Here is a 69,137-nt window from a genome sequence, read left to right as displayed (position 1 = left end):
GTCCCACCCTCCCAGTTTGCTCTCCTCAATTCCCTCATTTTACACTTTTTGGGGCTGAAGCTGCAGCGTTGTCCTTGGTTCTGGGGCTGGAAAAGGATTGAGAGTGCCTGAGGAGAGGAAAGGATTGTTCTGTGGGGCTGAGGAGAGGAAAGGATTGTTGTGTGGGACTGAGGAGAGGAAAGGATTGTTGTGTGGGGCTGAGGAGAGGAAAGGATTGTTCTGTGGGGCTGAGGAGAGGAAAGGATTGTTCTGTGGGGCTGAGTTGTGAGGAGAACTGCTAGCACCATATATGAAGTTCAGAGTTATATGTGTGTGTGTGTGTATGTCACTGTAATATTCTATGAAAAATCCCTTCGCCAGGATTTTTCTCCTGAGAAGCCTCAGAAAAGAAATGCAAACAATAATTATCTGCTTGCTTGGAATGTGGTTTGGAGGTTGCTCACCAACAGGTGCATCTTTGATTGGTTCAGTGTGAATTGTTTTTAATTAATGCCCAATCCCAGTCCAGCTGTGTCAGGACTCTGGTCAGTCATAGGGTTTTTATTATCATTCTTGTCTAGCTTCTGATGCCTCCTTTTTCTTTCTTTAGTATAGTTTTGGTATACCATTTTCATATATAAAACACAATATAACATAATATAACATAGTATAGCATAATGTAACAATATAACATAATACAACATAATACAATATAGCACAATATAACATAACATAATATATTGTAATATATTATAATGTAATATAACGTAATATAACATAACAGATATATAATATAATATAATATAATATAATATAATATAATATAATATAATATAATATATCAGCCTTCTGAGAACTTGGAGTCAATTCTCATCTCTCACCTCGTCCTGAGGACCTCACAATGCCTCAACAATTAATAACCACATGTATATATATATATATTTTTTAATATATGTATATAAATACATATATAAATATATGTGTGTATATATACACATATGTGTATATATATACATATATTTATGTGTGTGTGTATATATATGCATATATATAATATATGTTTGCATATATTTATGTATTTATATAGATATAGATATATTTTTATATAAATATATAAAAATATATAAATATATATATATATATATATATATATATATATATGCACTCACCAATGCAGTGCAGAGTCTGGAAAACATGAAGGCTGGAACTGAAGGCATTGTGTGCCCTGGGAATGGCGGGTGCCTGTGTCTGTCCCTGCCTTTGGGTGACACAGCTCCTCTGTGCCAGGTGCCTGTGTCTGTGCCTGCCTTTGGGTGACACAGCTCCTCTGTGCCAGGTGCCTGTGTCTGTCCCTGCCTTTGGGTGACACAGCTCCTCTGTGCCAGGTGCCTGTGTCTGTCCCTGCCTTTGGGTGACACAGCTCTTTCTATGCCAGGTGCCTGTGTCTGTGCCTGCCTTTGGGTGACACAGCTCCTCTGTGCCAGGTGCCTGTGTCTGTGCCTGCCTTTGGGTGACACAGCTCCTCTGTGCCCATCTCACCCTGCCTCCTCCCACCCACAGGATCCCTTATGGCTGCCACCTGCTCCCTTCCCACCTGTGCAAGGACCTGGAGGTGGCCAAGACGTGTCGCTGCGGGAGCGCCTGCCTGAGCAGCTTCATCCAGATCACGGTGACCATGAACCTGCACCACGTGGCGCACACCGTGGTGCTCGTGGACAACATGGGCGGCACCGACGCGCCCGTGCTCTGCTACTTCTGCTCCCTGCACTGCTACTCCCAGTTCCTGGACAGGCACCTCCAGAGCCACGGCTGACACGGCCAGGATGGCTGGCACCGGCCAGGACGGGCTGCGGGGCGTGGGGGAGCCTGGAGGTGTCACCTGCGGTGTCACCGGAGCTCCCTGCGGGGACAGATCCCTCTGCGAGGGAGCAAGGGGACACGGCCTGGCCTGGCTCTTCTCCTCCTTGGAGAGAGAGGGGACACAGCCTGGCCTGGCCTTGCTTTTGTCCCCGTGGGAGGCAGGGGACACGGCCTGACCTTCTCCCCCTCTGGAGACAAATCCCTCTGGGAGGGAGGGGACACAGCCTGGCCTGGCTCTTCTGCCCCTCTGGGAGGGAGGCGACACGGCCTGACCTGGCCTGGCCTGGCTCTTCTCCTTCTCTGGAAGGGAGGGGACACATCCTGACCTTCTCCCCCTCTGGGAGGGAGGGGACATGGCCTGATGTGGCCTGGCCTGACCTCCTCCCCCTCTGGAATCTCCTCTGCCTGGAGCACCCAGCAGCGTTGAGCTGGAGAGAACCTCCCTAGGAATGTATTTCCCTTTTCCTGCGTGCTTGGGGTTTCTGGGTTTGTGGGTAAGTGGTTCCTTCTTGGAAGGACAAAGGGAATTTGAGTTTATCCCAGATTTCCCCATGTGAGCTCTGCCAGGCCAGCACTGCACTCCCCTCCTGCCAGTGGAGGAGAAATCCCATCCAGAGCAGGTGTGGAATCCCAGGTGCTTCTTTTTTTTAAAGGTTCTGTTACAACATTCCCACTCGGAGCAGGGACCAGCATTGCTGGGTTTTTACCAGAGCAAATGTTTGTTTTTGGGGTTTCTCTCTTTGTGATACCAGAAATGTCTTTTTTCTAAATACGTGCCTGAAACTTTGTTTCTTAATCCTCCTGTTTTAACCATTCTGGAATTTGTTTCACTGTGTTGACTGATTAAATTTTGAAAGCCTTCCATGCACATGTGGATTGTGTTTTGTCTGGGGGGTTTTCCATCCAGTGTACTCCAGGAATTAACTGCTGGTATTTTTCTGAGGATGGCACCAAAATGTTGAGCATATCCACAAATTCTTTTATTTCCTCTCTTGTCAGCTGTTCCATGACTGGGAGATGGGAACAGCAGGGAACAAACACTTGCAATTCTAGAATTAATAAATCTCAATTTTTTAATTCTTACCATTCAAGAATGGGTTCATAATCCTAATCTTTCAAATCTAGAATTATTTTATTTGGAGAAGTTTTTAGAATCCCATTCCCTGGAAGGTGTGATGGCTTAGAGTGCCAGCTGGGGGAGGTTTAGTTTGGATTTTGGGAAAATTTCTCCATGGAAAGGGGTTTGGCAGAGGGCACTGATGGTGTGCCCATCCCTGCAGGGATCTGGGATGGTTTCCTTATTCTGTTCTTGCCATTCTGGAATTATTTTACTCTTACATTAATGTTGAAAACTTTGGAGTCATTTTATACTTGTGACTCTAGAATTAATTAATCTGAATTTTTTAATTCTTACCATTCAAGACTGGTTCATAAGACTAATCCTTCAAATCTAGAATTATTTTATTTTATTCTATAAATCTCAGATTTCTTTTCTCTCAATCTTAAAGTTAGTTTATCCTATTCTTTCAGTCCTACACTGATTATATCCTTATTCCTGCATTTCTAGAGTGATTTCTCACCTTTTTCTTGTCATTACAGAATGCTTTTTAACGTGCAGTTTTTCAACCTTAGCATTCACTTATTTTTTCTGTTACTCTCGCGGCTCCCGGCTGGTTTCCGTGTGTTTTCCCTGCATTTGCAGAGCTATTTTCCCTTTTTTTCCCCAATCCCGAAGGATTCCGCTGCCCCTTCCCGCCCTCCCCTCACGCCTTGGCCCCGCCCCCTCTCGGCGCCGCCCAATCAGAGCGCGGTGCGGCTGCGGCGGCTGCGCGGCCCCCCCTGCGCGGCGGAAGCGCCGAGGAGTTGATTGACGGCTCCTCCCACCAATGGCGAGGCGGCGGTCGCCGCAGCGGCGGCCAATGGGGAGCGGCGACGTGTACGCGCGGGGCGGCGGCGGCGCGCGCGCGCTGGGAGCGGGAGCGGCGGCGGCGGCGGCGGCGGCGGGAGCGGCGGAGCGGGGCCGCCGCCGCCGGGACGATGCGGCTGCGCGTCTACAAGCGCAAGGTGCTGCTGCTGGCGCTGGCGCTGGCGCTCTGCGCCCTAGCGCTCTGGGGCACCGGCGGCGGCGGGCGGCGGCGGCAGCAGCAGCTGCAGCAGCAGCAGCGGGGCGGTCCCGGTAGCACCGGGGAGCCGCCGCGGGTCAGCGAGCCCCCGCCGGCGGTACCGCGCCGCCCCGCCGCCAACGCGTCGGTCGCCGTGGCGGCGGAGGAGCTGTCCGAGAACGCGACGCTGAGTTACCGCTCGCTCGTGTACCGCCTGAACTTCGACCAGCCGGTGCGGAACGCCGGGCGCTTCCCGGCGCGGCCCGACGTGGTGCTCGTGGTGCAGGTGCACGACCGCGCCGAGCACCTGCGGCTGCTGCTCGAGTCGCTGCGGCGGGCGCCGGGCGTGGAGAACGTGCTGCTGGTGCTGAGCCACGACCTGTGGGCCGAGGAGCTGAACCGGCTGGCGGCCCGCGTGGACTTCTGCCCGGTGCTGCAGGTGTTCTTCCCGTTCAGCATCCAGCTGTACCCGCGCGAGTTCCCGGGCCACGACCCCCGCGACTGCCCCCGCGACGTGGGCAAGGCGGCGGCGCTGCGGCTGGGCTGCATCAACGCCGAGTTCCCGGACTCGTTCGGGCACTACCGCGAGGCGCGCTTCGCGCAGACCAAGCACCACTGGTGGTGGAAGCTGCACTTCGTGTGGGAGCGCGTGCGGGCGCTGCGGGAGCACGCGGGGCCCGTGCTGTTCCTGGAGGAGGATCATTACCTGGCGCCCGACTTCTACCACGTCCTCAAGCGGCTCTGGGCGCTGCGCCAGCGCGAGTGCCCCGAGTGCCAGCTCGTGTCGCTGGGCACCTACAGCCCCGTGCGGGGCGGCTTCGCCGGCCGCGCCGACAAGGTGGAGATGAAGACGTGGAAGTCCACGGAGCACAACATGGGCATGGCCTTCGGCAGAGACACCTACCAGAAGCTCATCGAGTGCACGGACGCCTTCTGCACCTACGATGACTACAACTGGGACTGGACTCTGCAGCACTTGACTGTCTCTTGTCTTCCAAAGTTCTGGAAAGTGCTGGTTCCCGAAATCCCCAGGATTTTTCACACGGGGGACTGTGGCATGCACCACAAGAAATCCTGCAGACCGTCCACCCAGAGTGCCAAAATCGACTCTCTCTTGAACAGCAACCAACAGTACCTGTTTCCCGAGGCGATGAGTGTCAGTAAAAGGTACTCCATGGCTCCCCTGTCCCCTCACGTCAAGAACGGAGGGTGGGGAGACATCAGGGACCACGAACTCTGTAAGAGCTACCGCAGACTCCAGTGAGGACCCTCCTCGCAGCGCCTTTTCTCCTTGACTTGTCCCATTGTGTCCTTTCCAGGCACACACGTGTATAAACAGCATTTATGAGTTGGTTTCTGCTTTAATATGAATAAACATTCTTGTTAAAGGTGTCCCAAAATAGTAATCTCTCATGTTTGGCAACCACGTTTTGGAAACGGGTGACGTGCTGCAGCCCCTACGCAAAAAGTGACCTGCTGCTGTGTTTGCTGGGAGGAGGAGGAGGAGGAGGAGGAGGAGGAGGAGGAGAACACTTTTAAGTGCATCTTTTTTGGTGCTTCAAAGCTTTGGTGGTGCCTGGGGTCCCACCCGGGGTCATCTCACGCCCGATCCCCGAGTCCCGGTTCGGTTGCGCCGTGTCGATGAATATATGAAGGATATGAAATGAAAATAAATCTCATTGTTTTTACTACGATGTAGATAAATATATGATTTTTTTAGTTCTGCCGAAATAAAAAATGCCGTTGTTTTGTAAGCCTAGAGAAGTTGTTGATTGTCAGCAAAAAGATGATGTCACCTCGTGTTCCTGAAAAGCCAGGGTGGGAAGGAGGGGGGAGTTTCTCTTCTTTAATCCCGAGAGCTGGACACGTGCCATCACTCCTTCCAGCAGTGTGCATTTAACTTCATTAAGTTTTTAATGATACTCATTAATTGAGGCAGAAAAGAATAGCAAATTGGTGGACAACACCTCTTTTGTTTGGATTTGTTTTTTAAAAAGTTGCTTCAAATTCGCTGTGTGAAAAATGAGAACTGCTGCAGTGTGGTGGGAAGGGGCTGAGCTGGGGCCACGGAGCCATCTGTGAATGCTCCAGCAGCTTCAGTGCCACTCCTGTGAACTCAGCTGTGGCAGAAGCACCTCAGCAGCTTTTGTGGAACACGGAAATGTGTCAGAGAAAGAAAATGCTGCTTTTTTCTTTGTCCAGGGGTTGTTTAACCACAATTTTGCGAGGTAACTGCTCCGTGTTCTGTTCCACTGGGTCAGGCTGGTGCTGGAGCTGTGCTGGTGCCTCACCCTCTCCCAAAAAAGCTGAGGGGGTTCAGCTGAGCCCAGCAAGGCTCCAGCAGGACGTGCCACCAGGGAGGGCAGGGCACGTGTTGTGGGCAGCTGTGGCTCCTGAAAACTCTGAAACCACGCACACAAACTGAAACGTGACAGAGGCAAAATTAACTCTCCTCTAAAGCACCTCTCAAACAAAAACAGAAGTTGGTTCAGCAGCAGTGAGAAAGGGGAACAGGAAGTTTATTATTAGATGTGTTCTCCTGGTTATTCTGCTTTAGGGAGGTGAGAAACGCTGACACTCGAGGGAAACTGAGAAAAATAAATCTAATCTGGCTAAAGAGAATCCATTTCAGCAGTTGTAAATACTTCAGAGCAGACATGCACCCAGAGGATGCTCTTGTGCAATGGAATTTGTTCAGCTGGGGGATATCTGGGTGCTGCAGATCTGAAGCACAGCACTAGGATGGAATACAGGGTATAAATGTTGATTATTTCTAGGAGACTAATTAGAACTTCTCCGGGTAATTAGAAATTTCATTTGATTGCTAAGAATCACTGTGAGTCTAATCCTGCAGTTATCACAAAATGAAAGGTTTGGAAAATGATGACTACTGCTCAATTCCCGAGGGAGCCATTAGGCTGAGGATATATACAAATAATCCGTGAAACGTGGGAAGAGAATAAAAAATTTATGTAAACAATAAAGATACATTTTTTTCCAGGAGCTCACCTCCAACTGCAACTTTTCTTAAAAGTAAAATTATTGCAACAAATTGGGGAATTGATAAACTGTTAACAATGGGAAGTTTTGGTGTTGCAACAGTTTCAGTGGGAACCCAGGGCCTCCATGTCACCCACCAGTACATGGGAGTCAGAACAAGCATCAAACAAGGAAGGAAATGCTAAAACAATGAAAATAATCCAGCTGATAGAGCAGGGAGCTGTGGAAGTGCAGGGGGCAGTGACAAAAATGATTTGTCGTGGAGGATGAGCTCGCTGCCGTCCTGAGGGTTCACCTCCCTCAGGATGGGGGATCATGCTCCCTGCCCATCCCCATGGGAGTCACAACAAGCATCAAAAAAGGAAGGAAATTGTAAAACAATGAAATCAATCCAGCTGATAGAGCAGGGAGCTGTGGAAGTGCAGGAGGCAGTGTGTGCGGTGATTGTGGAGGATGCGCTCGCTGCCGTCCTGGGGGTTCACCTCCTTCAGAATGGAGGACCCTGCCCAATCTCCATCCCCGTGGGAGTCAGAACAAGCATCAAACAAGAGAATTAAATGACAAAACAAATAAATCAATCCAGCTCATAGAGCAGGGAGCTGTGGAACTGCACGGGGCAGTGTGTGCGGTGATCGCGCAGGATGCGCTCGCTGCCGTTCTCGGGGTTCACCTCCCTCAGGATGGGGCACCCTGTCCCATCCCCATCCCCATCCCCACCCCCCTGCAGCTCTCCTGCTGTTGTTCCCGGGGCTGTGGCCGTGCCTCCTGCTGCAGCAGCACTTTCTAAATCGGGCTGGGTTCCCGCAGATCCGCCGGGAAGGGCTGAGCTGGAGGCAGGAGGTTGAGGCTGCGAACAATGGGGTGAAGCACAGCCGGCTGCCGTTCCCATTGTTCCCGCTCCGGGGCCCGCAGCACCTCCCTCGGCTGCAGGACACTTTGTTTCTGCCTTTGTTTCGGGGGAGTTGCTGTCGGTCTGTCCGGCCAGGGCTCCCTCTGAGCTGCCAAGAGTTCCTTGTCCATCACGTTCCTGTGGCTGTCAAGGAAATAAATGAATTATTTCATAGCTGGAACAAACTGTGCACACAAAGACAGGACAGATTTGTTTCTCCAACAGCTCAGCTCCACTGGGACAGTGAAAAGTGTCCCTTTGGAAGCAGATGATGCTTAATGTTCCAAATCAGGCTGAGATTCCATGATTCTCTTTCCAGAAGCCCAGTGGGTGAGTGCTGAGGTTTTCCTGCTCTACGTGTGGGAATGAGGGGCAGGGAGTTGTTCTGTTCCCCAGGGTTTCCTGCTTTCCACTCCCCACACCCAGCCTGATCCCAAATCCCCAAATCCCAGCGCCACAGAATCAGCCAGAGGATCTCAACTCCTGCTGCAAGGTTGGAGCCTTGCAATGAGGGGAATTCCTGGCCTGTGGAGCAAATCTGGGAATTGCAGTTTGCCTCGGGAGAGCAGGAACTGGGAGAGGTGCTGTCCAACCATTTCCCCATTCCTGGGAGTTTTGGCAAAAACTGCTGGGAATTCACAGGTCCTGTCAGTAGAGAGTCAGGACCAGGACCCATCCAAGAGCAGCTGGTTGATGGATCCAGAGACAGAGTCCCTTTCTGACACCCCCAAACCACAGGAAACTCAGGAAACACCAGGGAGTCCTTCCCAAACTGGACAGTTCTCCCACAGGAACGGGATCATGGAATGCCCTGAGCTGGAGGGACCCTCAGGAATCACCAGCTCTGTGCTGGGGTTTGTATCAATGGGATGGGACTGCTGGGATGTGGGGTTTGAGTTTTATTGTGCTATTAGTCCTATGATATGGTTGAGATCATTGAAAGATGGTAATAGTCTACATCTTGTTAGTATTAAAGATTTTTTTGTTACAGAGCATTTTAAAACTTTCTAGCCAACAGCATACTAAATATATTTTTCTACAATCTTAAAATCTACCTTAACCAAATCTAAAACTCAAACTATTATTTCATATCCTTACTTACTACACTATTGTAACTTTTCTACTCTCAAACTTTACAACTAACTCTAAATTTCTCCTCTTTCTATTTTTAAAACCTGCTTTCACAACTTTCTAAAAGCCTCCTTACCTTTACCCTATTTCCCACAAACTCCACTCCTGGCCCCACACAGGAGCAGGAATGGGATGATTTAAGGGGTCCCAAAGGGACTCATCTGCTCTCCAACATTTAGAATTTCATTTTTTGTGTCCAGCCCAGAGCAGCTGTGAAAGCTGAGCTGGATCCAGTACCTTTGGGAAGCTGCTCAGGCTCCAGCCCAGTTCCAGAGGTCGTGAGCTTCCTCTGAACTTGCCTCCCAATAACCCAGTTACACATTAACCCCAGTCCATGGCCACAGCAGGGACCTGCTTCTTCCTGCTTTTCATCCTCCCTTTAGGAAGAGTTTCATCTGAATTTTGGATGCAGTGCCTACCCAGAAATCCCAGTGAACGTGGGGGGTTTGCCTCACATTTTCCTCCTCACGAAATGAACATTTGGATTTCTTATCTGCCCATCCATTTTGCCAAGGAAGGACAATTTAATCCCAGAAACAGCCTGGCTTGTTCTAGGCAGAGGAGGGAGAGCCTGAATGAGGCCTCAGACTACAAGGATTGAATTTGAGACCAGTGTTTAAGATTAATAGCCTCATGTTTAATTATCTACACAACAGGAACCCACCAAGTATTCCAACACATGGACTGAATAAAGATGAGGCAGGATTCTTCTCAGACAAACCCTCCAGGATTTCTCTACCTGTACAAGGCTGAGTGGGTGAGCTATTCCTGCAAGGAAAAATCACTTTTTAAATGTCTGGATCACAGTTCTGCACCTTCCAAATGAAACAGAGGAGGTTTCAATCCTTTGGTGACATGAAATGGCACGAACACAAGTTTTACTTCTGAAAACTGACATTTACACTTGCAAACAACCCCAGTCCTGGGCTTTCCCTGCTCCCCAGGACATAACAGGAACCAAGCTGTCTCAGTGGGATTTGACAGATCTTGCAGAGGAACATAAATCAGCCTGTGCTGCTCCTGGGCCCTTACCTCCACCCTGATTTGAATTCTGTCCTCAGTAACATCCAGCACTTCAATTAATGGCTGCCTTTCCGGGGCTGATTGGGAGCAAGGGGAAGGGCAGAAAGCAGTGCCTAGAAATCCATCAACGTTCTCCTCACTGACAAACAATCTCTCCTAAAGGAAAAGAGAGAAAACAGCAGGTTATGTTCTTTCTGTGCCACACTTCAGGGGTGCTGGGGCTAAAAACTCCCTGCAGAAAAAGCCAGGACAGCAATTCCCAAGTTTCACAGCACACTCAAGTCTTGACAGAGAAATTCTGAGCCAGACATTCAAAGAATGAGGTGAAATTAATTAAAACCAGTGCTTTGCTAATTTTGCTTGAAAGCACAAATCTGCATGGTATCAAATATAAAGGAAATATTATTTCTCTCTTTGGATGGGTGGATAACACAGAGATGAACACTCTGTCTGAGAAATGCTTTGTCCCAGGCTGGTTCCACCTTCCTCAGTGTGTGAGCAGCAGGAAGGTGTCAGACTGGTGTGGGTTTGTCTCCTGGCTGCCTGCAGGAAAGCACAAACACACCAACCCCTCCTTGGGGAGGCACTGCAGGATCCTCACTCCCAGATCAGATCTGGAGCACTCAGGGCTGGATCCATTTCACACCCAGCACTGAGGCTGCTCTGATCTCCCTGCAGACAAGCCAGGTGGAAAAAAACCCAACCAAATAAAGAAGGAGAGGTATCCACAGGCAGAGACACAGCCTGGGGTGTGTTTCCAGGCCCTTCATAAACAACCTCAAACGTGTTGCAACGGTTCAGAGATTGAAATCAGTCACAGGTAATTAAAGGTGCTCAAATATATCCTGGAGGGGCTGTTGGATAGGAACTGCAGAGCTTCCCTGTCCTCGTGTTATTCACACATCAGCTGGGCAGGCTGAGGGGAAGGACAGACAAAATAAAATGGTCTGACCTGGAGGAGCAGCTTAGGTTCTGGGAATTACCTTCCTTATTTAATTGGAAATAACAGGGACAAGTTGCAAACCTTCCACATGAAGTCACACTTTTAAAATTTCTCGGTCCAGTTCAACCTTCCTGTCGGTCCAATGAAAGTAAAATTCAATTATCGCTGACATCTTGCAGACCAAGAGGCAAAAAGGCAATTCTGCACATTTTTGGCCCCCTGTGGATGGAGCCTTATGCACAGCCAGATGTCACATTGTGTCTGAGGTACAAAATTTAACTTATCTTGAAAAAAAAAAACAAACCAGGACTGGAAAAATCAGCCAGAGTCCTATTTTTTCCACTAGTTAAATTAGAAACCACAATATGGAAAGTCATAACACACGAACTGTTGGTTTTCCAAGGCAGAGCACTGGATTCATTTTCTATCCAGCAAGATTACAATCCAGGCAAGGAGCCAGCACTGGATGCTGGGATGGTTTGGGGAGAGATTAAAGTGCAGCAGCAGAGCTGCCCTGCCTGAAAAGCCTCTCAGAACACCCCTGCCTCTGCATTTCTGCATGCAAAGCCTAAAAACTCTCATTGCCTCGTGCTGCATCCTCTGCTGCCTGCAGAGAGGGATGTGCCAGCGCTCCAGGCTGAGTCCAGGGGAAGGGGTCAGAGCACAGAGCAGGGCAGGGGCTGCAGACGCAAAATCTGGGCAGCACCAGAATCCCACAGGCTCCTGAACTCCATCCCTGGGCAGCCCAGGAGGAGAATTCCCAGCTCTGCCCTGGAAAAATCAAATTTTTCTCCCAGCAGAAAAATGGAAGTCAGGGAATCACAGCACGGTTTGGTTGGAGGGAGCCTCACAGCTCATCCCATTCCTACCCCTGCCATGGGATATTTCAGGAGCTTTAATTGCCTTCCACTAGACCAGCTTGCACCAAGCCCCATCCTACTTTTCCTCCATAAAATGAGGAAAATAATCTCTTTTCCCTCTGAATCTGCCTCTGGCACCCGTGGCTGTGTGAGGGACACCCTCTCCTCCTCAGAGCAATCAGGACTTTGCAATTTGGCAGCAAATGCCCTGAATCTTTCTGCAGAATTTCTTCCTGATTAAAACAAAATAATTTGTTTTCTTCACCGAAAATACAGTTTTAAAATAACAACTGAATGGGAGGTCTATTATCAGGAGAGGTTCCTCCCCCACAGGGTGCTGGCACTGCCCAGGCTGCCCAGGGAATGGGCACAGCCCCAGAGCTCCAGGAGCGCCAGGGAAGCCCAGGGTGGGATTTTGGGGGTCTGGGCAGGGCAGGAGCTGCCCTGGATGATCCCTATGATTCCATAATGATTTCATAATTCTGTGATTAATCAGTGCTTCAAATGAGGATAAAAAGGAACCCCTTGTGCTGTTGCTCTGTTAATTCTGACTCACTGCACAAACCAATTGTACCAAGTTTCCCCCAGCCCAGCACTGAATTCCCAGCACTATTTACCATTTTATCCAATTTTACCAAGTTTCCCCCAGCCCAGCACTGAATTCCCAGCACTATTTACCATTTTATCCCATCCCTACCCCATGGCTGCCCTAAATCAGGCCCTGGGGTGTGTTTGTTGTCAGGAAGGTGATTCTCATTAGCCTGCTCCACCAGGCCCTGGAACTCAGACTTTGCATTCACCGAGGCATTTCTATTGCTGCAGATGTTATCAGAGCACAGACCTTGGGAAAAAATGATCCAGGAATTTATTCTAAAGCCTGCTCTGCCTCCCAAGCCAGAGCAAACAGAGGACAACCATCTGCAGCTGATTTCAATGACCCTGTAAAATAATTCTTCAATTGAAGCCGTTTATTTTCTGGTATTTATGATGCTCTCTTAGCAACTTTGAATTTAATTTGTTTTTCCCTGCACACGCTGTCATCTGCTGTTTGGTACACATTCATTCTTCCCTGTGACTAAACTGAGACCAAATTAACATAAACCTTAGCAGGATGGCTTTGGTTTCTGGAACATTCATCATTCAAAGCCGTCCCTGTGTCTCCCAGCACTGGGAGCTCCCCTTGCCCCCAGCTCTCAGATGGGCTCATTCTGCTTCCATTTCTCACACTGGAGACACTTTCCATCCAGAGTTACCTCCCACACAGCCTGCAAGTTTGAAAAGCAGCACAGATTTCAGGCTTAAATTATTTTGGTGGTTCCTGTAATGAGAGGATCAGGGAATCTCAGAATGGGTTGGGTGGGGAATTAAATCCCATCCAGTTCCAACACTTCCACTCCAAACCCCATCCAAGCTGGCCTTGGGCACTTCCAGGGATGGGGCAGCCACAACCTCTCATCCAGACCCAACAATTGATGCCAATATGGGAAAGGACCTGGATTTCCTGACCTCTGCATTTGTGGGATCCCAGCATGAACCAGCTCTGAGAGCTGAGAATATGAACCTCAAAGTTTTGGTACTGAAATGAAAACTTTTCTGAGGTGCTCATGACTGCAAAGAAGCTCTGATGAGCTTCATCAGCAGGTTAATAACATTTCCTGACATAACTGTTTTGTGTAGTCATGGTATTCCCAAAATGCAGCTACCAATTAAAGACTATTCAGAAATTAGTTTGTTTTATAGCAGAAGCAAACTAATTATGGTCCTTAATGTAGTTTGGGAAAGGGATTACCTTGAAAAATGTGAAATAATAAGTTTGTTGTGTTCTCCTTCTTTGTCCTTCTCTGACCTCCCAAAAAACTTGCCAAGAGTCTCGAAGTGCTGAGCACAGAATTAACTGAACCAAAAATAAACTCTTGGAGGATTACATTCAACAGCCCCAGTTTGCAGCGGCATCTTCTTAGAAGTAACCCCTGACTATTACAATAAGTCTTTATAGGAGCTTGGAAATGGAAAATTATAACTCCAAATAGCCTGGAAATGAGAGCAAAGCAGCTCTCCAGGATGGATTTCTCCATGGAAGGTGGGAAAGGTTTAAAACATCCACGTCTGACACGTCCCAACACGGCCCTCAAGGCCTCATGATTGGCTGACTCAACAACCAAGGAACACTTTCATCCACAAGAGCCCAAACTCTGAGCTCAGTGAGGACAAAAGGACAGCCCAGCATGGCCCAAGGGGACACTCCTAGTCCATGGGGGCATTTCCAGGCCTTGGGGACACTCCCAGTCCATGGGGGCATTTCCAGGCCTTGGGGACACTTCCCGCCCTTGGCCTTTTCCACATGGTCCCAGTGCCAAGGGCAACAGAACTCTGGCACCTCCAGCTCCACACAAGTGATGTAGGGAAATGTAGATGGGATATTGGGAACTGGGAATTGCTGGCTGTGAGGGTGGGCAGGCCTGGCACAGATGCCCAGAGCAGCTGTGGCTGCCCCTGGATCCCTGGCAGTGCCCAAGGCCAGGCTGGATCAGCCCAGATCACCTTACCAGGCCTCAGCCTCTTCTAGGGGTGCTTATCCCAAAATCCCAGAATGGTTTGGGTGGAAGGGACCTTAAATCCCACCCAGTGCCACCCCTGGGACACCTCCCACTGTCCCAGGGTGCTCCAAGCTCCAATGTCCAACCTGGGGATCCAGGGGCAGCCACAGCTGCTCTGGCAATTCCAGCCCAGCCAGGAATTCCCAATTCCCAATCTCCCACCCATCCCTGCCCTCTGGCACTGGGAGCCATTCCCTGGCTCCTGTCCCTCCATCCCTTGTCCCCAGTCCCTCTCCAGCTCTCCTGGAGCCCCTTCAGGCCCTGCCAGGGGCTCTGAGCTCTCCCTGGAGCCTTCTCCTCTCCAGGGGAGCTCCCCCAGCTCTCCAGCCTGGCTCCAGCCCTGAAGCAGCTCTGTGGCCTCTCTGGACTGGCTCCAACAGCTCCATATTTCTTTTACCAGCTGCTTTCTGAAGGAAAAAGCACCAGGAGCCTCCAAAGGGTCTCCTTCCCAAGGCACTGGTGGCTGTGCCAAGCAGAAAAATCACACCCATGTAGAACATCCTGCATGGAGGCCTCAGCACTCCCAGAAAAGTCAAACAAAACTTCCCTAAGTCTGAGCAATTCCCATTTGGATCCCTCACACACAGCCTAGCTCAGGGCCAGCTCCAACCATGAACTCCTCAGGAATGTTCAATATAATCTTTTTCAGCCTCTAAATGTAAAAAAAAAAAAAAAAAAAAAAAAAACCAACCAAAAAAAACCAAAAACAAACAGAGCAATGCATAGGAAAGCAGAGGAAATATTTCCTCTGTTTTCCTCTGCTCCTGCTGCTCTCTGGAGCCCCGGGGGGGGCTTGTGTGAGTTAAATCTGAATATTCTCCACGACATCTGACAGGGCTTTAGGAAAGGGATGGGCTGGCTGCAGTTCCCTGCCCAGCACGGGGCACCCAGGGGGAATGGCCAGAGCAATGAGCACACATCCTCTGCACAACCCCACTGCAGGCCCCTGAGCAGGGCAGGAAGGGTGGGGATCAGTGGGAATTCCTGCAGGAACCAGGCTCTTTCTAATCCCATGGAAATGAGCAGACACGACCCCAAAACTGCAGAATTCATTCCCTGGCAGTTGTGTTTCACATCTCCAAGATCTGAGCCCCCAGGTCTGAGCAGCTCCAGAAAATTGCTTTTTATTTCTGTTAGGAATGGAGCATTTAACCCCAGCAGGCCAAACATTCCCAGACATTCCAAGTGCTTTCCAAAGGCACAATTTCCATAATTGCCCAGCTCCAGCAGTACCAGAAACCAGGACATGTTCTCAGAATCCCTGCCTGGCAGGCTTACAAATTGTATTAATGGTTATTTAACTCCCAACCCTTCTCCTTCCTCATTTTCTCCCCGGGCTGTGTTGTCTGGAAATGAAAGGGAATTCTCTGATTTCCCAGGAGTTTCCCTGCCTGAATTCCCAGGATTTAAGCACAAGGTGTAGAAGGTTATGGAGGATGAACTGCAGTGAAGAGCAATGGGGAGAGCACAGCCCATGGCAGGAATTTTGAGGCAAAAAGCAGAGATTTTGGCACTGGGGAAATCAGGCAGCTTCCTCGGGTTAGGAAATGATTCCCTGGAAAAAAATGGCCTGGAGCAGGATCAGCACTGTGGTCTCTGGGGCAGTGACAAAAGGTGAATTTCAAACCCCTGAAATGTGTGACCCTAAGCTCACAACATTCCAAGTTATGGAATCTTGATTTTTACAGGATTCCTGGTCACCATAACCAGTCATAGAACCAGGAGGACGGAAAAGATCTCTGAGATGATCAAGTCCAACTGCAGAGTGGAGATTCTGGTTTGGCCAAGGAGTGAATTTTCACTGCTCACAGTGGAAGTCCAGGGAGGAGCAGGGCACTGCAGAGATTTCCTGGACAGAGGCACTTGCTGGGTGGGAATTCCAAGGGCTCAGCATCTACGGAAACTGAGCTCCAAACAGATCCTCTCCCAGCACAGGGACTCAGCACTGCTGACTGCAGAAGGAAAAGCAGTTCCTGAAGTTCTGTTCAAGCATGGATGAGCCCAACTCATTCTTCCACCAGCATGTGGATCAGACCAGCTCCAAGGAGGAGCTGGAATTTAATGGGAATGATGTGGGCAGGCACTGAACAGCCACCATGGCATGGAGGGGCAGCCTCTGAATAACCCAGGGAGGAATCTGCTCCATGGAACACCACGGGAACCCCAGGCTCCATCAACCTCCCAGAACGGAGCAGAGCAGGAATTCCAGAGCTCTTTAAAACAGAACTTGGAGCAGTCTGGGACAGAGATAAGTGTCCCTGCCTGTGGAACTGGTTGAGCTTGAAGATCTCTCCCAGCCCAAACCATTCCATGATTCACTTTTGCCAGGCACCATCCTCTGGCAACGCTGCTGGGAGAGAGGAGATGGCCACCAGGCACATTGGGAGGCACAGGATAAATTCCTGCTCCAGGATGAAATTCCTGCTCCAGGATAAAATTCCTGCTCCAGGATGAAATTCCTGCTAGGATAATATTCCTGCTCCAGGATGATTCCTGCTCTAGGATAAGATTCCTGCTCCAGAATAAAATTCCTGCTCTAGGATAAGATTCCTGGATCCAGGATAAATTTCCTGCTCCAGCATAGGATTCCTGCTCTAGGATAAAATTCCTGCTCCAGTATGAAATTCTTGCTCCAGGATAAAATTCCTGCTCCAGGATCCAGGATGAGATTCCTGCTCCAGGATGAGATTCTGCTCCAGGATAAAATTCCTGTTCCAGGATGAGACTCCTTGGAGCAACCTGGGACAGAGATAAGTGTCCCTGCCTGTGGAATTGGTTGAGCTTTAAGATCCCTCCCAGCCCAAACCATTCCATGATTTACTTTTGCCTGGCACCATCCTCTGGCAACGCTGCTGGGAGAGAGGAGATGGCCAACAGGCACATTGGGAGGCACAGGATAAATTCCTGCTCCAGGATGAAATTCCTGCTCCAGGATAAGATTCCTGCTCCAGGATAAGACTCCTGCTCCAGGATAAAATTCCTACTCTAGGATAAAAGATTCCTGCTCCACGATGAGATTCCTGCTGGCCTCAGCCCCAAGCTCCCTTCAGGCCCTGCTCTGCTCTCTGCAGTGACTGATGTGGCTCCTTACAGGTCTCAGTGCAAGAACCACAGCTCTGATTTATAGAATGAGACTCAGGGCAGGAAAACCCCCAAGGTGGCATCAGACAAATTGAGGGAATCAACACAAGTAGGAGAAAAGCGACCAGGAACAAATGGTTAATGGCCAGAAGGCAGCAAGTAATAGTGGCTCTAATTAAATATTCATTTTTCTCCCTTCACTCTGAGCAGCTCTCAGGCGCTTTGGGGAAATAGCAGAGATTTGGAAAAAAGCAAACAGGACAAATGACTTCAGTTTATTTCTCCTGCTTCAATTTGCAGGCCCAGTGTCCAAGAGGACTGGAGGCCAGGAGAATCTCCTGGAGTCTGCTGTGAATGAATGGCCAGGAAGCTGATGAGTAATGCCCAACCTCTTTCTCCTACTCCACCCAAAACATTTTGCAATATATAATAAAATCACCACATTCAAAGGGTTTTTGTAACTCATAAAGCCAAAACTCTCATTACTGGGTGGCCTTTTAAAACCTTTCAATCACAAAATGTTCCTCCAATTGCAATAACAAATCCATACCCCAAACTTGCAGCCTCCACCATGTTCACCACTGACCCATGTTCCCAAGTGCCACATCCCCAGGTTTTCTGAGCATTCCCAGGGATGGGGACTCCCCCAGTGCCCTGGGCAGCCTGAGGACCTGCACAGAGAGCAGGCAGGAGTTTACACAGTGGCCTTTTTGACGTGGCAGCAGCAGGCAGTGCCAGATCCCAGCACTGAACAGCAGCACTGAGTGTTCTGTGGCCCCACTTGCACAGACTTGCAGGCTCCTGCTCGGGTAAAAGCAAAGGAAATGCTCTGCAAACAGCTCAGCGTGGGTGGCTCTCCATAAATTCATCATCTTTGAGACTTCCCCGAAATGATCAGCTCCTCCTTCACAGGAATTGCTGCTGTAAAAGGTGTGGGGCTGCTAAATGGCAAACTCGACGTGGTTTCAGCTGCACAAACACTAATTGGATAAATATCTCTCAAAACCATGCACAAGCCATTTCTGGTTGGAGGGATGGAGCAATGGAGCTGCTCCAAGCCAAGTCCATCCCTGTGGATGTGCCTGAAGCCTGCCAGCTTCCTGGACGTGCAATCCCACTGCACGTGACCCAGACTGCAGAGCATTTTATTGCTCTCAACTCCAGCCAAACTCCAAATCCCATGGCTAGAAGGTTGCACAAGAGCTGGGCAGCTTTAATCCCTGCTCATGAGAAACCGTCTGCAAGTCTGAGTCACAGAGGAACGTGGCTCTGCACAGAACTCCTGTGAGTGGCTCTGGACAAACAGTGTCACAAGGAGCTCACAGAGGAACGTGGCTCTGCACAGAACTCCTGTGAGTGGCTCTGGACAAACAGTGTCACAAGGAGCTCACAGAGGAACGTGGCTCTGCACAGAACTCCTGTGAGTGGCTCTGGACAGACAGTGTCACAAGGAGCTCACAGAGGAACGTGGCTCTGCACAGAACTCCTGTGAGTGGCTCTGGACAAACAGTGTCACAAGGTGGGCATTCCTCTGGGGACACTGGATGCAGTGTCCCACCACAGAAGCATCACTGCCCAACGACCCATTAAATAGAAAATACTAAATGAGAGTCACATTCAGACAGAGAGGTGAAGATCTGCCCCAGCAAAGCAGGACAGTTCACAGCTGCTGCTGGCTGCTCCGCTCTGGTTGAGCTGCTGGGGGTTCCTGTGGCTGTAAATGGGATTTCTGTCCCAAAACACAGACACAGGGACACTCCCCTACACTTCATGACGGTGTGTGTAAGCCTGGTGTATCATAAAGAGCTTTCTTTGTGTGAACAGGCTGCACGAGCAATTTACAGGGCATTAAAAGTGAGCACTAAGGACATGGAGGACGCAGGCACAGTTTTCATTCATCACCAGAATTTCCCTTAGACAAAAATGTGTATGTGAGGCAGAAGTCATTCCAATTCCAAGGGTGACGGTGTCAGCTCCACGGTGTGACCTCGTACAAGGCTCGCACAAATCAGGTCACGGCACTGACACCCGGGAGCAGCTCTGGAGGAAGCAGCAGCTCCGAGCTGCCCCGCTCACCTCCCCGAGCCAGCGCTGGCAAACAGCACTCAAACAGCAGCCACAGCCAGCACCGGGCAGGTGTGAAATACCGAGCTGGGCCTCGTGTCAGGTACGTGAAAAATGCGGATTTTATACTTGGCTTTTCGCAAATATTCAAATGAATATGATATGTGTGGTGTTAGAAAGTGATGCTGTGTTAATTCTCTTGAGTAAATATAATTAAATATAGTTTTAGGTTATAACATAAGGTTAAAATAGAAACGATGCTATGTAGGATACTTTCTTTAAAGAAAGGACTTGCACTGAGATAGCAGCCACAGGACACCTGAATCTCTCAGAGGAAGAGACTTTATTGCTCCATTATCAGAAGAAATTAATTTCTTCCTGCCTCAAAGGTGCTGTGAGGATTCAGAGGAAGAAGCTGACACTGCCCAGACAGAATCCTGTGTTTGAATGGAATTTATACATCATGGATGAGCTGTATGAATATGCAACAGGCTGTTGCTTTTAAGGGTTAATCCTCTGTTATGGAAGCCAGACCCCACCATATGAAGATACTCCTTATGGGATGCATCCTGAAGAAAACTAAATCACAACAGTGTATAGAATTGTGACGTGAAAATTTAGAATAGAAACTGCTGACGAGTAAAAATTGGGAATAGAAACTGCTGAGAAAGCTGATGAGTACCCCTATAAACACCTGTGAGCCTCAACTATTGGTGTGCAGTTGGAGGGAAAACTTCCCCCACTGTACCCAGCGCTGTATTGCTCATACTTATTATAATAATTATATATATATTTTATATATTATGAGGTTATTGCTCATAATTATTAATAAATTGATTGCTGCTTGAATATTGGCCTAGTCAAGCTTGTCATTTATAACACAGGTGACACGCAGGCGTGCCAGCAGCGTTACCTGCAGGGCGGAGGGCTCGGGGCCGAAGCTGAAGCCGTCCCAGAGCCCGGTGCTGCCGGGGGCCTTGGCCAGCCCCACCACGGCGTTGTGGGCAGAGACGCTGACGCTGCTCTCGGGGCTCAGCAGCGCTGCGGAGCGAGGGAAGCGCAGGAACAGGGCGAAGGCAGCGCGCTCGGTGCGGAAGCGGAGGCTGTAGTGGTGCGTGCCCACATGCCCGCGGAGGCTCTGCGGCTCAATGCCGGGCACCGGCAGCAGCAGCGTGAGGGACGCCTCGTCCTGCCGGGCACGGAACGGAGGGCATGTGGCCGTGGCAATGGGGGGGCCCTCGGGGGCCGGCGGAGCGGTGTCCCCGGTGGGCATGGCTGGAGCGGGGATGGCCGTGGGGGAAGCGGCACCGGGGCGGGGCAGGGCCGGCGGCTCGGTGCGGGATTCTGAGGGGGGATCAGCGGCGGTGAAGGGATCAGAGCGGGGGTCAGTGCTTGGACCAGCGGGGGGTTCAGAGGTTGAATCAACGGGAGGTTCAGCTGGGGGTTCAGCAGGGGAGTCAGCTAAGGGTTCAGAGGTTGGATCAATGGCAGGTTTAGTGGGGGCTTCAGAGGTTGGATCAGGGGCAGGTTCAGCGAGGGGTTCAGAGGCTGGATCAGGAGCAGGTTCAGAGGTTGGATCAGTAGCTGGTTCAGAGGTTGGACCAGGGGCAGGTTCAGAGGTTGGATCAGTAGCTGATTCAGTAGCAGGTTCAGAGGTTGGATCAGTAGCTGGTTCAGCGGTGGGTTCAGAGGTTGGATCCCTGGCAGATTCAGAGGTTGGATCAATAGCTGGTTCAGCGGTGGGTTCAGAGGTTGGATCACTGCCAGATTCAGAGGTTGGATCAGTAGCTGGTTCAGCAGGGGGTGCAGAGGTTGGATCAGTGGCGGGTTCAGCAGGGGAGTCAGGAGGGGAGTCAGCAAAGGGTTCAGAGGTTGGATCAACGGGAGGTTCACCCGAGGGTTCAGTGAGGGAATCACAGAGTGGTTCTAGGGGCGGTTCAGCGAGGGCCTCGGCAGACGGACCAGCGGGAGGATCACAACGTGGGTCAGGGTCAGCCGGGGGCTCGGTGAGCGGATCACCGGGCTCCCCGCCGCCACACGTGCCGCGGGCCGCGCCGCCAGGCCCGAGTTCCGGGGGAGGAGCCGTTCCGCCGCCCGCCTCTGCCTCTGCCGGCCCTGCCCCTGCCGGCCCTGCCCCTGCCTCTCCCTCTGCCGACCCCTCGGCCCCCTCCAGCCGCTCCCCGGCCGGGCCCGGCGGTTCCCTTGGGCCGGGCGGCAGCACCACGGGCAGCGTGACCTGCAGCTGCCGCTGGGCCCGGTTGAAGGCGGCCCGGCCGCCGCTCTCGTCCACGTCGTAGGGGAGGCGGAGGCGCAGGCGGTAGGCGGGACAGCGCGAGTCCAGGCGCAGCTCCCGCCCGCGGATCTCCAGCTCCGCCTGCTCGGCGGAGCGCAGCAGCGGCAGCTCCACCGTCACCACCAGCTCCCGCGGCACCGGGCTGGGCGCCGAGTCGCGGCAGTGCCGGTAGTCCTGCAGGTCCACGTAGGAGCGGTGCCGGATGCTCCAGCGCGGCGTGGTGGGGCCGGAGGGCGGCGGGGTCGCGGCGGGAGAGGAGGCTCGGGCGGCGGGCGGCGGGGGAGCGGCGGGCGGGAAGGGGAAGGGCGGCAGCGGGGACTCGCCGTCGTCGGGCGGCTTCGGGGCGCCGCCGGGCAGCGGGGAGCGGATGACGGGCGCCTGCGGGATGCCCTTGTAGGAGACCCCTCGCAGAATGGCGGCGTTGTTGCGGTCCAGCCGCACCCCGCACTGGCTCTCCACGGCCTCCAGCGCCGTGTCGCGGAGCAGGCGGCGGAAGCGGGCGCTGCGGGCGGCCAGGCGCAGCGCCGCGGGGTGGAACACCACGTCGTACAGGAGGCGGCGGCGGCCGGCGGGGCGCAGCTCCTCGCGGCCCGGGGCCAGGCTATAGGGCAGCTCCCAGCGCTGCCCGCCGCGCTCGGCGCGGGCCCGCGGCTCCCCCATCAGCGGGTTGCTGCAGACATTGATGTAGCAGCGGCGGGAGCCCTCCTGGCTCGTCCGCAGCACGAAGCCCGGCGTCGGGTGCACGAAGCGCACCTCCACCCCGCGCTCCCGCTCCAGCGCCGCCACCTCCTCCTCGTACAGCCGCCGCTGCTCGGGGTCGGTGAGCTCGGCCGCGAACTCCGCGAAGAGAGCGCGGAACTGCTCGTCGCGGAAGGCGCGCCGGAGCCGCTCCGCCTCCTCGGCGCTGAGGTTCAGGTCGTGCAGCCGCCCTGCGCTCGCCATGGCCCCGGCACGGCTCAGCCCGGCCCAGTGCTGTGGGGACGCCGATCAAGATGGCGGGCGTTGCCGTGGTGACGGTAAACAAGATGGCGGCGGCGCGGCCGTTGCTATGGAGACGGCAAACAGCATGGCGGGCACTCCCTCAGGGCAGAGGCCTCGCCGTCCCGGCCTCGCCTCTCCCCTCCCCTCAGCGGCTTCCAGCCAGCAGCCCTGGCATCAGCAGGGCTGCTTTCCCACCCTCCTCATCCTGCAAAGTCTATGTTCCTCCCCATGTGGAGCTCTGAGCTCCACTGCCATCCCCTCACAGAGCAGTTTTAAATCCTCAGCAGGCCCAGCTTCCCTCCCAGCCCCGCTGTCCCCTCAGAGCCCATATCCCCCTGTCCCTCCTTCCTGCTGTGAAAAACCAGGTTCACTTTCCTGGTAAAGTTTAAAAGTTTCATAAAGGTCGGTAGGATACAAAAATAAAGCAAAGGTAACAGCTGGGTGCTGGGCATTCAGCCAAGAGCACTCCTGCTATTTTGGAGAAACCCTTTACTATTATATTTTCACTATATAGTCTTTCTATTGTATCAGCCTACTGCATATTCATCATTATGCATATTTAAACTTTCCCCCAAACCAGTTTATGGGTTCTAAGAACTGTTCAGCATTGGGTCCACCTTTTCAGAGCATGCACATTTTTTGCTGTGGTTTTAGTGCATTCTTATCATCACCTCAGTCGATATTTTGGTCTGTAATTTTTACAGACAGGTGTTGATAGCAGCAGGGGTCTCCATCCCACATTCACTGGGTGTTATCCCAGCTAAGTAGGCAGTTCAAGTATCACAAGCATAACTAGATCAGCTGTTTTACTACTATGTGTAAGTTTAGTTAATAGAATAAAAACTGTACAGCAAAGTTACTTTTACATTATACATTTAGAATCCAATTTTTTTAGTATTTTTGAAAAGCCAGTATTATGATATGTATTTATAACCCTGCCCTGGGCAGTGCCAACACAGCAGGCAGGGCTGTGGCACAGCTCCTGTGCCAGGGGTCCCCTCTGTGGCACTCCTGGGTGGGCACTTTGGGGTGCCCCCTCTGCTCTCCATGCCCACAAACACCTGGAGCAGCTTTTGGCTGAGTTTCTCTCTTTTCCCTCCTTTTCCCACCAAGATTTCCTCCTCCCAGCCTTCTCCAGAAGCTCTAAAGGATCCTGTCCTTGCTTTTACCATCCTCAAATGGCTGCTGCTGTCATAAAACACCTCCCAGATCTTTCCTGGGCATTTCCCAGACAGAGAAAAATCCCACCCCCATTTCCAGGCTCCTTGCAGATAACCAGCTATCCAAGTTCTCCTTATCTTTAATTATTTTTTTTTAATGCTCCTTTCCTGTTTGATACAGCTTGTTCCTCCGTTTAACCTTTTTTTAAGCTTTGCCAATTATTTTTCACTCTGACTTTACAGTTTATCTAAACTGACAGCAGTGTCTTTTCCTGTAAAAGTTTATTTGTGTACAAAACAAATCGGTTTTGACTTTGACATTTTTTATAAAAAGTTCATAATACATCACAAAACTAAAGCATGTAAAAAAAAAATACAGCTGGCTTCCCATGGGTTCACTGCCTTTTTTCAGTGCCACAGAAATTCAGAGTCCTTGAAGCTTGCTGAAAATACCAAAGAAAAACAGTATTTAGAAGGTTTATTTTAAAAATAGTTCATAATGTTGTCCTATTTCTTTATCTAGGAAACACTTGATAATGTTTGCAACTGTTTAAAGACCTGAAGTATCTCATGGTGTGATATTTTTTATATTAAAGTAGAAGTTAAATGGGCTGACCCATTATTAATTCCCTGGGAAGGTTTTTCCAACAAGGAGAAGATAAATTTATGCTTTTCCTCATGGGTTATACCATCATTATTTCAAACAGGTAAATTTTCATCCATTTTAAGCCCTTTGATACATTTTAACACTTTTTTGGTGTTGCAGCTAGCTTTTCTCCAGTCAGTGGAATTAAAAAGTGCAGATTTGAAAATACGTGAAATCAAAGCCTGAAAGTGGCTTCTGGGCTTGATGATTATCACAAAATGAAGCAAAAAATATTCCTAAATGTAATTAATTTATGTAACAACCCTCACCCCCAGAAACAAATCTCTTTCCCAATTAGTTCCCTATCACTGAAAATCAGGCAGTGCAATCATCTCCTTTTACTTCTGAATTGTGCTTCCCATCACTGATATTTGTAATTTCTACATTTATTGCTTTAGTTCTGGGCATTTGGATTTGTTGCACTGCCTAAGTATGAAGTGTGAGTTAAGCTGCTGGAATATTAATACACGTTAACACTTCTTTGGTGTTGCAGCCAGCTTTTCTCCAGTCAGTGGAATGAACAAGTGCAGATTTAAAAATCTCTGAAATCAAAGCCTGAAAGTTGCTTCTGGGCTTGATAATTATCACAAAATGAAGTAAATTTTTTTCCTGAATTTAATTAATTTATGTAACAACCATCATCCCCAGAAACAAATCTCCTTCCCAGTTAGTTCTCTATCATTGAAAATCAGGCAATCGTCTCCTTATACTTTTGAATTGTGCTTTCCATCACTGATATTTGTAATTTCTACATTTATTGCTTCAGTTCTGGGCATTTGGATTTGCTGCACTGCCTAAGTATGAAGTGTGAGTTAAGCTGCTGGAATATTCAAATATTACAAATTTTCTGTGGTTTTTATCTTATTTTGATGATAATCAGAAACTCAGCACATAAGAAATAAATATTTACCTGTCTTCAACTGTCTTGTTGGAGGGGTAGAACACCTTGAAGCAAAATCCACTTCTGGGAAACGAGCCCTGTGAAGGAAAAAGGGGGAAAAATCCCATTTATGAGAGGAAAATGGGAGTGCAGGGGTGAGGAGGGAGGGAGGGAGGCGCTCACGGGGTTGATGCAGAGGCACTCGCTGCTGGTGACACTGAAGGGGTCGTGTTTGTCAGCTGTGACCAGCAGGTCTGGCAGGGGATAAACCCTCAGGGAGTAATCGTAGGCCCAGAACACGGGGCTGACGTACAGGGGCAGCGGGCTCAGGTGGCCCTGCGACAGAATGGTCTTCACAAACTGCAACCAAAAAACAAACACACAAACATTTGGTTATAAGCATTACACCTGGGACAGAATGGTCTTCACAAACTGCAACCAAAAAACAAACACACAAACATTTGGTTATAAGCATTACACCTGGGACAGAATGGTCTTCACAAACTGCAACCAAAAAAACCACAAACATTATAAGCATTAATGGTTATAAGCATTATACCTAGGACAGAATGGTCTTCACAAACTGCAACCAAAAAACAAACCACAAACATTTGGTTAGAAAAATATGAGGCATTTATCCCCTGGGATAAAATGGTCTTCACAAACTGCAACAAAAAACCCCACAAACATTTGGTTATAAGCATTATACCTGGGATAAAATGGTCTTCACAAACTGCAACCAAAAAACAAACACACAAACATTTGATTTGAATTGTTACACCTGAGATTAAATCGTCTTCACAAACTGCAATAGCAAAAACAAACCACAAACACTTGGTTAGAAATATATGAGGCGTTTATCCCCTGGGATAAAATGGTCTTCACAAACTGTAACAAAAAACAAAAACTCCACAACCATTTGGTTTTAGCATTACCCCTGGGATAAAATGATCTTCATAAACTGCAAGAAAAAACCCCCACAAACATTTGGTTGTAAGCATTATATCTGGGACAGAACGGTCTTCACAAACTGCAACAGCAAAAACAAACACACAAGCACTTGGTTAGAAAAATATGAGGCATTTACCCCCTGGGATAAAATGGTCCTCACAAACTGCAACAAAAAACCCCACAACCATTTGGTTATAAGCATTTTACCCTTGGGATAGAATGGTCTTCACAAACTGCAACCAAAAAAAAAACAAAACGAAAACAGCAACCAAAAAAAAAAAAAAAAAACCCAAAAAAACAAACAAAAAAAAATGACACAACCCCCCCCAAAAAAACCCACAAAACCAAAAAAACCCCATAAACAACCGTAAACACTTGGTTTTAAGCATTACTCCTGCGATAAAATGGTCTTCACAAACTGCAACAAAAAAGCCCCAAAAACAAACAAAAATTACATTAAAAAAACAGACAGAAAAAACAAATTAAAAAAAAACACAAAAAAAACCCCAACAAAACAAAAAAACCCCAAACCCACAAACATTTGTTTTTAAGCATTACACCTGAGATAAAATGGTCTTTACAAACTGCAAAAAAAGAAAAAAAAAAAAAACCAAAAACACTTGGTTGGAAATGTTTGAAGCACTTATCACCTGGGATAAAATGGTTTTCACAAACTGCAACCAAAAAACAACCAAAAAAAAAAAAAAAACAAAAAAACCAAAAAACCCAAACACACAAACACTTGGTTTTAAACACTACACCTGGGATAACATGGTCTTCACAAACTGCAACAACAAGAAAAAAACAACCACAAACACTTGGTTTTAAGCATTGCCCCTGGGATAAAACAGTCCTTACAAACTGCAACAAAAAAACCGACATTCACTTGGTTTTAAGCATTTATCTCCTGGGACAGAATGGTCTTCACAAAGTGCAACAAAAATCCCACAAACACTTGGTTTTAAGCATTACCCTTGGGATAGAATGGTTTTCACAAACTGCTAAAAAACCCACAAACATCTGGTTTTAAGCATTTATCTCCTGGGATAAAATGGTCTTCACAAACTGCAACCAAAAAAAGCAAAAACAAGAACAAAAAATTAAAAAAAAAACAACCAATACTCACTTGGTTTTAAACATTACACCTGGGATAAAATTATCCTTACAAGCTGCAACAAAAACCCCACAAACACCTGGTTTTGAGCATTACCCCTGGGATAAAATGGTCTTAACAAACTGCAAAAAAAATAAAACCCACAAACATTTGGTTTGAAACATATGAAGCATTTATCCCCTGGGATAAAATGGTCCTCACAAACTGCAGCCAAAAAAAAAAAACACCCAAAAACACAAACAAACAAACAAAAAACCCAAAAAAAACCCACAAAAAAAAACCAAACAAGAAACCCCAAACAAACAACAAAAAAACCCCAACCACAAACACTTGGGTTTTGAGCATTACACCTGGGATAAAATGGTCCTTACAAACTGCAACAAAAAAAAAAATAAAAAACCAAACCCACAAACATTTGGTTTTAAGCATTTATCCCCTGGGATAAAATGCTCTTCACAAACTGCAAATAAAACCCCACAAATCTTGGTTTGAAGCATTTGCTGCAAGCTCAGTTCACCCCTGCACGTGTCAGTGTGGGTTAATAAAGAACCTTTTTAAAACTGGAAATGTTTGGGGTTTTTTTGCATCTCATTCCTGCTGATTATGAATGATTTCTGGAGTAAAGCAGTGAGCTGCTCCTTCCTTTCTTCAGCTGTGGAGGTTTTAATACACAAAAGCCTTTCTAAAGGCCAGCATTTGAAGGTGTCACAGTTATCTCATCAGTCAGACTCTCCAGGAGAATCCCTTACCTGTTCCTCCAGCCCAGAAAGCACCAACACTGCCACAACTCTCATTTTTTGGCTTTTATTTTCCTTACTGCTTTCCACTTAACCCCACTTAAAAAGTCTTTTCCCTGAACTGAAGAAATCCTTTGAATCCCAGATGATTTTCCTTTCTTTGTGACAAAATTTCCCTCTCTCTTGTTTTTTTCCCACTGATGGCTGAATTAAAATAGGCCAAAAAGGCAGAGGAAAAGTGGAGTATGCAAAAAACAACCTGCAGAAAGTGCTGCAATTCCACATTTCCTTCCCTTGGATGAGGACAGGGAAGAGTCAGGAACTGAAATGTGCCCACAAAACCAAGGTAGCTCGGTGTCCATGGGGTGTTCACAGAAACACTGAGCAAAAACACCTTTCTGAGGCAACCAAACACAAAAACCTCCTGCAAAAGAAATAAAACCATTCTCCATCCATCACTGCAATCAGCCAGGACCACCTGGATGCTTCTCATGCCATTATTTCAGTCAATCCCCTCAGCTCCTGCTGTGGATTCATTAAGTGCAACCACAACCCAGAGCTCACTGATGGGTGAGAAGCAGAATTTCAAAATTTCAATTTCAGCTGAGGAGACAAAACAAGCAGATGAATTTTAGAGGAATTTGCTGCTTTACTGCAAATGGTAACCAATCAAATCTTTAAAAAACGGTACTTTCCATTAAAATCTGCCTTTAGGAATCAGTGATTCTTGGCAGGACATTCAGGGTTGGTTGCTGCTCTGAAGTTCTGTGCTCAAGGGCAGCTCCAGTGAGACAGAATCACTCAATCCCACCTTAAACTATCATGGTCTGAGTTATTTTGCTGTCAAAATGTCAAGAAAAACAAAAATTCTCAATGCATAAATCCTTCTCACAACCTCTCTGGGTTATTCATGCAATGTGGCACAAAAATGAGCACCAGAGCCCCCAAAATCCAGCCCTGCTGATCAATAAAATCAAACATCTTGGCAAAAATTGGTGAATTAACTCACTCACATGGTTGGGAATGTCCATGGTGCTGCTTGGGAAGCGAACACAGTTCCTGCACATTTTGTTGACCAAATCTTCCCGGAAAATGATGATTTCCTGGGTGCAGTACTGAACCCTGAGTGAAAACAGCAGGGAAATTAATTCAGGTGAACCTGAAAATGAGGGAAATGCATTAGAAAGCTGATCTCCCTCTAATACAGACAACTGAATGAAAATAATACTATCCCTTACATATTAAATATCATTTTTTTAGCACTACATCCTTTTTTCACTGATTTTTTTTTTTGTCTTAGTGTATCTAAAACTAGTTACAATTCATGAAAGTGAAGAGTTCTATTAATTTGAAAAATTTAAGGCAAATTTTCCTCAACATTTATAGGCTTTGAAAATTATATTTGCACATAATTTATTTTATAAAATTAGCAGTTACATGGTTACCTGCAGGGATTTGTGGTGAAAACTGAAAATGGCACCAGCTGTCTGAATTCCTGAGTGATATTTTCAGCCAGGGGAGGTCTAAAATAAATAACAGAGGTATCAACAAAGACTCTTACCATCTTTAACTCAAATTTCACTCAAAATTCCAAGATGTGAGGAAGGGAAGCAAACTGACCTTGGTAAAATGGAACCAGGCCCAGGATCTTCAGGACCAGGGACAAACACAAATCGACTACTGCAAAAAAAACCCAAAAAAACAACAAAAAAAAAGAAGTTTAACAAATCACTTTTGTATAAACTGATCTAAAGCTGGGTCTGATGTTCTGAATTCAGAGAGCAGGAGCCAGGGAAGTATCCCAGGGGGAGACCTTGGCTCCCTCATTAGCACTTTCCATGCCCAAGCTATTTTAGATAAAATCAAGCTCACCCTGCTCCCAAACAAAGCTGCAGGCCTGTTACAAAAGCAGCTTTTTATCTGATCACAGCTGCCTCACAAGACACAGAAAATAGGGTAACTCTCAGCTTCTGCAAGCAACGAAAGGCTTCACAAAATAAACAGATTTCCCCTTGCTCTGTACCTTTGGTGGATGCTGGGATATTCACATATAGTATCTGCCAGAGCCTTCAAGGAACCTGGGAAAAGCAGGGACAACACCTGGTTAGAAATAAACCAATAAACACCCCTTGGGTGGATCCCCCTGTGCTGAAAGGGATTTATTTTCTGCTCTCTTCATTTGTTTGCCAGCATTATTTCAATTCAGTGCACATGTCTGGCTGTTCACAAGGACCTCACCTTTCAGGGACTGGATTTGATTTCTGCCATATGGTGCAGATGAAAAATTTCCACAGAAGAAAAAGCAGGTGGGAGGTGCAGAGGAATAACCTGGGAGAAGAGAGGATCTGTGAGTATCTGTACCCATCTGTGCCCATCCACTTCAGCACCCAGCCCATCCCAGGAAAAGCAGGAACTCAAACAGCACTTCAGGCTCTGCTGCTATTAATACACCTGACTGATTTTCTTGATCCAGGCTGTTTTTAGCTCAGAAAGGGGATGGCAATGCACAAATGTCACTTTGAGGGAGCCCTGTGGCATTTCTAGGCTGAGCTCCAGCAGTGTTTGTGTGTATCCAACTCCTGCCCCAGCCACAGAATCACACCAAGTGCAATTATTATAAATAATGCCATTTTTAAATGCATTATTGCCTTCAAGAGGAAAACAGTAAGCAGACAGCACTGAGCTGCTATTAACCTCCCTGATCACCCCAATTTAAGGGCTCTCCCAACATCCAGTTCCCCCTCTGGCATTACAAAGCAGCAGTAACTGGAATTGCCTGAGCAGCTTGAGGATCTGATGAGTGCTCACAACCTCACCCATTAACTGCTTCAAAGCAAAGGGGAGGCAAAAAGAAACCTGATTCCCACCCCTGAAATAAAAATAGAAACAGCTACTCAGGCATTCATCTCACACCCCAGTTCCTCTCCATTTTCCTGACACACAGAATCACACTTGGATTTACTTCACTGCTTTTCAAAGGGCTGGTAAATAGAAGAGAATTGCTTAGCCCAGAGAAATGGCTCATCAATATTTTCCCTTGCTCCCCCCCACAGCTGCTCGTTGAGTTGGTAATTAAGAAGGTTATTACTGGCCTGTAAAGTCTCAGAACAGCAAATGCAAGGTGAGCATCCCTGCCAGGGGAGCTCAGCACACAAAGCTCAGGGAGCAAAGTCCCCTCCTGCCCTCAGCACCTGCCTCGAGCCCAGTGTGCCCAGCTCTGACCCAGACACAACTGGTTTGGAACTCCTGCATGACTCTGCTCATTTGTGTCCAGCTCCCTTTTGGTGGGGAGCAGCTTCCCACCCTCAATTCTGGGCTGGTTTTAAACTCACACTTCCATTGTGCCCCAGGCAGGAGGGACAGGCTGTTCCCAAACTCAAGGAGCAATTCAGAAATGCTCCTTTATGTAGCATTAATGTTTTATGCAGTGCTGTCCCCATTACTGATCCCAGAATCCTGCAGTGACTTGGGCTGGAAGGGACCTTAAATCCCATCCCATTCCACCTCATTTCCATGGGCAGGGACACCTCCCACTGTCCCAGGCTGCTCCAAGCCCAACGTCCAACCTGGCCTTGGGCACTGCCAGGGATGCAGGGCAGCCACAGCTGCTCTGGGAACTCCATCCCAGTCCCTCTCCACCCTCCCAGCCAGGAATTCCTCATTCCCAATATCCCATCTGGCAGTGGGCAGCAATGCTCATCTCTCTGAATTAAGGAATTAGCCTTCAAGCTAAACCCAGGAAGAACTTTCAGGAGCAAGGGAAACATTCCTATCACAACCCAGAAAATGGTCAAAACCCTATTTGCACTAAGAATTTATAGAAACAAATCAGGCAAACAAGGTTTAGAGTGGAAGCAACTCTCACCTACCTGAAAACATCATGTGAAGCTTTTCCAGCACCTCTGCTTGGTCCAGCCACACATCAGACACAAACACAAACATGGCATCCTCATTCTCCTCCTCCAGCTGCTTCAGCTTGGCAGAAGCCTTCACTGATGTTGAGGAAGGGCCTCCAAAGAAGTTGATGTTCCCATAGAAGGCTCTGCAGCATTGAAATGCCCCAGTCAGGATCCCAGCATGGTTTGGGTCCAAAGGGACTTTAGAGCTCATCCCATTCCAGTGGGATGGGATCCATTCCACTCCCACTGTCCCAGGGACCCACTCTCTCAGCAACAAGGAGTTTCTGTCTCCCATGGAACAGTTGCCTGGCTTGGCCATTGAGAAGGGTTTACATCCCAATTTCCATTAATAAGCACAACCCAAAGGCCTCTGGAAGGGTTTTTCTGCCAAACCCTACAGGGCCTCCAAGCCCAGAACTGCTTCCTTAAAATGGGATTTATTTTAAAGCATTTGGGGAGGAGGAAGAATAACAGACTTGAATGTCAGAGAAATTACAAAATAACAATGATCTTACTTAGAAAGCCCAGGGAAAACATGGAGTGAGGCTGCCAAAAGCCACTTTTGTACCTCGTGGTAGCAGAAGGCTCAGTGGGCGGAAATCCAAAAGCGTTCACATGGAAAACTTCATCTTCATACCAGCCTAGGAGGTTTTGGAAGAGCAAAACAGCAAAAGAACCCCTGAGTTTTTCTAAGAGCATCATGTCCCAGACATTAGTCAGAGCTGGCAGCCGTGCTGCACTGCCAGCCCCAGCCTCCATCAGTCCCTCTCTGGTGGCAGCAGAACCAGAGCAGGGAAAGATTGGGGTGGAAAAGGGGCTGAGAAGGAAATCAATTTTGTTTTTAAACCCCAGCTATTCCTGATTTGCTGCACAGCCACAGAACAACCCCTGAAGCACACAAGGATTGCCTGATTGTGCTGGCCCCATCCCACAGCTCCTTGTCTCAAACCCCACTGTTGAGAACAGAAGGAACTTGGTGATTTATTTATTTATCCTCACTCTCATTTCTGCTCCCAGCTTCTTCTTACAAGCATAAAACACCCCAGAAAACAGACTGAGATCCTGGGTCTTGCACAGAGGAACATTCCACAGACAGAAATAGCCTTTTTTTTTTCTTTTTTTTTTTTTTTTGCTAAAACAAGGCTCCAAAACTGCAAGCTCTTACATCATCCTAATGAGAAGCCTCATTAAAAAGCTTTGCCAGCACAGAGCAGTATTTTCAGATCATTAAATCATTCCTCTGGTTATTCCAGGCTGTCTTCCTAATCCACTCATAACTTCTCCAAGCACGCTGGGGCCAATCCTCAAAGCTGCTCACGTTCCCCAAAACCCCCAAATTCCTCCTCTCTGCCTCCAGAGTCACAGCAAAAAGCTGAAGGCCAAAAATCTCAGTGATGGTCACCAAAATGAGACTTCTCTGCTCAGCCACAGCTTGAGCAGAATCATTTATTACAAGCTGAAAAACAAACCCAGAGTGCTTTACCTTCTGCCAGAACAAAGGAGGATTCAGTGTATAACCCACTGTGGAACTGGTGCAGCAGGGTTAAGGAATGTATTTTTCTTAGATTTAAAGTAGGTTTTTGAACCAAAATTTGCTTTCCAGCTGGTGTAATGGATTTGGACAGCACTGGAAGGTCACAGGCTGTGCCTGAAGAGCCTGGAAATTCCCTGGTACCTGAGCAGGTAACTCCAGAGAGAGCCCAGGAACGGGAGCAGGCTCTGCTTCCATGGGGAGGGGAAGTCCCATGTCCAAGGGAAAGGCAGGACCAGGAATTGCAAACAAAGGAGAAAGAGCTGCAGCTCCCAAGATGGAATTCTGAACGGTCAGCACTGATTTGCTGTTCAATTTCAGATCCTGCAGCTCTACAGGAAATTCCATCACAACAAAAGGATATTGCTTTACTAAGGTCTAGCTGCACCACTCCTGTGGGGTCTTCTAGGAAAAACTTCCCCTACAAAACAGGATTCATTAATAAAGCAAAATATAGCAAACACACAAATGCTTCAATCAGAAACATCTATCAGTCAGCATTTAGAAATCACTTGGTTGGTTTAATGTTTTAAGCTGGCAAGAACTGAAAATTATGTCATTTATAGGAAATGTATCTCAGCAGCTTCCCTGGGAGCTGCTGCAGTTGGGATTGCTGGTGCTCCCCTCCCTGAAATCACAATGCAGGGCACTGGCAACTCCAAACTCAGCCACTGGAAGCTCCAGCCCCTCAGGAAGGGACAAGCAAAAAAATCCTCACTGCTTCTGGTTGCTGGCATAAAAATGTTATAGTGGGAAGACAAATAAAGACATTTCCACACACACTGGCACTGAATGCTTGTGGAAAAGTCTCTCAGAATGATCAGTGTGAGATATTTAAGTTTTCTCATTTTTAATGCATTACAGCACTGAGTGAGCAGTGATCAGAGACCCCACAGCAAGAAGGAACTCACCTCCTTGAGCTGAGTGATCATCCCCAGCACAATGAGAGTGATCAGAGACCCCACAGCAAAAAGGAACTCACCTCCTTGAGCTGAGTGATCATCCCCAGCACAATGAGAGTGATCAGAGACCCCACAGCAAAAAGGAACTCACCTCCTTGAGCTGAGTGATCATCCCCAGCACAATCACTTCTCCCACCTTAGCTGGACTGCCCAAGAGAGTCTCCACTGTCTTTAGCTGGGGTCAAAGGCAAAGAATCCAATCAGAGTCAAATCAAAGCCTCCAAACTCAAACTCCCTTGGTTGCTTTTCCCCCCAAAGCCCCGCAGAGGACATGGCTGTGCATGAACACCCAGCTGAGCCAGAGGATCCAGGCTCATCACCAAAATCAGAGCCTGATTTCTGAATGTGCCTTAGGAGCAGATTCCCAATAGTGGCTGCTAGCATAAAGAACTGCTGTCATTGTTTGGATTGCAACTGGAAAGAACTCCCAACTTCTTACCTGGAATTTGTTCTTGCTATCATCAGGATGAGCATCCACTGGTGAAGGAGTGAACAGCTCGTGTCTGTGAGTCCTCTGCACAAACCAAAATTGAAGTGATTCAGTTTAAAAAGAAATGAGCGCTGCCAAAAAGCCAGTTTGCTACAAGCACTATGCAAAACAGAAAGTTCTTCAGAAAGAAGAAAGTAAGAACTTCAGAAAGTTCTTACTCCATCCAACAACTTTTAATAATTCTTTTGACAAGAATTTGCTTCCAAGAAACAGATGATCAATAACACCAGATCATAAAACTAAGCCTAAAAAATGCACCAGGTAATAAAATAAGCCTAAAGAAAGTGTCCTGAAAGCATCTGTGAGGCTGCTAAGGAAGTTCTTTGTGACAAGCTGGGAGGCAGAGGGTTGGTGAGGGAGAGCAGGGAGTGTTTCTGGAAGGAGCAGGAGAGCAGGGTGTGTTTCTGGGAGGAGCAGGGTGGGTGTCTGGAAGAAGGAAGAGCAGGCTGTGTTTCTGGAAGGAGCAGGGAGTGTGTCTGGAAGGAGCAGGCTGTGTGTCTGGAAGGAGGAAGAGCAGGCTGTGTGTCTGGAAGGAGCAGGCTGTGTGTCTGGAAGGAGGAAGAGCAGGGTGTGTGTCTGGAAGGAGCAGGCTGTGTGTCTGGAAGGAGCAGGCTGTGTGTCTGGAAGGAGGAAGAGCAGGCTGTGTGTCTGGAAGGAGCAGGCTGTGTGTCTGGAAGGAGCAGGCTGTGTGTCTGGAAGGAGGAAGAGCAGGCTGTGTGTCTGGAAGGAGCAGGCTGTGTGTCTGGAAGGAGGAAGAGCAGGCTGTGTTTCTGGAAGGAGGAAGAGCAGGCTGTGTGTCTGGAAGGAGCAGGCTGTGTGTCTGGAAGGAGGAAGAGCAGGCTGTGTGTCTGGAAGGAGCAGGCTGTGTGTCTGGAAGGAGCAGGCTGTGTGTCTGGAAGGAGGAAGAGCAGGCTGTGTGTCTGGAAGGAGCAGGCTGTGTGTCTGGAAGGAGCAGGCTGTGTGTCTGGAAGGAGGAAGAGCAGGCTGTGTGTCTGGAAGGAGCAGGGTGTGTGTCTGGAAGGAGGAAGAGCAGGCTGTGTGTCTGGAAGGAGCAGGGTGTGTGTCTGGAAGGAGGAAGAGCAGGCTGTGTGTCTGGAAGGAGCAGGGTGTGTGTCTGGAAGGAGGAAGAGCAGGCTGTGTGTCTGGAAGGAGCAGGCCCCTCCCGGGCTCTGACCTGCTGCAGGATGCAGTAGCGCTCCCGGAACAGCTCCGCCTTGTCCCGGGCAGTCCCAAACAAACTCGGCCTGGGCAGGTCAGTCATGGACAGGCTGCAGGGAACCAACACAACCCCAGGGTCACACAGGGATATTCCCACAGCAAGATGAGTTATTGATCTCAAAGGCCTGGGAGGCTGCAGAAGCTGCACGATGGTTTAGGTACATTCCTGCTCAGGATCCTGAGTTTCTGCATTTCTGCCTCCACTTCATTCCCCTCTAACTCACAGGCCTTGAGATTTATCCTTCCACCCAGAGACCTCTGCAGAAATCCATTTTAAAAAAAGCAGTTATGCCTTTAAGCAGTTGTGAACAAAAGCATTATTCCTGCAGTTTCTCACCAGCTGCTCCTAATTTTTCTTTGTTACTGTTTGGAGCTCTCCTTAGAAACCCCCCAGGGCTTCAGGGAGCTGCAAGATACAGACTGAGAAATAAATACAGGCAACAGACAGATCAAATTTATTAAAAAAATAAATTTAAACAGCCCAATGTGAGAAAAAAAATAACCCCAAACTACCTTTGGTGATGTATGACCTTAGCCTTACTGTCTTTTTTATTCATTAGGTGGAATAAACTTGGTTTATGGTCTTAAACATTTATTGCTTTTCTCACTCAGGCTTCAGCTGAACAGAGCCAAGAGGGAAAGATTAAAACCAGACCTATCCTATAGAGGTTTTGGTCTTAAAACAGGAAGTGCTTGAAATTTAAAATATTGGAGACTTACGGCAGGAACTTCTTTCTTTCTGAATTATAAATAAAACGTGGGATGTCAAAGGCTCCAATAATGTTGAAAACATTTTCTCTGAAATAAGAACAGTGACAGCATTAACTGAGTGTTACCTTCCAAGCAAAACCACTCTGTGAATCCATGAAGTGAGTGAAACAAACTGACAAATTGTTTTGTTCAATATCATCACCATGTCTCTATTTTATATTCTATTTCTTAGTCTATTTTATAGTCTATTTTCTCCTCCATCTTTTAGTTAAATAATGAAAAAGACTTGTCCCTGTGATCTGTAGAGCTTTTCCCTTCAGGACTCTGCACTGAGAATCTGTACAAATGGATTTCTCTTCACTTCTGGAGCAGAAAAAACCTACATTGAGTATAAAAAAGCACCAGAAAGAAGAGTCACCCTCACACCATCTGCATCATAAAGATTCCAATGGCAAGGAGCAAAGTTAAACTCAAATTTTCTCCATCCTGAGAGATGGGGGATGACAGGATCTAATTGACATGCCCAGCAAACCATCTCTTTTCATGCTTGGAATCAATGATGTGAACACGAAAGGAAACACATCCATCAGCATCAAAATGTCCTCAGAAACTCCAGTAATTGCTCCACATTTTGTTATCACAGAAGGGAAATCAATCAGGGCTTCAAAAAACTAAACAAAAAAGCAGGAGAAGGCACCCCAGAGGAAAACTTCTCCAAAGTGCTTTCAGAAAAGAAAGGAACAAAAGCAACTTGAGATAACTTTCATCTAGAGCAAAGCAAATACAGCATGGCCAGAAGTGTTGGTTAATATTCCACCTGCAGCACACCCAGTACAACCCCAGGAGCTGAATTCCAGAATTCCAGGTTCTGTTCAGGGCCCCTGGAGGCCCAGCCATGAGAACAAAGGCTCCGAGGAGCAACCTGGTGATGCCTTGTGCAGGCTGCCCTAGAGCAGAGGCTGGATGGAGCTCCAGAATAAAGCAGGGATTCATTCAAAGCATCTCCTCCATGGATCCACCTTGGGCAGCACCAGAGCCCAGCCAGGGCTGCACCCAAGATCAACCAAAATGGCCCCAAAATGCACGGCCGGGCACGGGGTCTGTCCCTGGGATCAGTTCTGCTCCATTTGCACCTTGCAGTTCATTGTCCCATTCCAGCTTTAGCCCAGGCAGTCCCACCCTGCTTGTTTTTCTCTCTCCAGCCCACGGTGTTTGTGCTCTGGGGCTGAGATTTGGGTCATTTGTCCTTGGTGCCCAGCTGGAGCAGGAATTGTTTTGTCTCCCTGCTCTGTGCACAGAGCTCAGAACTGCACATCATCAGAACCATCCCCTGATATGGAGCCCAGACCCTCACACTAAAGCAGCACAAAATGTGAAACATAGAAAAGCTCAAACCTGAGGCATCAACTCCATCACTGCCCTGGGCAACTTTTCCATGAAGAAATGTTCCCAATTTCCAATCCAAACCTGCCCTGGCCCAGCCTGAGGCCGTTCCCTCTGCTCCTGTCCCTGTTCCCTGGAGCAGAGCCCCATTCCCCTGGCTGTGCCCTCCTGGCAGGAGCTGTGCAGAGCCACAAGGGCCCCTGAGCCTCCTTTGCTCCAGGCTGAGCCCCTGCCCAGCTCCTCAGGGATTCTGCAGCCCCTGCCCAGCTCCTCAGGGATTCTGCAGCCCCTGCCCAGCTCCTCAGGGATTCTGCAGCCCCTGCCCAGCTCCTCAGGGATTCTGCAGCCCCTTCCAGCTCCCTCAGGGATTCTGCAGCCCCTGCCCAGCTCCTCAGGGATTCTGCAGCCCCTGCCCAGCTCCTCGGGGATTCTGCAGCCCCTGCCCAGCTCCCTCAGCCTCTCCTGGGGCTCCCTGTCTGAAGGGAAATTCAGGTTGGATATCAGGAAGAAGTTTTTTACAGAAAGGGTGATGAAGTTCTGGAATGGCTGCCCAGGGAGGTGGTGCAGTCCCCATCCCTGGGTGTGTTTAACAAAGCCTGGATGTGGCACTGGGTGCCAGGGCTGAGTTTTTGTCTCCCTGCTCTGTGCACAGAGCTCACCATCCCTCATATGAAGCTCAGACCCACACACTAAAGCAGCACAGAATGTGAAAATGTAAAAGTTAAACCCTGAGGCACCACTGGAGCAAAGGCAAAAGCACAACAGAGCAATGCCTGCAGACAGTGCCTGGCACTCCTGTCCCCAGGAGGAACAAGGAAATGCCAGCAGCTCCCAGAAGTGCCCAGAACATTTGTAATGTCACCCTACATGGCCTCATCCGGGGCACGGCTGCATTCCTGGACTGCTGCTTCCACCAGGGGCTGCTCAATCATGTTGGATGACACTGCAAAGAAAAATCCCAAGGGTTAAACCTGCAGCAAGGAAGGAAGTGAGTCTCCAACATCTCACATTCAATGGCTGAGTCTCCTCACAGGAACACACACAAATAATTCATGTAATGGCACACAGATGGATCACTTAATATTGCCACCAAAAGGACACATTCCATTGGGGAAAAAATACCCCAAACACGGAGAACAAGACAATTATAGTTTATGCAAAGCTGCCAAATATATCACAAATGTGTTAGAGCTGAGCTCTCACATTCTGGAGGTTAATTTGGTTCCAGAACATTATCACAAGGATTGCTGCCTGAAGTATTCCAACACAGCTCTGGAGACAGGCACATTGTTGTTTTCATTAATTTATACTGATAATTTAAATGAGTTTGAAGGCCTCCCCACGCTCATAGGTAAGAATTCCTTCAAAATATTCCATTAAAATATTCCTTCAAAATATTCCATCAAAATATTCCTTCAAAATATTCCATAAAAATATTCTTTCAAAATATTCCTTCAAAATCTCCCATCCATTCCTGCCCTCTGACAGTGGGAAGCCATTCCCTGTGTCCTGTCCCTCCAATGTGTAAAAAAATTTTAAAAAATAATATTTAAAATTGCACTTTCAGGTACAAAGATGCCCAGACAAATTTTTAGTAATTGTCACTGAGAAATGTCACTACTCTTGGGAAAGTCAGGATATTCTGCACTGCCAACTCTTTATATGGCACAAATTTTAGCTGATGTTGCAAATCTCAGTGTTTAACCAAAATAAAAGGCAAAAAAATACATTTATCTCAACCAACCCTTTATATCACAAAGACACCTCAGTGCCTCTGCTGCCAGTCACTGTCTTTGTCTTGGTGACATCAGGAATGCCAGGAAAATTGGCTCAAGAAAAAGAAATTGTTTACTTACACGGCTGTTTTTCAACTGCATCGATGACATTTTCAATTATTTCATCAAGTTCTCCCTCACTGGTGGACTGGAAAGCTTCAGTGAGATACTTCAGGGCATCCCTAATCCCAGAGGAGAAAGCACAAAAAGCAATCAATGTTCAATAGTTGACACAAACTGTGCTGATTTTGGCAGCTGTACACATCAGCACCACATGGTTTGTGGTTAAAAAGCAGAAATAATCAGAAATAATTAGTTCTGCATAATAGCACATTGGTTTAAGTCAAAGAAAAAAAATCATTGGGATTGAAAATATCAGGGAAAAGATGTGGAGAACCTCAGTCTCACACAACAAATTCCATGTTGGAAGGGAATTCTGGAGACCCTGTGGTCCAACCTTCCCCTGAAAGCAGGAGAAAACTGCATATTTATTGTCCAGGGCCCTGTGGAGCCAAGCCTTGAGAGCTCCCAGTGGAGGAGATTCCAGCACTTCTCTACTCCATCAACTTCAAAGTTGAATTAAATTTCAATGAAGAATTAAATGTCTCTTGCCCTGTCACTGTGCATCCTTGAGAACACTTCTCACTTTTAGGAAGACTGGGATTAGCTCCTCATGAATCTTCCCTTCTTGAGGCTAAATCAACCCAAATCCTTCACATCCTCTCCAAGCCAGGTTCTCTGACCCTCTAATCATGGAATCATGGAATGGTTTGGGCTGGAAGGGACCTTAAATCCCATCCAGTGCCACCCCTGCCATGGCAGGGACACCTCCCACTGTCCCAGGGTGCCCCAATGTCCAGCCTGGTCTGGGCACTGCCAGGGATCCAGGGGCAGCCACAGCTGCTCTGGCAATTCCAGCCCAGCCAGCAATTCCCAATTCCCAATCTCCCACCCATCCCTGCCCTCTGGCACTGGCAGCCATTCCCTGGCTCCTGTCCCTCCATCCCTTGTCCCCAGTCCCTCTCCAGCTCTCCTGGAGCCCCTTCAGGCCCTGCCAGGGGCTCTGAGCTCTCCCTGGAGCCTTCTCCTCTCCAGGGGAGCACCCCCAGCTCTCCAGCCTGGCTCCAGAACAGAGGGGCTCCAGCCCTGGAGCAGCTCCATGGGTTCCTCTGGATCATTCCAGCAGCTCCATGTCCCTCATTTTGGACTCCAAATCCGGGCGCAGCCCCGAAGCTGGGATGTCACCAGAGCAGAGCTTCCAGCTTGTCCTGCTTCCCCACAGCCTCCAGCCCAGGACCACCTCTACAGCCCCCACAGGACCTGCTCCAGTTTAACAATATCTTTGAAATTGGAGTTATTTTAATTCTCAATAACAGAAGATTTAGAAATCAGGCTCTTCTCTCAACCTTAGTCAAGAGTCCCACATTAAAAATAACAATTTTCTTAGCAATGTCATCTGCTGGCCAACCCAAGTGGCATTTTGGTGATCAGCCTGACCTTCAAAGTGTCTCAGCTTGGGGAAATGTGGAGTCAGGAGTTCTGGACTTGTGCTCCTCTCTAATGAAAGTATCAGGGCACTGTCCAAAATAGTCACATCCCAACCACAACAGAGAGAGAATTTAATTGATATTAACACACACGAGAAAGAAAGGGAAAATAAGAGTGATGGGAGAACCAGTCTCTTTTAAATCATGACACCTTCCACTGCAAGCAGGAATCCCTTCTCATTGACCCTGGCATCTCTAAATAACACATCCTATTATACTGGAAATACACTATTCCTGTCTTTGGAAATGCCATTCCTTCCTCTAGCAAAGAGTGCTGATCACAAGACCGGCAAGTGGAACTCAGATCCCAGCGCTGTCAGGGTCAGAGGCTGACAAAAACACTCAACCAAACACCCGGCACCAGCATCAGGGAGGGTTGCAAGAGACCTTTGGTGGCACCCAGGGTCATAAGGGGGATGGATGGACAGACGGAGGGATGGACGGCCGGAAGGAAAGGGCCCGCAGCAGCAGGACCGGCTAAAGATGGCTTTGGAAGAGCCTCCAGAGGCCTCGATGCAGGGGAAGGAGGAAAAGCGGGGAAATGCAGCTCCGGCTGAGGGGGACGCGGAGCGGCCCCGGCCCCATCCCCATCCCGCACCGGCGCTCCCCGGGCCCGAGCCCGCCCGGGGCCGATCCCTGCGGGGCCGGAGCAAGATCTGGGACCGGAGCAGGGTCCAGAGCTGGGGCAGTGTCCGGGACCGGAGCAGGGTCGGGCTCGGCGCTACTCACGGGCGCAGGACGAGCCCCCGCAGCCGGAACGCGGAGCTCAGGCGGCGCCGCAGCCGCTCGGGCTCCATGGCGGCGATGGCGCCAAACGCGGCCGGGCCGCCCCCTCAGGCCGGGCCTGGCCCCGCCGCGGGAGGAGCCGGGCACGGCTTCGCTCAGCCCGGGTGGGAACAGCGGCGGTACCAGACCCGGCTTGGAGCAGGGATTGTCCCCTGAACTGGCACTGCTGGGCACCGCCAGTGCTGAGGGCAGCTCCGGGCCGCTCCTGGCAGGAGACATGGAGGGGCTGGAGCGGGGCTGGAGCTGGGAAGGGTCTGGAGCCCCAGGAGAGGCTGAGGGAGCTGGGTAGGGGTTGGAGAATTCCTGAGGGAGCTGGGCAGGGGCTGCAGAATCCCTGAGGAGCTGGGCAGGGGCTGCAGAATCCCTGAGGGAGCTGGGCAGGGGCTGCAGAATCCCTGAGGGAGCTGGGCAGGGGCTGCAGAATCCCTGAGGAGCTGGGCAGGGGCTGCAGAATCCCTGAGGAGCTGGGCAGGGGCTCAGCCTGGAGCAAAGGAGGCTCAGGGGCCCTTGTGGCTCTGCACAGCTCCTGCCAGGAGGGCACAGCCGGGGGGGTCGGGCTCTGCTCCAGGGAACAGGGACAGGAGCAGAGGGAACGGCCTCAGGCTGGGCCAGGGCAGCTCAGGGTGGGCACAGCAGGAATTTCCCCATGGAAAGGTTTGTCCAGCCCTGGCACAGGCTTTCAGAACAGTGGTGGAGTCCCCGTCCTTGGAAAGATTTAAACACCTAGTGGATGTGGGATATGGGGACATGTGGGATATGGGGACATGCGGCAGTGGTGACCTCGGCAGACTCCACATTTATAGAGGGCTTTTCCTACCTCAACAATTCCCTGATTCCATAAAACACTTGCTGTGACAGACACAAGTTACCCAATACAATTATCCATGCTATCACTTTGTTCCTTTGTAGCTCACAATATTTCTCCCTGCTCTTTCCCTGCAGGCCCAGCACAGGCTCCTCTGCATCTCCAGTTCTCCAGAGTCTCTCACTTCAGATTTTCTTGGCACAAAACATCCATCAAACACATCTGACTATGAATTGGTCCTGTGAGCGCAGGATGCTCTCCAGGGCTGTTTTTATATAATCACAGCATCCCAGAATGGTTTGGATGAGAAAAGACTTTAAAACTCATCTCATCCCACCCCTGCCATGGCAGGAACACTTTCCACTGTCCCAGGTTGCTCCAAGCCTCATCCAGCCTGGCCTTGGGCACTGCCAGGGATCCAGGGACAGCCACAGTTCCAGGATTGTGGAGCAGCTGCCTTCTCTCCAGATGGAAAACACCTGATACTTCATTCAAACACTCATCCCCATCTGTCAAAGTACAGCTTTGATTCCACAGAAGGCTCACAAAGCAACTCTTGAAAGAGTTTGATCGAAAGACTGCAGGGATTAACAGACAGACAGAAAATGTCAGCTATTTTCTGTAGCCCATTCTCAACTGCATCATTTATAATTGCTCCTCATCAGGGAGTGAGCTCACGGGTGAAGCTGCTGCTGCTCTCTTCAGACAAAGCTGCCATCTGACAGGCCTCAGCTATTTTGGCAGGAAATATGATTCATTTTTTGTCACAGGCATGCAGCTAGGTGCACATTATAAGCCCAATTCTTACATAAGTACCTTCATTTGCTAAAATTACTGCTTATTCTCCTTCTAAGAAAACCTGCTCCTGCCATTCAGCTCCTGTCTCGCCACATGAAGGAAGGTGCACCTGCAGAAGGGATGTGCCCCTTGTCCAAAAATAGTTTTCTCTGAAGCTGTGACCAACCAGGGAATGCAAAGCACACTCCTACAGCATCCTGCTGGATTTGGGGGCTCTCTTGGCTTGCCTGGAGCCTCCCACCAGAGATATAAAAGTATTCCAGCGTGAGCTGCAGCCTTGTGCTCCACTGAGCCATCTGCAGCTCTGCAAGCCGGGCCCACATCTTTGTTTCTGTCACCTCCTGTGGCTTTGCTGGACATCACAGCAGCTGGAGAGGGACTGGAGAGAGCCCAGAGCTCCAGATCAGGCAGTGTGGATCTGCCTGGATCCATGGAATTGTTTTGTTCCACTGACAAACAGCTCATTTCCACGTCTGTCACTGCTCCACTGGCAAAATCCCATCTCCTGAGAGAGCACATGGCAGCTCTACCTGACCTAGAGCTCTGTGGATAGAGTTTGTCTGCTTCCCATGACTTTTTCACCTCTTCCCAATGCTGACTCCTGCATTTTAACCACCATCCCAATGCACCAACAGTCCCTTGCCTCATTTTGAGCTCAGGACAGGTCCTGATCTCTGTGTCACCACTGAGAGAATACCTGGAGCTGTGCCAGGGCTGGTTTGGGTTGGATCTCGGGGAAAGGCTGTTCCCCCAGAGGGTGCTGGCACTGCCCAGGCTGCCCAGGGAATGGGCACAGCCGCAGAGCTCCAGGAGCTGCCAGGGAAGCCCAGGGTGGGATTGTTGGGGGTCTGGGCAGGGCAGGAGCTGCCCTGGATGATCCCTGGGGGTCCCTTCCAATTCAGCAGAGTCTGTGATTAATATTACCAGTTTATCAATGTATATATTATGTATCATCAACATTTATATATATATTATTATATAAATATAATATATATTTATCAATGTATATAAAATGTATAATTAACATTTCCCCCCCTAGATCCAACAGAGGAAGTATGTGTCCTACTGTCACAAGAAAATCCTGACAATTATTTTCTGGTGCCCTTTTATAGGATGCTAAAGTGCACATTTCTCCCACGTTCTACTCTCCTATTTCTGAAGAGCTGTACCTGTTTTATTTTGAATTCCATTCATTCAGCTGGACACAGAGTTCAGCTGGAACTGACTCAGTTGTTGATAAAACAGAGTAAGAACTGGAGCTGTCCATTTGTTTAATTACTATCAGGTACTATTTCATAGCTGCTCTCACCTTCAGAGAGACAGGGAGTTTCTGCTGTGCGTGTCTTATCACAGAATCCACATTATCACGGAATGGTTTGGGTTGAAATGGACATTAAAGTCGATTTCATTCCACCCCTGCCATGGCAGGGACACCTCCCACTGTCCCAGGTGGATCCAACCTCAGTGTCCAGCCTGGCCCTGGGCACTGCCAGGGATCCAGGGGTAGCCACAGCTGCTCTGGCAATTCCAGCCCAGCCCCTCCCCACCCTCCCAGCCAGGAATTCCTTCCCAGTCTCCCACCCATCCCTGCCCTCTGGCAGTGTGAAGCCATTCCCCCTTGTCCATCACCCCGTGCCCTTGCCCGGAGCCTTAAACCCCGTCCCGCTTTGGGACCCAGCTCCTCCCTCCCTTCTCGCCCTGTGGTTTGCGTTTAGCTCTCCTATCCCCGGCGCTTCTTTCCTCCTCTCGCGCCCATTATTCACATCCTCCTGCATTATTCACATCCTCCCGCACGGTTTATTCCGCCTCACGCCTCGGCCCGGCACTGCTGCCCGGCACTGCTACCCGGCACTGCTGCCCGGCATCGCAGCCCGGCATCGCAGCCCGGCACCGAGGGCAGCGCGCTCGCCCCGTCCGCTCCCACCCCGACGCGCGCCGGGTGTCGCCCCACACTTTGGACCCTCCTCGCTTCCCGTCCGCCCCAGGGGAGCGACCGGCGGCGGAGCCGCAGCTTCACCCGGAGGAGGCGGTGGCGGGACGCGAGCCCTGAGGCGGCCGAGCCGCTTCCTCCTCCTCCCTCCTCCTCCTCCTCTTCCTCCCCCCCAAGATGGCGGCGGACCCCGCGGATCAGTTCTGCGTGGCCGAGGAGCGCAGCGGCCACTGCGCCGTGGTGGACGGCAACTTTCTCTACGTGTGGGGAGGATACGTGGTAAGGCGAGGGGAAGAGCCAGCAAGAAGCGGCGGGAGCGGGCTCGGGGCGCGTGGAACGGAGCAGCCCCGGGCGGGGCAGGGCAGGGCAGGGGGGTTCCCCCCGGCGGCCCTCAGCCCACGGCGGGTGCCCGGGGCTGTGGCGCGGGCGCTGATTGGCTGCGGCGGCCGCGCGCCGTTCGAATGGCGGCGGGAGGCGCTGAGGGGACAGGCAGGAGACGCTAAAGGGACGGCTCTGAGGGGATGGCGGTGCCGCTCCGGTCGCCTCGTCCCGCCAGCCTTTCCCCGCGCGATCAGCGCCCTCCTCCTGCCCCGCTCGCCCGTGTGGGGCAGGGCTGGTGGAGCCGGTTCGCTCCTTCCAAGCCGCCCGTCCTTCGCTCCTCAGCGCGTCTCCCTTCAAACCTTGACGCTGTAATTTGTGGCTCAGCTTTTCCAGGGTGTCATTCGTGTTCTCGCTGCTGAGTCCCCGTGTTTTTTGTTTGTTAGTAGTTGTGCGATGCTTACAGCGCGTTTTCCTCCCGTAGAAAGCGCTGCTGTCACCTCAAAAACAAGCTGGTGGCAGGCTGAAACCCACCCACAATTTAATTTTTTTTTCATAAAAAGAAACGTATGGTTCTGTCATAAGTAAGTCCTTGTGTCTTTTAACTCTATGACTACAACCCAACTGCATCAAATACATCCACTTCGTTTTACCTGTTATTTTTCTGTTTACATTTATCTGTTCATCTTGTCTGTCTGTGCACATTGGCCATAAAATTGCAAATACCTGTGCTTGGTGTAATTCCTGGACTTGATCAGGGTGCAAACTGTTATTTCTGTAAAGAGATTTCATACTCCATATATATTCTCTCTTTATATAGAATATATATGTAGAATACTTCATATTCTATGTATATATGTTCTATAACCTTTTATATATCTATTCTATATAAAATATTCTATATATATTTCTTATGGTCTAAGGTAACTTTAAAGTGTTCAAAACTTGTCTTTCTGTACTCAAGCCAAGAACTCTAGGGAGAAACTCCTGGATTTAAACTCCACAGTACTCTGTAGAAATAAATATCCCCATAATCGCTGGTAATCTTTAGTTGTTTTTATGCTCTGGTCTTTAAAACAGAGGTTGAACTACTGAGCACAACATTTTTAAAAGTTTTCTAATAAAGAATTGTGGGTTCATGGCACATTCAAAACAGTGTATGTGAACTTTAACAGATAAACTTTGCAAGGGTTCGTAGTAGTTTTCCGTATTTATCTGTTGAAAATGTTATGAAAGTTGTTGCTCTGTAGGCAGCCCTTTGCACAGATAAATCATCTTGCACGTGTTGCTGCTGGACTCCTGCCCAGCCACGTTTATTTTTGGCATGGGGTGTTTGCTCAGAGCTGCTTCAGGAGCAGGTGCTCGGCCTGTGACACCTCCAGGTGAAACTGAGACAACTCGAGCTCCGTGCAGAGCCTGCCAGGGGGTGTGACAGCAGGGCAGGGGGGCCTGCAGAATAAATACCGCAAATAGGATGAACCTGCCTGCCTGGCACCTTTCACAGTGAGAAATTCATTATAAAGCATCACGTGAAGGCAGGTCATCAATAGCAGTAACTGGATTGTCACTAATTAAATTGCAGTTTTGTGTTTAAGTTCCTCACATTTGTTTTGTTTTGAGCCAGTTTTTATTTGTGTACTGACTCTGGCTGCTTACTCACTGCCAGGCTTTCATTTCTTCCTGGTGCCAAGGCAGTAATTAATGCTGTACTCGTTACTCACTGCATTTTTTGGGGGCTTCCTCTCCTGTATGTTCTTTTTCCCTCATCATTATTTCCCAAATTGTTTATCTTTCTTAATGACCTCTGTTCAGGGCTCTTCATAAATCTTTTTTTCCACAGAAGAATTAATTTTCTCCTTTATATTTGACACCTTGGTCTTTCAAGTTACTGCTGCAGTCACTTGAAAGACCAAGGTGTCAAATATAAATATAAAATTGCTGCAAGTATAAATATAAATATAAATATAAATTTGCTGCAGGTAACTTTTTGAGTTTTCAGTCCACTGTTTGTGTTCTATTTTTTATTTGTCCATAATGCCAATGGAAAGAGTTCCTGATCAAAAGTACCTAAATGAGTTTTAATTCAGGATTTTCAGATCTGGTTGATGTTGTTACACATTTTTCTTGGCAAAATGTGAAGTTGTTCAATCTGTGTCTTTACTGAGCAGTCCTGAGGAGGAATGAGTTGTTTATTTTAAAATAAATTAATTTCTGATCAGAGCAGTAACACTGGGGTGTGAGTTCTGGTTTCCTTGAGATCATTGAGTGTTGCTGAGGAACCTGGCTTGGCATTTCATGTGCAAACACAAGAAACAGAACTGACTGAACATTTCAATGTTCCCCCTTCAGTCCATTGAAGAAAATGAAGTGTATCTGCCCAGTGATGAGCTCTGGATCTATGACATGGACAGTGGGCTCTGGTGAGTGGCACATTTATATTAAATTATCACCTAAAGCTGATTTTTGTCACTGATCTGCAGGAAAAGCCTTCAGGGACACTGGGTATGTTAAACAGCAGGTGTTTAATGTCAGCATGAGGGACAGAGCTGGGCTGGCAAATGAACCCCAGGAAACAAAACCCTGCTGAAGGTGAATTAATTGTTGTGTGCAAGGGAAAGGTGGCTGCAGGCTCTGTTAGCACAGCTGCATTTACCTGGCAGTTTGTTTTGGCTGAGCTTTGTTACATTCACTTTTATGTTAGAACAGTCATACCCTGGCTCCTTGAGCTTTGATCCAGTTGCAGTTATGTATTTATTATTTTGGTATTAATTCCATGTGCATTGCAACTCAAAAAATAACTTCCCCTTTTTCTCTTTCCTTCCCCTTTCTTTTTTCCTCCCAAAATAACTCAGAACTTCCCCTTTTTCCTTCCACTTCTATTCCTGCCATTTTTTCTCTTTCCCTCCACTTTCTTTCCCCCCCACCTTTTATGTTTCCCTCTTCCCCCTTTTTTGTCCTTCTTCTCCCTTTTCCTTCCTTTTCCTCCTTCCTGTTCCTCCCCTTCCTTTTCCTCCCCTTCCTTTTCCTCCCCTTCCTTTTCCCCCTTTCTTCTCCTGCCATTTCCCCCCATTCTCTTGCCCCATTTTCCCCCTTTCTCTCCCTTGCCCCATTTTTCCCCTTTTTCTCTCCTGCCCCTTTTCCCCCATTTCTTTCCCCATGACCCCAATTTGCTGTCCCTTTTTGTGGGAAGGGCTGCCCAAAGCCTTTCCCACTCCTTGCTTTTCCTTTCTGTGCTCCCAGGGATCAGGGTTAAGCAGAATTTTCCAGGTTTTATTTCACCAGGATCTCCTGGCCTGCCTGAGCTCTCCTCAGTTTTCCATTTCTGACATCCCAGCACTGCCAGATTCTCATTGCAGGAGTTCCTGGAGTTAATAATGTTTCCACATTCTGAATAATTAATGTTTCAGCTCTACTGAAGCTTTCCTAATGTGAATTTCACCTCCAGAAAAATCAAGGTACTTTAGAAACACCCAACATCCACCTGGGAGTTCTCTTCCACCTCAGGAGCCCAACTTCACCTGCAGCTCCTACTTATGGCCCAAACTGGATTTCCACCTTTAAATCTAAAAATTCGGAATAAATCTCTTTGGGATTGTTCCATTTTGGCAGTAGGAAGGGGTTTCATGTATTTTTTTTTTAATTGCAGGACAATGCACCTGATGGAAGGGGAGTTACCCACCTCCATGTCAGGCAGCTGTGGGGCCAGCATCAATGGCAAGCTGTACATTTTTGGGGGATTTGATGACAGAGGATACAGCAACAGGGTATTCTATTCTTTTTTTCCATAGTATTGTATTTTCATAAGTACTAATACTGCTCATCTGGTGTCTTTTTATTTGAATTAAAGAGAAATTTTTATTTATTGAAACCTTCTATATTTATGCCACTGCTTTCCCAATTGGTTTTTTAAAAATATTCTGACAACCTAAATTGGGACTAATCTCTGAAAATCACTTTTTGCTCTTTGATAGCAATTCACTGCTTTAAATAATCAGGTAATAATTAAGGTTAAAATAGAGCTACCAGCTTTCCTTGTAACTGAAAACTGAATTAAGAAAATAGATTAAATGAGTTGTTTAATCACTGAATATAAATAAAGTTAGAAATTTTCTAGTCTGACTAGAAAATCAGTGAAATGGAGCCTCTGCTGAAACTTTCTGCCAGTTCTCCACTTTAACTTTATTTTTGTGCTGTATTTCCCATTTTAAACCCACTGCCAGTTCCTCTTTTATTTCCAGCCTTCTGGGGGTGGTGGGTTGTTTTTTCTGGTGCTGATTTGTGGTTTTTCTGAAAACATTGTCATTTTTCTTTCCTTTCAAGCTCTATTATGTCAATTTGAGAACAAAAACCGGAACCTACAGGTGGAAAAAAATCACAAATTTTAAAGGTCAACCTCCCACACCTCGGGACAAACTCTCCTGCTGGGTGTACAAAAACAGGTACAAAAATGCTGAAAATATTTAATTTGTGTTAATTGAAGAGGGAAAAGGTTAAAAAGTGAAGAGAACTCAGGGTTGGGGTGGAGGAAACTCTGATTTTTAGCTTGACTTGCTGGGGGATTTTGTAACAATTTTGTTCCAGAGTTTCCTCACATGAACTAATGGTGAATAAATGGTAAGCTGAACTAATGGTAAATAAAACCCCACTTTAGGAGAGGGCTGGGAGATTTAGGGTAAATTTGTGGAATGTTTTACACTTTAGAAAGCAATCATGCATATATTAGATGATTTTAACACATTAAAAACCGTATAAAATTATTTTAAAAGTATATTAAAAAGTATATTAAAAAAACAGTATAAAATTACTTTCTCTGCAATGTTCATTATTTTAAGCATTAAATTTACCTGCAATAAATCCATTTAGTGGATTCCCAAGGATTTTAACAGCAGAGGCGTTTCAGGGATTATCTTTACCTTGCAAGGCTGAGTCAGCCTGGACATTTGTGTTGGGAAGTGACTGAGTGTGTTTAGAAAACAGAAATACTCCAGATTTTCTGTTTATTATGGAAAATGTCTGGATAACGAGGCAGAAGTGATCACAAGCAGGTGCCCTGTCAGTGATTTATTATTAAATGTGTTACAGACAGGTCAGAATGTGATTTATGGTGCACATTATCAGATGGAAATGATTTATTTCTTTCTGGACTCCACATCTAAAGAGGTTTTGTATGACTGTGCAATACCCCTGGGTGCCAGATCTTGGTTTTGTAATTCTAATTGAACTGCAGAGATAGGGAAATACAGATATTTGAACAACTCCCTGGCTGCTCACACAAGATTATTCAAAATTAAATGCATTTATTCAAAGCATTGTGTCACCTGCATGCTGAGAAAATCACCTGGTTCAGATGATGGAGTGGAACCTTTGGGTGTAAATAAAGATTATTTGTGAGTGTCCCTTTACTGGGTGGAATATTGGGCTGGGAGCTGCGTGAGGATCCTTCAGTAGTGCTTGGTTGAAAAATTTTATTTTAAGCCAAAAAGAAACTTTTTGTGTCCTGTGGGACAAAGCTTGGGAACATTTCTTGCCAGAAATTTGGCACAGAAAATAAAAAATGCAGCAGGAGCACAGGAACTTCACTAGGAAAGGAGGCATTTCACTGTCCTGGGTTTTATTTCCATTTTTGCCTGAGAACAGCACTGGAAATAAACTCTTGGGGAGAGGAGCAAAGACTTGGAGGTGTCTGGAATCATTTCCTTGTGTGCTTTCAGTCAGGTTTGCTGAGGGCTGTGCCCTTCCCCTTGTTGGGTTTGCACCTTCAGCTGCAACACAAAACATTCTCAGTGTTTGTATCACTGCCAGGGCAGCATAGCCCAGAATATTCATCGTGCAGTGTCGCAGACATTTTTTAATAGAAATCTTTCTTTGAGATTTGTTCATCTTCTGAGAAGCAAAGGCCCCAGAAAGAGAATGTAAACAATTGTTATCAGCTGCTGTAGAATGCAATGGGATGCACCTGTGATTGGTTCATGTTCCATGTGTACAATTAAGGGCCAATCACAGGGCAAACTCTCTAGAACACAAAGACAGAGAATTCTCTTGTTTTTAAATTATTTCTATGCTTAGCTTAGCAGCTTCTGCAACTTCTCTCTTTATTTCTATTTAGTATAGTTATAATGTATTATATATCATATATCAATAAATCCAACCTTCTGATCAAAAAACAAGATTATCGTCTTTCTCTCACCCCAGCGACCTCCTCAAGTGGCTGTAATAGTGCAGTGATTCAGTTTCATCTTGTTCCCAGAAGAATGAGCTGCTTTTGTTGTTTCAGGCTGATTTACTTTGGAGGTTATGGCTGCAGGAGGCACAACGAGCTCAGTGACTGCTTCGATGTCCACGATGCATTTTGGGTAGGAGCTTTCCCCCGTTCCCACTGATTTCTGATTTCAAAAAATCCTTTTTATCACCCTTGATGAGCATGAAAATCTGATTTTTCTTCTATTTATAGCATCAGCAGAAATGCAAATTTGGAATCTTTTTTAGATTTGAAATTTCAAATTTAGGTTTGAAATTCTAATGCTACACGTTGGGAGTGGTGGTTGTTCCACATATTCCAAATTGCCAGTGCTGGCCTTGGAGTGCGGTGAATTAAATGCTGGATTTTAATCTGAAGGCATATTTTAAAGCTGAAAATCCCAGAAAACTTAAATATTTTTTATAATTAAATGTAATAATTTTTATAATTTATTTCTTGAAGAAACATTAGGGCATTTATAGCTTCCCAAGTCTAGCTGACAAATACTCTGAGTTAATTTATTGAGTTTATTTTCCAGAAAGATGCCTGGATTATCAACTTTGCTACAGTAATTTCTTATCATTAATGCAAAGATGACTGAGCAGAGCATTGACAGGAATCTCCTGACGTCAAATATTAAAGACTGACACCCAAGAATTGGTTTTTTACAATTTCTTAATTTCTCAGTGTGAAATTACAATGAAATTTAGCAGGTGAAATTTGCTGCAGTGCCTGATGTTGGGGCCCAAAGCCAATTTTCAGGTGTCACAGCCTGAACATCCCTGGGTGCTGCTGACCCTCAGGTGAATCTGAGCTGCTGCAGCATCCTTAAAATATCACCACACATTTTCATCAAATTGCCTATTTTAGTGTAATTTCTGTTTGGACACATCCCCTCCAGGTTTGTATCCTTCAATAAGCAGCAAGATTTTAACATAAAATATATATATTTAAAATAAAATATATATATTTAAAATAAAATACATATTTTTTTAATTTCTTCTTTTTTTTTAGGAAGGACAGATATTCTGGGGATGGCACAATGATGTTCATGTTTTTGATACAACCACACAGACTTGGTCTCAGCCAACAATTCGAGTGAGTGGTTTTTAGTCTCAATTTGGATTTTACTGAGTTTTAAATCATGATTGTACCCCAGAAATTGGGGACACCTCCCACTGTCCCAGGGTGCCCCAGTGTCCAGCCTGGCCTTGGGCACTGCCAGGGGCAGCACAGGAAATCTGGGAATTCCCAATCTCCCATCCATCCCTGCCCTCTGGCACTGGGAGCCATTCCCTGGCTCCTGTCCCTCCATCCCTTGTCCCCAGTCCCTCTGCAGCTCTCCTGGAGCCCCTTCAGGCCCTGCCAGGGGCTCTGAGCTCTCCCTGGAGCCTTCTCCTCTCCAGGGGAACATTCCCAGTTTTCCCAGCAGAGGGGAATCTGCAAATCTGTATCCCTGTACAATTCCCATGGAAAACCTCTCACAGCAGAGCTCTGCCTTCTTGAGATGAAAATATTCCCTAAAATTCATAAAACCCAGCTGAGTTTATGTAAGAACTCAGCAGAAGTTGTGTCTTTTAAAGAGTGTCTGGCAGCTTTTTATGATCTTTAGGATGTTCTAAAATCCCTCTAAAACCAGATGCAAAATGTGAAATTCCCATTGCAAAGTAAAAGCCAGTTTTGCCACTTTCTGTTCTGATTTACACAGGGAGAACTTTCTGGCACGTGGATATAACATCAGATTTTAAGATGCGATTTCCAGGGGTTTCAGTAGCAGTTCCTGATGGTTTATAGATCAGCAAATAGAACTGTCCAGGAGGTTTTGTGGTGTTCTGAAGGATTATTTTGGTTCTTTCAGGGTGGAGATCCACCTCAGCCTCGAGCAGCTCACACATGTGCTGTGCTGGGAAACAAAGGTTACATCTTTGGAGGACGAGTGCTGGTAATTCAGTATTTTCTTAGCAGTCATATTATTCTTTTGGAAGTTTTTTTTCTTTTCTTTTTTTCTTGTCATTTTGTAGTTAGGAAAAAAATCCCAAATGTTTTTGGCCTAACCTGGGTGTTCAGGGCTCTGTATGCAGGATGCTGCTTGTCATCACCCTCTACAAAAAGAAGAATATTTCACTCTGTAATATTAATGATTGTCCCAGAAAAGGTAAAACACAGATGATTGTGTGGTAAATAACAGATTTGAGTTGGCTTTCTAATTGAATTTTGCCACTTTTTGCACATAAGTGACTGAAGTAGAGATGTCTGGAAGAGGTCATGGACAAAAGGATGCAATCTGTGCATAAATAATTTAGGGTTGGATGTGGCTGTGTAATTTTTACCCTTCCTGACTCTTTCTAACTGAAACAAGCCACAGGCACCACCCCCCTGATTAAAGCAGGGAGATACTCAAACCTCTCAGCAGCACTTGGCATTTCTCCAGTGCTAATTGAAGGAGATTTTCTGCTCAGTTCCTCTCTGCTGAAGCACTGATGTGAGAAACAGATCCTGTAAGGCAAGTTAAACCCTCCCAATTTCAGTGACTGTGCACTCTTGTGTTTTATTTTAATGGAAGTTTTCAGCTCTTTTCACTACAGCTGATTTAGATCCTTTAATCCCACTCAGCTAGAGGATGAGCCTGGATGTTTTCTATCTCCAAAATTGCCAGTGAAGAAGCTTCTGAGAGCCCCCAGAGCTGTGTTCCTGTGGTTGTGCTCTAAAAAAGAGAAGGAATTAGTTTGGGAATGAACACATTCCAGCTCCACCTGGGAAAGCTGCCACAGCCTCAGCCCTGTATTCCCAAATCCTGGCAAACAAGGCAGTGTAAAACTGCCCTTTGTTCCCCATTCCCTGATTTTCCTGCTGGAACATTCCTTTCTAATCTGCACTCCTGCTGCTCAGAGTGACCACACCATGTCCAGCCACTTCCCACCTGCAGGAAGTTTTTATTTAAGTGCTTTTCCAGAGCAAACAGAAAGGGAAAGAATTGCAATGGCTCCTGTTTGTTCCTGCCATGATGTGACCTTTGATTCAGGATCTCTGGAATTGTTCCTCAAGCCTGAGAGAGCTGCACTCAGCACCTCCCAGAGCTTTGGCCAAAGTGGGTCTGCAGATAACTGAAGGGAATCAAGAGATTGGAGGAGAGTGAAAAATCAGAGTTTTCCATGCCCTGAGTGAGCCCTGTGCCCTGAGCACAGCCAAGTCCTGCTCCTCCCTCAGGGAGCTGGGAGGGAAATCCCCAGATGTGGGGGTGTAAGGGTGCCTTGGGTGGTTTGTGCTGCCCTGGCAGCTCCTCCTGAGCACACGGAGCTCCTTCCCCAGGGCTCTGTGCCCATCCTGGCCTTGCTGCACTCCTGAACTGCTCTCCAGCCCCAGCTGGGCTCCCCTGCAGCCTCTGCCACTGCGATTCCCATTTAGCTGCAGCTCACCTCTCATTCTGCACTGCCCTCACAGGATTTGCCCTCAGGATTCTGTTTGACTGCAGCATTCTGATCTTAAAAGGTTTTTTTTTTCTTCAGCTTCCTTAAAATCTTGCTAAATTTCAGTGAAAGCACTTGGGAAGCCGTGTCAGAGAAGAGTGAAATTGTGGAAAGCTGTGTTTAATTCTGTAGGAGAGCAGCAAGTGTAATTCTCATTATTGATCCATTTTCTGTCCTAGAAATAAATGGAAGGAAGCATAAAAAAGGTGAGGGAACATTCAGTGAGGCTTGAGGAATTCATGTAAGTCATGAAAAGAAAAAGCTAAAGACAGCAGGAAACCACTCAATTTCCTGACCCCAGGAGTAATTCCTCCCCAAAGGATGAAGTTTTGCTTTTCTCCAGAAATTGAGGAGCAAACATGGGGTTGCTCTGCTCCTCCTTCTCCTTCTAGTTCACCATAATACAAATCTTCCCAGGGAAAAGGCTCTGCAAGGAACCAGAAAGGGCCAGGAAGTGTCATGAGGCTTCTCCTATTCATCTTTCTGGGAGGAAAGGGCACCTTTTTCCAAACTTGGAGCTAGAACTGGTAAAAGAAGATGATGATGGTGATGATGAGAATCAGTTGTACCAGGAATCATTTGAAAACAGGCTCAGAAGTGTTATGTGGACTCAGTTCCTTCAGGTAAGCCCCTGGAAAAACAGAAATGGGAGAAAGTGGGAAGGAAGGAGAGTTAGTCCAGAAGTTGTGTGAGTCTTTTGTTTGATTGAAGTGGAAAAGTTTCATGTTGAGAATAAGGTAAATAAACCAAAGTCTTTGCAGCAGCTCTTCACACATCTGGTGCCTTAATGTCAGCATGTTTGTATTTGCTGTCAGCAAAGCTCAGAGCATCCATGGAGCTGCAATCCTTCTCTTGGCAAAGCTTGGAGCTGGAATAGCTTTTGGTTGGAAATCCAGGAGGGAGAGCTGCAGAATTCCTGGCAATAATGGCACCCTTAAAGCCTCTCTTGCAGAGTTCCTGGGAATGAGGGCACCCTTAAAGCCTCTCTTGCAGAATTTCTGGGAATAAGGGCACCCTTAAAGCCTCTCTTGGTGCTGACCCTGAGGCCAGGCAGCTCCTGCCTTACCTGCACTGGGCTCACAGAAATCAACTTGCAGAGATAAGCAGGGTGTCAGGAGCCCTTGGAGCTCCAGGGAAATTCCAGCCCTCTTAGGAGCCTTGGTGCTCTTAAACCAATTAAAAATCATTTTAGGATTGGCAGAGGATGATGAATTAGAGCAGGAAGGATAAATCCATGAGGAGCTGCAGGAGAGCTGTGCAAGTGATGCTGCTGTAAAACTGTGGGCTCCAGCTTCCCAGAGAGGGCTGGGGCAGAAAGGGGCTTTGTTTGTTAAAGTCTCAGTCTTGGACACTTGGTGGTGTTTGGATTCCAGAGGTTGCTGTAATTCTGCATCTGCCCAGCTGTTGAACCCTGAGAATGCAAAGATTTTCTGATGTCCCAGGGAGCAGGAAAGAGAATTTCTCCATCTTCTGCCTAATGCCCAGGAAAGGAAAGTCAGCGAGGAGGTCTTGACCAGGATCCTCTTGAAACCTTAATTTTCACCATAGCAGCAACTCTCTGATAGATATCCTTTATATCAAATTGTATTACTCCAACATGATCATTCCCAGTTGTAGAGGCCAGGAAGTTGGGTTTGTCCCAAATACAGAAGATCCCAACTGCATTTTGCTTTCAGCTTGGATGATTTGATCCCCTCATGATTTCAAAGGAAGGAGTAGGAAACTGGAGAGAGGAGTCATGGAAGACAGATCTGGCAGCTGGACCACACTTGGTTGTGTTTAGGTTGTTTTTAGGCAATGCCCCAAACCCTCACCATCTGCTGTGTTTATGCTGTGTCCCTCCCCAAAGTGCTGCTCCCCATTCCCCTCCCAGCCCAGCAGGGTTGGCAGTGCTTGGCAGAGGAGTTGTGGCATTCCTGAAATCCCTGAGAGATTTCCCAGGGCTGTGCTGGGCAGCTCTGGGGTCCCTCAGCCTCTGCTGGGTCCCAGCCCTCCTTTCAGCCTAGCTCTGCCTCAGAGGATCTGCACCTGGAGAAAAATCCCTTTGCTAATAGATCTATGGACTGCCCAGGGAGAAAAGGAGTTGGAAGGTAAGGCAAGAACCATTTCCCTGCTCCCCAGCTGGTGTTTGTAGCTCCCAGGGGAATCCCAGCTCCCAGGCAGGCAGAGAAATCCTTTTATCACCCTCTCCACCTCCCCAGGCAGGCAGAGACTTCTCCATCTCCATCCCAGGCAGATGAGCAAGAGGGAAGATTTCCCATTTGATTTTAATGGCAAATGCTAAAGGGTCCTAAATAAACCTTGCTGGTGGTCACTTGGTGAAAGGAAAAGAGGGAAAAGCACAAATGATGGACATTTCTGGGAATAGCCAGAGTACAGCACTACCAGGATATTCCGAGGAGTAGTGACCAGACAGGAGGATCCAAACTTCTGCTCACAAAGCCAAGGAGAGTCAAACATCTGCACTGCCCTGCCAGGAGTTCTGTGGATGGAAATTAAAAACATTTGCAGGAACTGGATAAAATCCCAACAATTCTTCACTTTTAGCAGCTAAAATTGGCCCCATAGTGCTGTTGCATGACTGGAAATATTTCTGCCAGGCACTTTCCTGAGTGTTGCATGGTTTTTGTGAGGAGAAAAGCTTTTCATCTGCCACATAATTCAGATTTATGTTAAGGCAAGTGGGTACAGATTTCTTCAGACTATTGGTGCTTGGAATATTCTGTCCCAGGAAGGCCTCACTGAAATATTTGGTTCATTGTTTGCCTAAAATAACCCGAGTGGGATTTTATTTCTTTGTTTTAGCAAACCAGAATGAATGATTTGCACTGCCTGAATTTAGACACTTGGACTTGGTCTGGGAGGTGAGTTTGCTTTTGTAACGCTTCAAACTGAATTTAGAAGATGGAAACATATTGTTAAACAGCTCCAGAGCTGTTCCTGCAGCTTTTGCAAGAGGAGAATGAGGGGCTGGGGACTCCTCCCAGCTGCTGGGCTCTGATTTCCATGGAATTGCATTTTGATAGTGGGGACTGAGCTGCTCCTGCTCTGCACCACAGCTCTGAGGGGCTGCTGAAGCACAGCAGGCAGGGATTGAACACCCTCATTTGCAGCCTGCCTCCATTTATCCAGGTGGAATTCCAGCTTTTAGGGCTTTTGGAATGCTGGCTTTGATGGCTGTAGTTACAGTACAAATTGGGAAAGGTCTCTTCCATAAAAGGCCATGAAATCCTCAAAAAATGAAGATTTTTTTCAAAATTCAAGTTATTTCCATATTGTGATCCAAGAAAAGCTCAGAAGATTTATCTATTATTTAGTATAGTATATATATTAAAAAATAGATATTTATATATTGGATCACTGTAAATTTATATATTAAAAATATAAAAACTTACATGCTTATATATTGGATCACTGTAAATTTATATATAAATATTTGTATTTATATACTCACATATTGGACCACTGTAAATATATATATAAACATTTATATATTGGATCACTGTAAATTTATATATTAAAAATATAAATACTTATATGCTTATATATTGGATCACTGTAAATTTTTATATAAATATTTATATTTATATACTTACATATTGGACCACTGTAAATTTATATATAAATATTTCTATTTATATACTCACATATTGGACCACTGTAAATTTATATATTGAAAATATAAATACTTATATGGCTATATATTGGATCACTGTAAATTTATATATAAATATTTATATTTATATACTTACATATTGAACCACTGTAAATTTGTATATAAATATTTCTATTTATATACTTATATATTGGACCACTGTAAATGTTTATATAAACATTTTTATTTATATATTTATATATTGGACCACTGTAAATTTATATATTAAAAATATAAATACTTATATGCTTATATATTGGATCACTGTAGATTTATATATAAATATTTCTATTTATATACTTACATATTGGACCACTGTAAATTTATATAAAACCATTTCTATTTATCTATTGGACCACTGTAAATTTATATATTAAAAATAGAAATACTTATATGCATATATATTGGATCACTGTAAATTTACATATAAATATTTCTATTTATATATTTACATAATGGACCACTGTAAATTTATATGTAAATATTTCTATTTATATACTTATATATTGGATCACTGTAAATTTAGGAATTTTCTGTTCAGCTCTTGCAGCACCTCTGCAGAGTCTTAGAAACTGAAAAAATGTATTTAAGACTGAAAAAAAAACTTAAGATATTGGTGGAAAAAAAGAGTTTTCAGTGTTTGCTGCTGTTGGCACCTCACAGGAGACAAAGTGTTTATTTATTTATTCATTATTATCTATTCATTATTCATTTATTCATTATTATCTATTCCTCTGATCACAAAAGGATCTAATAATTATTTATTAACAAATAATGATTTTATTTACTAAACACTCAAGTTTTTTTTTTCTTACTCAACTCTGCCCAGCTTTGTTAAGGAATTGCTAACCCAGGATTAGCATCCAGCAGCAGATTGCAAAATTCATTTCAGCTGCACTGCCCACAAGTTGCTTTCCCTGCCTTCAGCTCTACTAAACTCATCCAATATTTTGTTCTTTCTGGTACTGAGATCATTGCTTGTACATGAAAATTGAAATTTTATCAATTATCAGTATCTGTTTGATATTTTTTTGGCCAATTTTAGAAGATTCTTTTCTTCACTTGGATTCAAACGAAATTGCAGCTTGGCCTTGAGTGCCAGATTGAGCAGGGCACTTGTGCAATCCCTGATTAATTATCTCTGATTAACTGATTTTTTGGGATGTCAGGATCTTTGCTGTTCACATTGTCAAGCAAACCCAACTAAAATAAAATCAATTTCAATACAGCTCAGCTGAAATAGATTTCAAATGAATTTTATCAATAACAAACCTCCACCTGTTCTGTGCTTAGGAATCCCCCCTTTACTGATATTCATTTATTTCACAGTCTGGGTGAGCCCAGCTTGAAGAGGTGGTAGCTTTTGGATCAGAGGTAAAACCACAAATCCTGTTGTCATTTAAAATCCTTTTCCTTGGAGTGGAGAGCCTGGAGCCCCTCAGGATTCATCAGTTTGATTTCAATTAACTGTTCCTGCATGTACATGGAATTATTTCTGTATTTTATCTCTTTTTGCGCTGGGAAACACCCAAGGTGGCTCTAGGACAAACTGAAATTTTCTGCCAAATAAATGTAAATGAAACCATGAAACAATTTCAGCACTGATTGAAGCTTTGGGGTTTGTTTCTTTGTTCCCCCAGGATTAACATCAGTGGAGAGAAGCCCAGGGATCGCTCCTGGCACACGCTGACCCCCATAGGGGAGGACAGGCTTTTCCTTTTTGGAGGGCTAAGCTCTGACAATGTTCCTTTGAGTGAGTAATGGAGAGCAAAAATGTAATTCTGATTCTCTTGTGCATTTCAGATCACACAAACAGGGGTGGGGTGCTTGGCAGGAGTTGCTTTTGTAGAAAAGGCAGCGTGAAAAAAACTGAAATTGGCAAAAATCATGTGAAGATAAATAGTAATTTCACAGCCAAATCCACTGGGAGGAAATGATTTCCTCAGTTTACCCAAAATAAAGGGGTTAGGTGTGTTTTAATTCCAGATTTCAGTGCAGGGAGGGTTCTGGGACAACATTAAATCACAAAGAGTGAAAAGATGCAGCTTCATCAAGTGCTGATGTTCCTGCTACCTAAATAAAGATGCTCTTGGAGCTGCTTGTGTGAACAAAAAGCCAATTTTTTATCCCAAAACCCATTCATGAGCTTTATAATAATTATTATAATAATAATTCTCCCATTGCAGGTGATGGTTGGATCCACAGCATTGCAACAAATGGATGGAAGCAGCTCACCCATCTGCCCAAGAGCAGGCCCAGGTACAGGAACAGAAATTTGTGTGCTGGAATTGAATCCTTTTCCAAAATGAACCAGTTTTTAAATTCCTGAACTGTATTTTTAAAGAATATTTTAGAATATTAATGTAGTGTTGTTGAATAGTTTGCTTTAACACCTTTTTTTGCCTTCATACCTCATTTTTAATTTGTGTATTTGATGCTTTTTTGCATGAAAAGATGTTTTTTTGTGGTGAGGGATCTGGGTGTCCAACTGACCTGGTGCTCTGTAACCAAATTACTGTTCTATAATCAAACCATAAAAATTGGAGGAATAAATAACCAAGGAGAACAATACAAGCTCATTAATATTTCTAAATTATTAGAAACAGGGCAGGAGAGACCATGGAAAACTTGATTCCTCTTTCAGGGTTCAAAAACAAAATTCAGTGTTAACCCAGTGTTTGAATCATGATCTGTGTTTCTAAGTTAAAAACTACTGAACTGATTTGCTCTGGATAGTAAATATTCAGATTTTCATTGAGTTCATTCCCTGCATTCACCCAGGAACTCCCAGCACAATTTTATATCATAATATCTAGCACAATGTATTTTCAATTACAATATTTATATCATAATATATCATTTTTTCTGATACAAAAATGTCCAGTTCTGCTCTGCTCCCTGCCTTGTTACTGAAATAATAAATTAATTTTCTTCCTGTTTTTATCCTGTTCTGGGCTGTCTCTTAAACACAACAGCCACAGCTCAACCAACTTTTGTGCCTTTTACCCTTCAGACTCTTCCAAGCCCACAGAAACTCAGCCCTCAGCCTCACCAAATACTCAATTTATGATCAGTGATGTTTTTATGCTATTTCAGCATGAGGAGTCTTTAATGACAGCACAGCAGGAGCAGCCAAACCTTCCCTGGGCTGGGATTTCCCCTGGATGTGCTGGAATATTGTTCCATTCTGTGCTGGGAGGGACAGGGATCCCTGGGCCCATTGGGATTTGGGTTTTGGGGCTGAGGAGCTTTCCTGGGCCTAAATCTTCCTAGAACTAAATAAAGGACATCCCCTCCTTCAAGCAAAGCCCAAAACCTCCTGGGTTCTTCCAGGAAACCACGGATTTTTCCAGGAAACCACGGATTTTTCCATTTCCCAGAATTGTTAGGGTGGGAAGGGACCTCTGGAGATCCCCCAGGGCAGGGCCACCTGCAGCAGGTGACACTGGGATGTGTCCAGGGATAAAAGGAACCACCCCAAAAGCCTGTCCATACACTGAACTGCTTAAATGCCAAGCATTTATTCCATAACTTTGTATTTTCTGCAGCTGGAAAAGCTTTCAATCAGTTCAGCTGCTCTTCAAATGCAGAGCAGTAATACATATATGTGTATTTCTTTTATTTATTTCTCTTACTTTGACATGAAATTTATTAGTGTCTTTTCCTGATGTTTCTCCAACTCTGATTCCCTCCCTAAATTCTGTAGAGAATAATTTCCTTCAACCTCCACTTTTAGCAATTTCTAAAGAATTGCCTTCTCAGGTGATCCTGAACTGGTAGAAAATACTGTTCTCCCTCTGTCCATCAATTTTAATTTTGCATGCTGGGTTGAAATAAAATACAAATTTTAAGCCCTGTATTCCCAATGTTTTCCTTTCCATGATTGGTAGAAAATCCTGTCCCTCCCTCTATCCATAAATATTAGTTTTGCATGCTGGGTTGAAATAAAATACAAATTTCAACTCTTGGATTCCCAATGCTTTCATTCCCAAAATTGTAGAAAATCCTGTTCCCCCTCTGTCCCTCACTTTCAGTTTTGCATGCTGGGTTGAATTGAGCCCAAAGTGTTTAATCTCTGGGTTCCCCTGTTTTCATTCCCAAAGTTGGTAGAAAATCCTATTCCCCCTCTGTCCCTCACTTTCAGTTTTGCATGCTGGGCTGGATAGAGCCCCCAGTGTTTAACCCCTGGATTCCCCATATTTTCATTCCCATAACTGTAGAAAATCCTGTTTCTCCCTGTGTCCATGAGTTCCAGTTTTGCATGCTGGGTTGGATAGAGCCCACAATGTTTAACTCCTGGGTTCCCAATGTTTTCACTCCCAAAATTGTAGAAAATCCTGTTTCTCCCTCTGTCCATGGGTTCCAGTTCTGCATGCTGGGTTGAATCAAACCCAAAGTGTTTAATCTCTGGATTCCCATATTTTCATTCCCATAACTGTAGAAAATCCTGTTCTCCCTCCATCCATGGGCTCCAGTTCTGCATGCTGGGTTCAGTGAGCCCCCAGTGTTTAACCCCTGGGTCCCCATGTTGTCATTGCCATGTGATGCTGTTGTGTGCTGGAGCCCTGTGTGATTGAATAACGTGCTTTGTTAGAATGTTTAGGTGATAAGTTAGAGCAGCCCATGGGAGGCCAGGAGCTCTCAGGCAGTAGGAAAAGCCTCAGGTTTGGAGCTAGGATGTCAGCAGAGCCCAGGCAGGAAAGGCTTCCCCGTGTTCTCCGTGACCAAGCCCAGATTTCCCTAATGCAGAGCAGGCAGAGACAGATCTGGCACAGGTATGAGGAAGGGAAAAGGTGAGGAACCTGCTAAGGACTGATGAGAGAAAGTGGGAACGTTGATTTTTGCGTGAAACTTCAGTGGTGTGTTTGATTTTTGCTTCAGTGGCTCTAAAGTCCATCAGCAGTGGTGATAGAGCAGAAAAATCTAATCATGAAAAATAGAAATAAACTCCCCACCAGGGGTGGCTGCTGAAGGGGCAGGATCTTTCTGAAAGTTCTAAAGTCAGGATTTGCTTTTGTGGGGTTTTTATGATCAAACTCCCTTGGTGTGCTGGCAGTTCCTGACTCACAGCAAGTGATCCCAGAATCTCTGGGGAAGGGCAAGACTGGAACAGGAGACCTGGAGATCCAAGTGTCAGCACTGAGAACCCCCCAGGCTGAAAGCCACGAGAAAATTGTACTGCTGAACCAAAGAGAGTGGAAAATTGCAAAGGAAAAGCTTGGCAAAAGCTTGGTTTGTAGAGTTGCCAAAAAATTTTCCACTGTGGTGATAAATAAGACAAAGTTGATATGCCCAGAATACAGAAAAGTCAAATAATGACAAAATATATTGGTCTGCTGGGGAGTTACACTGCTCTCTTACTTTATATTATTAAACAAACAAGTAATAAATTTTAAGGTGTTATTTTTTACCTCTGAAATAATGGTTTTGTCTTGCTGCTAACAGCCAAGCCCTTGTTCCTTGGGCACTGAGTGTTTGTGTTTGGTTGCAGGTTGTGGCACACAGCCTGCCTGGGGCAGGAGGGAGAAGTGATGGTGTTTGGGGGCAGCAAGGATGATCTGCTCTTTATGGACACGGTCAGTAAACTGAGCAACAAATCCCATCCCTGGGACAATTATAATTAATATCAAATTGTGGAGTGCTTTCAGTTGGGAGGGGCTTTAAAGTCCATTTAATCCACCCCAGCCTGGGCAGGGACACCTCCCACTATCCCAGGCTGCCCCAAGCATCATCCACTCTGGCCTTGGGCACTGCCACAGATGGGGAGTCCAAAACCTCTGGGCAAATAAAGAAATAAATATTATATATTAATAAATATATTAATTGAAGAAAATTAGTTGAACTAGGAAGAAAAAGCTGCAACATCACCTGGTCTCTACAGGAAAACTTCAGTATATAAATATATTAATTGATTGATTTTAATTTTTCAGTTAAAATTCAGTTTAAAATAAACCAAATCAGATTGAATTTGGCTCTAAAACTTTGCTCAAATTGGTAACTGAAACCATTACAAATTACAGTAATTTACACACCTGAGATTATAAATTAATTATAATTTACACACCGCTGAGGAATCCCCACCTGAGGCTTTCTTGACTGACAGAATAAAAAGGAATTTGTAATTCAGGTTCCTTACAAATCGTGGTGAAGGAGGATATTTCTAAATCATGTGATAGTAAATGTGACATTAATGTGGAGGATTGCTGGGGTGGAGAAGTTGTTTGCCATTCTCATGGTTCTTTTCTCCTCTTGCTCAGGGGCACTGCAGTGACTTGTTGATATTTCAGACTCAGCCTTATTCCCTGCTCAGGTGAGTTGGAGTTACAGAATCCCAGACTGGTTTAGGCTGGGCTGAAATCCCATCGTGTTCCCTGGGCAGGACACCTCCCACCACCCCAGGTGTTGTTTCAGCACCTGCTTCTGCAGAAAGGGGGTGAAATTCCCAATTTCCTCCTCAGGAAATACCTGAGCCCTTTAGTGTGTGGTGCTGCACAGCAGTTGAATCACTGGTGCTGTGTAATACCCTACGCCTGTGATTAATGCACATTAGCTTTTGCCAGGTGTCATTTGTTAGAATATAAATAATTTACTTCAAATTTTTTTTTTTTTTTTCCTATTTCCCTTCCTCAGGCTGTGTCTGGACTGCATTGGGAAGAACGCAGCTCTCTTGGAGAAGCAAATTCCCTGCTTGCCCCCCAAACTCGTGCAGGAAGTGCTGAAAAAAATCACATTTTGGGCAGCCATGACCCACAGGCAGGAGAGGAAAGCTGAGACTGAGAGACAGAGCCAGCTGCAGAGCACATGAGGCAGGGCAGGGAGCTGTGGGACACCTCCAGGGCTTGTTCAGAGCTCTGCTGCATTCCTGAGGGAAGTTTGACAACAAATCCTTTTCTTGGGAATCTCGTTCCCTGCGTTATGGAAACTGATCCAACTTCATTTCTAGATAATTGTTCACCTCTGCCCTCGTGGTTTTGGCCACACAGCCCTCACAAGCTTTTGTTCTTTTGGAAGGGGACATTTTGTTCTTTTGGAAGGATCCATTTCAGCTGGATAAAATATGGTTTGAGTTTAAAAACCCTCCTTGGCCTTACCCCCAAAAAGATAAATTCACCTCGGTGTCTTGGGGATGTTCACACTTTGTCAATCTTAGAGGTAACAAATTTACCACCCTCAAATGTTGGTTCCACCAGGCTCTGACCAAAATCCAACCCTGGAACCTCACACTCCAAGTAGGAAAATCCATCTGGGAATTGTGGAACTTGGAAGAAAAAGCTGCAACAGCACCTTGTCTCTATCAAAAAACTTCAGTTCATCACCTGGTTTTACTGTTTCTGTCATCAGGAAATCCTTTTGGAAATAAGTTGTATATTGTATTTTGGATGTGCAAAGTTTATATTTCATTCTTGTTAGAAAAAACAACAACAACAAAGTTGTTTATTTATTGTTTAAAAAAAAAACAAATGTAGTACTGGTTATTTTTCTGTTTCAAATATTTACTTAACAGGAGCACAGTCATTAAAATTTTATAGAGAGTTGAAGCAAGAGGCATTTGGACACATTTTTGATGGTTTTAAAGTCTGTAAAAATTAATTATTTGGGGGAAAGAGCTTTGGGGGGAGCAAATTTGTTTCAAAAAGGAATTTTTGTGATTTGTTATTTTAACAGCCTCATTTTATGTGCTGAACTCCCTGCCCCCCATTTTTAGGAGGGGTCCAGATGCCCCCCTGAGCCCCAAGGTTTGATTTTGGGGGGCTCAGGTGCACACCAAGGTCTGATTTTGGGGGTTTGGGATTGACTTGGTGGATTCAGCTGCCTCCCAAGGTTAATTTGCAGGGGCCCAGGTGCCTCCAGGTTCATTTTGTTGGCTTCAAGTGCCCCCAGGTTAATTCTGGGAGGGCTGAGGTGCCCCCCGTGGTTAATTTGGGGGTTTCAGATGCCCCCAGGGGAAATTTTGTTGGGTTCAGGTGCCTCAGTGTGAATTTACAAGGTTCAAGTGCCCCTGGGGTTAATTTTGGGGTACTTCTGATGCCCCAAGGTAATTTTTTGGGGTTGTCCAGGTGCCCTCATGGTTAATCTGGGGAGGTTCGGGTGCCCCCAGTGTGAATTTGGGGGCTCCAGCTGCCCTCGTGGTTGGTTTTGCTCCCAGTGTTGATTTTGGGAGGTTCAGATGTCCCCAGTGTGAATTTGGGATGGTTTGGGTGCTGTGATGTTAATTTTGGGGTTATTCAGGTGCCCTCAGTGTTAATTTGGGATAGTTCAGGAGGCCCCAGGGTTAATCTTGGGGTTATTCAGATGCTCTCAGGGTGATTTTTGGGGTGGTTTAGGTGCCACCAGAGTAAATTTAGGGGGGCCTGGGTGCTCCAGTGTTAATTTGGGGTTGTTTGTGTGCCCCCAAGGTGATTTTTGGAGTGCCCAGGTGCCCCAGTGTTATTTGCGGTGGTTCAGGTGCCCTCAGGGTGAGTTCTGGGGTATTTCAGATGATCCCAGTGTTAATTTTGGGGCAGTTCGGGTGCCCTCAGGGTGATTTTTGGGTGGTTCAGATGCCCCCAGGGTGAATTTTGGCGTGCCCAGGTGCTCCAGTGTTAACTTTGGGGTGCCCTTGTGCCCCCGGGGTGAATTGGGGGGTGCCGGTGCCCTCAGGGTGAATTGTGGGGCAGTTCAGATGCTCCCAGTGTTAATTTTGGGGCAGTTTGGGTGCCCTCAGGGTGAATTTCGGCATGCCCGGGTGCTCCAGTTTTAATTTTGGGGCGGTTCAGACGCTCCCAGTGCTAATTCTGAGGTGCCCGGTGCCCTCAGGGTGAATTGTGGGACACCTCAGGCACTGGCAGTGTTAATTCTGGGGTGCCCGGTGTCCTCAGGGTGAATTTGGGGGTGGTTCGGGTGCTCCCAGTGTTAATTTGAGGGCACCTCAGACACTCGCAGTGTTAATTCGGGGGTGCCCGGGTGCCTCCGGGATGAATTGAGAAGCACCTCAGACACTCGCGGTGTTAATCCCGGGGTGCCCGGTGCCCTCAGGGTGAATTTGGGGGTGGTTCAGGTGCTCCCAGTGTTAATTTTGGTGCGGTTCGGGTGCTCCCAGTGTTAATTTGGGGGCACCTCAGACACTCGCAGTGTTAATCACGGGATGCCGGTGCCCTCAGCGTGAATTCTGGGGTATTTCAGATGCTCTCAGGGTGAATTTGGGGTCACCTCAGGCACTCGCAGTGTTAATTTTGGGACAGTTCAGACACTCGCAATGTTAATCCCGGGGTGCCGGTGCCCCGGTCCGGGTTCGGGGGGTATTTCAGATGCCCTCAGGGTGAATTTTGGGACAGTTCAGACACTCGCAGTGTT

At 46.8% G+C, this 69,137-nt stretch overlaps 5 protein-coding genes across 6 annotated transcripts in view; 3 read left to right on the top strand and 2 right to left on the bottom strand.

Annotated features, from left to right (window-relative positions):
* Window positions 1-1,811, top strand: part of LRR1 (leucine rich repeat protein 1) — an 8,426-nt gene extending 6,615 nt beyond the window's left edge. Inside the window, exon 4 of the mRNA XM_054286891.1 lies at window positions 1,540-1,811. Within this exon, the coding sequence (XP_054142866.1) occupies window positions 1,540-1,792 (253 nt within the window). The 3' untranslated portion in view covers window positions 1,793-1,811. The remainder of the gene's footprint in view (window positions 1-1,539) is intronic.
* Window positions 1,812-3,865: 2,054 nt separating this feature from the next.
* Window positions 3,866-5,635, top strand: MGAT2 (alpha-1,6-mannosyl-glycoprotein 2-beta-N-acetylglucosaminyltransferase). The gene has a single exon (XM_054286890.1). It carries the CDS (start codon window positions 3,877-3,879, stop codon window positions 5,203-5,205), a length of 1,329 nt encoding a protein of 442 aa, XP_054142865.1. The 5' UTR covers window positions 3,866-3,876; the 3' UTR covers window positions 5,206-5,635.
* Window positions 5,636-7,451: 1,816 nt separating this feature from the next.
* On the bottom strand, window positions 7,452-22,881 carry DNAAF2 (dynein axonemal assembly factor 2). The gene is made up of 5 exons (XM_054286919.1): window positions 21,132-22,881; window positions 20,956-20,990; window positions 20,443-20,859; window positions 9,994-10,140; window positions 7,452-7,974 (listed from the first exon to the last, which is right to left on the bottom strand). The coding sequence occupies exons 1-5, from the start codon at window positions 22,762-22,764 to the stop codon at window positions 7,516-7,518; spliced, it is 2,691 nt and encodes an 896-aa protein (XP_054142894.1). The 5' UTR covers window positions 22,765-22,881; the 3' UTR covers window positions 7,452-7,515.
* Window positions 22,882-24,226: 1,345 nt separating this feature from the next.
* On the bottom strand, window positions 24,227-42,604 carry POLE2 (DNA polymerase epsilon 2, accessory subunit). 2 transcript variants are annotated; one of them, XM_054286887.1, is made up of 19 exons: window positions 42,537-42,604; window positions 40,342-40,442; window positions 39,353-39,428; window positions 37,112-37,189; window positions 36,348-36,441; window positions 35,123-35,197; window positions 34,775-34,858; window positions 34,086-34,142; window positions 33,674-33,722; window positions 32,759-32,831; window positions 32,161-32,333; window positions 30,530-30,619; window positions 30,315-30,369; window positions 29,912-29,971; window positions 29,737-29,814; window positions 29,305-29,413; window positions 25,673-25,849; window positions 25,520-25,587; window positions 24,227-24,406 (listed from the first exon to the last, which is right to left on the bottom strand). In XM_054286887.1, exons 1-19 carry the CDS (start codon window positions 42,602-42,604, stop codon window positions 24,388-24,390), a joined length of 1,584 nt encoding a protein of 527 aa, XP_054142862.1. In that variant the 3' UTR covers window positions 24,227-24,387. The 2 variants fall into 2 exon arrangements, with proteins under 2 accessions (XP_054142862.1, XP_054142861.1); XM_054286886.1 differs by having other exon boundaries at window positions 25,520-25,849.
* Window positions 42,605-46,074: 3,470 nt separating this feature from the next.
* Window positions 46,075-67,342, top strand: KLHDC1 (kelch domain containing 1). Its single transcript, XM_054286893.1, has 13 exons — window positions 46,075-46,405; window positions 48,794-48,864; window positions 50,091-50,208; window positions 50,765-50,883; window positions 52,719-52,797; window positions 53,697-53,780; window positions 54,541-54,624; window positions 58,955-59,013; window positions 61,445-61,557; window positions 61,991-62,063; window positions 65,296-65,380; window positions 66,062-66,114; window positions 66,435-67,342. Exons 1-13 carry the CDS (start codon window positions 46,304-46,306, stop codon window positions 66,607-66,609), a joined length of 1,215 nt encoding a protein of 404 aa, XP_054142868.1. The 5' UTR covers window positions 46,075-46,303; the 3' UTR covers window positions 66,610-67,342.
* Window positions 67,343-69,137: the final 1,795 nt, after the last annotated feature.

This window comes from Melozone crissalis, unplaced genomic scaffold (genome assembly GCF_028551555.1).
Source record: "Melozone crissalis strain CALT ecotype California unplaced genomic scaffold, PUWL_Pcris_2 ptg000056l_1, whole genome shotgun sequence".
NCBI lineage: Eukaryota > Metazoa > Chordata > Aves > Passeriformes > Passerellidae > Melozone > Melozone crissalis.
This window is presented reverse-complemented; position numbering and strand designations above follow the sequence as displayed.

What these genes read in the sequence shown, in the direction of transcription:
- MGAT2 (XM_054286890.1), top strand. Translation starts at nt 3,877, where the DNA reads ATGCGGCTGCGCGTCTACAAGCGCAAGGTGCTGCTGCTGGCGCTGGCG.
- DNAAF2 (XM_054286919.1), bottom strand. Translation starts at nt 22,764, where the DNA reads ATGGCGAGCGCAGGGCGGCTGCACGACCTGAACCTCAGCGCCGAGGAG. An exon ending in CCGAGCCCTCCGCCCTGCAG is followed by an intron (nt 10,141 to 20,442) that starts GTAACGCTGCTG and finishes CTTTTCCTTTAG; the next exon opens with GAGAGATTGTTTGTCAGTGA. An exon ending in GAATTCAAATCAGGGTGGAG is followed by an intron (nt 7,975 to 9,993) that starts GTAAGGGCCCAG and finishes TTTCCTTGACAG; the next exon opens with CCACAGGAACGTGATGGACA.
- POLE2 (XM_054286886.1), bottom strand. Translation starts at nt 42,604, where the DNA reads ATGGAGCCCGAGCGGCTGCGGCGCCGCCTGAGCTCCGCGTTCCGGCTG. An exon ending in ATAGCAAGAACAAATTCCAG is followed by an intron (nt 34,859 to 35,122) that starts GTAAGAAGTTGG and finishes CTTTGACCCCAG; the next exon opens with CTAAAGACAGTGGAGACTCT. An exon ending in GCTTCACATGATGTTTTCAG is followed by an intron (nt 30,620 to 32,160) that starts GTAGGTGAGAGT and finishes CTCTTCTCCCAG; the next exon opens with GTTATTCCTCTGCACCTCCC.
- KLHDC1 (XM_054286893.1), top strand. Translation starts at nt 46,304, where the DNA reads ATGGCGGCGGACCCCGCGGATCAGTTCTGCGTGGCCGAGGAGCGCAGC. An exon ending in ACGTGTGGGGAGGATACGTG is followed by an intron (nt 46,406 to 48,793) that starts GTAAGGCGAGGG and finishes TTCCCCCTTCAG; the next exon opens with TCCATTGAAGAAAATGAAGT. An exon ending in CTCTGACAATGTTCCTTTGA is followed by an intron (nt 61,558 to 61,990) that starts GTGAGTAATGGA and finishes CTCCCATTGCAG; the next exon opens with GTGATGGTTGGATCCACAGC.